Below are 72,089 nucleotides of genomic sequence, written 5' to 3'. Positions count from 1 at the left end.
AGCCAACCAAATTTGCACTGTGTTGACTTTTGTCTTCCTTTCTTTCCATCCTCAGTGTGAACAAATACCTGGGAAAGACTAGGGATCCTGCAGCCGGTGTCGGGAAAGTCCCGCCTCCCTGTGCCACGCCCTCCCTCAGTTTATGGGTTCAAGTCCCATTGCGACTTCTTCCTTTGCACCCACTGCTCAACTGTCTGAGGCCATAAGTTTCAATGTTCCTCTGTTCACATGCTGCCTCTCCAAACGGCTAGTATTATATTTGAAGGCAGGAGTGTCCCTTGCATGTTAGAGATGCCCACTCCATATATTGTCAGAACACACAATAGGCCATCAAACTGCTGAGTGAGTCAAAGAAGCCCTAGAGGCAACAGTGTTGTTCCTAACATTTGTTAAGTGTTTATGATGTATGAAAAATAGTGGGGTTTTCTTTCATTGTTTGTTCATTCACTCTTCCATTCATTCAAACGTGTGCTGAGTGCCTGTATGCCGGGTGACTAGTGAAGACACTCCCGGGTCTCCATGTGAACCAGAGACACAGATGCCAGAGCCTCGGGGAACAGAACCTCTGAGCAGACCCGCCGACCTGCGAGCGGCCCTGGCACCTTCCCTCTTTGTTATGATGCTGTTGGCTTAGAAAAAAAGAGATAAAACCAAGTTCAAATGAAGTTCATTGTGTGTGTGTGTTTGCTTACTTAAGAGTTTACACTTGGCAATCCTCAAGGGAGGACTTTGGCTGAACCCAGGGAATCAGTGGGGAAAGAATCACAAAGTTTGGGACTTGTTGACCAGAAAATTTCCTGTGGTCTGACAGACCACCGTTTCCCACACAGCCCTCTTCATCAGAGAGATGACGGTATCACTTTCAATGGGCTTTGCTGCTTCTTCTGGATTTTTCTTCCATTGTGCTTAAATCAGAGGCTTCTGTATTTATTTACTGATTTTTCAGATTCAGCTATAACCTCTTGACTTCCTGCTGTGAAAGATAAGACTGTGGCACTCTTGTTCTGCCCATTCTGCCGATGGAACTGTATTGTAATTTTTTTTTTAAACATTTATTTTTATTTATTTGACTGCATAGAGTCTTAGTTGTGGCATGTGGGATCTAGTTCCCTGACCAGGGATTGAACCCAGGCCCCCTATATCAGGAGGGCAGAGTCTTAGCCACTGGACCACCAGGGAGTTCCCTATTGTAATTTTTTATTAATTCAATAGTCAAGGTAAACACTGTGGTGATTATGGGAAATATTTTTTCCAGCTCAGGCAAACTGATAATGTTTCCTTTGTAATGCAACTTTTCTCCCTGGAGTTCAAAATTATCTTAAGATTTATAACTATTCCTAATGTTCTTTCAACTCTTTGCCAGAATTGTTAATCTCCACTTAATAGTCAAATGTGTCAGGTAATCCTTTGATTTTTTTTACTGGTTTATTTATTTATTTATTTTGGCTGTGTAGCACGTGAGATCTTAGTTCCCTGACCAGATATTGAACCCGTGCCCCTTGCGTTGGAAGCAGGGAGTCTTAGCCACTGGACCATCAAGAAAGTGCCTTGATTTTTTTCTTTTAACACAGCCCATCTGGAGCCTTCTGGCCTCCTGCTCTGATGTGTCATCCAACTCTCCTGGGTTGAATCCATTTCTTGAATCCTATGTCTTCTCTTTCCCTGGTTTATTCCCTCATTTTGGTGAAGTACATCCTCTAGTAGCTTCCCAATAAGGTCTGCTTAAATTTTAATAAATTTTTGAATATTTTCCCGTTTTTATAGGAACTGATAACTCATTTTATTCTGTAAGTAGCATTTTTTCATTGGTGCAAATCCCTCTGAAGATATTAGTTAAGATTTTCCTGAAAGTTTATGCTGTTCTTTGTGCTGCCTTAATTTCCTCTAAATTTCTATGTCTGATAGGATTCCCACCAATCATTGTGGACACGTCTTTTCTTTGAGTTCAGTGACCCTAAAGAGGAACATTCTAGCCTGCTGCCTCAGATGTACAAGCTGGGCCACCAGGACTCGCAGAGGCAGTGGAGAAAGAGTCGCTGGTGGTTCTCCCCATTCATTCAGCATCCTGAGCTGCCCTTAATCTCCTCCAGGGTGTTTTCTGTCGAAGTCGATGCCTGGCGGGTGGGGCAGAGAAGTGATCTAGGGGTCCCCCTGCTTTTAGTAAAGCCTCTTAACTCATCCCACCTCCTGAGAGGTCCCTGGTGCCCCCAGTCCTGTGCCTTTCAGGGGGCTGCCCTATGGGGCCAATCTGTTCGCTTCCTGCCTCCTCTCTGCAGCTCACGCCTGGCCTCTAAGTCACTCCTTACTCGCTACCTGCTTTCCAGTTTCCAAAATTTTGTTCACATCTCTCCATCCTTGTTGCCTCTTTCTTTTTAGCTCTGTCCTTGAGGAGTCTGTTGCCTTGAACAAAATCTTTATATTGTAATGAGGTTTTGAGATGGGACGAAGGCAAAAGAGGGTGTTTAATACACCACGTTGACTTGGATGGTTGCTCCATCTTTCAATGGGGAAAAAGTGCTTAAAATATTCTTTGAAAATCCCACCAAGTTTGAGAATGTTGTTAAATCATCACATCTGTAGGTCCAATGCACAACCCTTATTGAGCTGTCTGCCATGTAGAAGGTGAGGAGTTCCTGCCGGTTGACTATGTGAATGAATAAATGAATCAGGTGTCCACTGGTAGTACTACGGACTCCTTTGGAAGTTAAAGGACTCTGGAAACCCAGAAGGGAGGAGAGCACAGTAGGTTCAAGTGACTTCAGGAATACTGGTTCCACCTGGGAAGCTTCTAGAGTGACAGGTCTCTGAAGACTGTTCCAGAACTAACTGAATCCTGTTCTTAGAAACTTTGTCCTGGGGAACCTGCCTTTCAGTGAAGCAACTGCCCACCTCCAGCCTTCTTGTTACAAGAGAAAAAGAAACCTCTGCTGTCTAAGGCACTGCAAAGCATATTCTTTTTCGCTGTTTGCAACTGAAAGCATTCCTAACAGATACATGGGGATTGTGAGTCCTGAAACGTGAAAGTGGAAAGGGTGTCCGATCAGGTGAGTGTGGAAAGAGTTCAGCAAACATCTCCAGGGATATGTAGCTCCAAAAGCCTCGCAGGAGGAAGGGTGATGATGGGGAGTCCTCTCAGGTGTTCCCCAGGTTCCCAGTGCTGACCTGCTCCTCCTTGCTTCTCCCCTCACCCCACCCAGCAGACCTACTCTGGTCTCCCTGGGAGGCACTGGGCTGCGGTTGTCTGGCCAGTCCTCGAGTCTCTCTTCTTGTTTTATGTTTCTGCATGTGCTTCATGCCCTAAGCCTAAAGCTGTTTTGGAGTCACCAATATCAACACTGACTATTTTTGGCTCTTTTCAGTCACTTTCTATCAACTTTATTCTTCCACGAGATCACTTGGTCACTGTACAAGGAAGCAGGGAAAGAAAAATCCACAGAGTAATATCTCAAGGTAACATCCTGCCATGTTTGTTGATAACAACCTACCCATTGTTGCATTCACCTCTCCAGCCCTACCCTCAGCAAGAGAGGCTGGAGTTACTTCCTGAACCGCTGGAGGCAGATTCTGTGGGAGCCTGCAGAGATGGCAGGGATACAGGGAGTTCTGGGAAGAGGTCAGTGGCTGGAAACCCAGGGAATTCTCCCAGAACTAAAGAAGAATGAAGGGGGTCCTTTTTCCTGGAGGAAGAGGAAGTGGGTGAACTCCAGGGTCAAAGCCCTATGTCAGGGAGGCAATGAGACAGGTGACACTTCAAAAGAATGATACACATTCTTTGATGATTAAATGTAGCAGAGGAATATTCCATTCCTAGAGAAAGGAATTCTACTGCAGAGATTACTACCTCTGACCTGAGATTCTGCCCTAAGTAGACACTGTATGTTATGGTGGCAGGCACCAGGTGACTTTGCAGATCTAGCAGAGAGTTAAATGATCTTCATGAAACAAACGGTCTCAGGGCAGAAATTAGTGATGACGTGGGGAACTAAATGATGAGCTCCTTGCTGGGGAGGAAACCAGCATTTTAAAATTCTCTCCATGTTTACAATCCTTTGGACCATATTCCTGGAGCACTTCACTGCTCTAAGTGTCTGAGAAGGACTCCTGAGGGACCAGGTACCAAGATGCAGCTGCAGATTATGTTTAGCCTTTGACAAGATTAGGAGCTAGAGGATCCCAAGGCAGGCCAGAGTCCTGGTGATCTGCTGACACTGGTTAGAATTCATTTAGAAAAGCACAGATGGAATGCAACAGTCTCACTTGATGATGTAATAAACACATAGTGTTTTACTTGAAGTGCCTGGAGATATTTTCGAGAGGGCTCACTAAGCAAGTGGCAAGGATGGGGCTCACTCTCCAGAGGTTGCCCCTTCCTGACTGTCCCTACGGCAACTTCAAGGCCAGTCGGTGCTCAGGAGAAGTCGGGTGCTTTGCAATAATGAGTTCACAATTAGAAGTGACATGTTTTTCAGATCAGTTTTCAAATTGATTAGTGACTTTTCTCAGTGGATTTCAGAGCTGTAAATTTTTTACCTTTTATACTTTGAAGCTAAGGCTAAGTTACTGTGTGTGTAAGCATTTGAGACTGTGCTGTTTTTCTGTTGGACTGACCCTCTGGTCATTATAAAGTGTCCTGTTTTCTGTTGGGTGGTGCTTCCTGCCTCACAATTTACTGTCTGGTATTAGGACAGCTCCCCCAGCTCCGTGTGGTGGACATCTGCATGATGACTCATCCTCTCAATTTCAACCTTTCTGTGTTCCTATATTTAAAGTCTGTTTTTCAAAATCCACTATTATGGTTGTAGCTTTTTACTTGGATTAGTCAGCCTGATTGATACAGTTTATATTTATATTAGTTCTTGATATAGTTGGGTTTTCAGTGACTATCTTGCTGTTTTCTAATTAATCCACCTGCTTTATGTTCCATCTAAAATTTTTCCCTTCCTTCTTTTGAATGACTAACACATTTTTTGTCATTTCATTTTACCTCTTTATTGCCTTGTCACAGATTTCTTTCTTTAGTGTTTTTATGTCTTGAGTATGGGCTTCTCGTGTGGCTCAGATGGTAAAGAATCTGCCTGCAATGCAGGAGACCCAAGTTCAATCCCTGGATTGGGAAGATCCCCTGGAGAAGGGAATGGCAGCCCACTCCAGTATTCTTGCCTGGGAAATCCATGGACAGAGGAGCCTGGCGGGCTACAGTCCGTGGGGTCGCAGAGAGTCGGACACGACTGAGCGACCAGCACTACCGCTACTACTGTGTCCTCAGTGCTGATCTCTGGCTACAATGTAAGGCATTACCTTCCATTCCAGGCTCCAGAGGGGGAAGAGGAAAAGTAGCAAACTTTCTGAATGCTAAGAGGTGGGCAATATGTGGTTTAAGCTTAGAAATAAATGGCTGGATGGATAAATAAAAATGGAAGGCTGAACTAGGTCATTCTTTGAAGGAATTCATGGGATACATGGTTTTACAACAGAAGAGACCACATTTGCAACGTAGAAAAACACCTTCAGTCAACTCTTTTATATTTGCTTTCTGGTTTTGATCCAATGAAAGTGAAGGTTGCTCAGTCATGTCCAACTTTTGCGATCCCATGGACTATAGAGTTCACGGACATCTCCAGGCCAGAATACTAGAGTGGGTGGCCGTTCCCTTCTCCAGGGGATCTTCCCAACCCAGGGACTGAACCCAGGTCTCCCACAGTGCAGGTGGATTCTTTACTAGCTGAGCCACCAGAGAAGCCCAAGAATACTGGAGTGGGTAGCCTATCCCTTCTCCAGAGGACCTTTCCAATCCAGGAATCGAACCAGGGTTTCCTGCATTTCAGGTGGATTCTTTTCCAGCTAAGCTACCAGGGAAGTCAATATCCAACTGCTATTGGAAATTCATACTTGATGACCCATGAGTATCTTAAATTCAGTGTATTCTCCTTCACTGCCCTGGCTCCCTTCTCTGTACTCTATCTCAGCAATAGTGCCACCTCCTACCAGGCTGCCAAGCCTAGAACCTGGGCATCCAGTAAACCATCCAGAAACCCCTTGACTTCCCTCTCTTTCTCATCTCTTTTTATCACCAACTCTGACTGCCTCTACATCCTAAAGGTCCCTCACATCCATTCACATCTCTCCACACTTTTTACCTGGGCTTTTCTATCGCTCAGCCACAGAACACCGCCTAATGACTCAATCTGCTACATGAATGCTCACAGAGGCAAACAGTTTAGGACAAACAACAACTACCCTTTTGCCATATCAATCAGCCTCTTTTCAGACAGTAAAGAGCCCACAAAGGGTTGAGGGGGAGGGGGAGACCTGATAGAGCAAGAAGTACTCCTAACAAACAGCATTACAAAGGATCTAAAGATTTCACTCCCAGTGAGTCCCGTACTAGCCGGTAAGTGCTTCTGGCCTCACATTAGGAAATAGAAACGCTCTCCTTGGAGGTCACAGCAACCTAGGTGAGTAAAACTCTGAAAGCCAGTTTTCAATTCCCAAGTGTACTGACGGAATTTTCAGGGGACTTGATGGATCAGAGTAATGCAAAAAAGCAAGACCTCCAGCCCCAGGGTTTTATGGCATCTATAAAACATGTTTTACAGTTTCTGCTCAATTTTATGCTGTTAAGCTAAACATTTGATATCATATGGCACTTTAAGCACATTGATTTATGGTAAGTCAGCAATTGCATCTGTAATAAAAAACCCAAAGTATGGGTTTTAAAAGTAATCTACTGTATTTATTATTGACATAAACGGTTACCTGCAGTCCATTTGAACATCATCTTAGATTTAACTCGTGTATTAAAGATATTATGTTTCCCACTCAGCAAGGTCATTGCCAAGGTGAAAACTATATATGGTTGGAAATGAAAAAGATCAAATGCGTAATGATAAATATTTTTCAAATAAATGATATATAGGATTTCATCTTTCTACATTCCTGATTAATAATCACATTCTGTTTATTTTTTACACTCACCTCTTTCCCCCAGCCCTCAAGTCCAGCAGCCACTAATCTTTTCTTCATCTCTATAGTTTTTTTTATTTCAAGAATGCTGTGTAAATGAAATCAGGCAGTTTTAAACTTTTGAGACTGGCTTTTTTCCCCAGTCAATATAATTCTCTTGAGGTCTGTTTAGTTATGTGGGTTGTCTTGTGCTTATTTTGGCAGCATGGATACAACTAGGGTGGCATAATTCAATTAATTTGAAAACTACTTCAATACAAACCAAAGTAAGAGTGTCTAAGTTCAAAGTAATTTCATAACAGGGAAATAATTTAGTCCATTTTTTTTTAAAAATTTAGTCCATTTTAATGAAGGAAAAATGTTAATTTCTAGACAGTGTTAGAGCAAGTTTGGATAAAAATGCATTTAGTTCATTTAAGAGTTGGCTGGCAGCATATTAAAAAAAAACAAAAAAAACAAAACAAAAAAAAACAAACCTGATATCCCTAAGGCTAATTTAAGAGATGTTTTAAACATCACATTGTATACCTGAAATAAATACAATTTCAATTTGTCAGTCATATCACAATGAAGCTGGGGAGAAAAATAAGGAAATTGGAGCACAAGGAGGTGAAGCGGACTTTTCCAAGGTGACAGAGAAGTCTGCGGCAGTGTTAGCTGCTCAGTCGTGTCCGACTCTGCGACCCCGTGGACTGTAGCCCGTCAGGCTCCTCTGTCCTGGGGATCCTCCAGGCAAGTACACTGGAGTGGGTAGCCATTCCCTCCTCCAGGGGATCTTTCCAACCCGGGTCTCCTTCATTGCAGGCAGATTCTTTTACCATCTGGGCCACCAGGAAAACCCACATCAATGGTGGGATTAGGCTAGAAACAGCTTCATCTGTGAGCCAAGCAGGAGTGTCTGACAAGATCCAGTAGGCCCGGGAGTCACAGTTCTTTTGGAGGAAACGATGAATGAGCTGGCTTTCTCCTTGTCTCTGTTTATCCTGTGTCATCTTGCCCTGGTAGCCTCTTGTGTACGTTCTTCTTTCTCAAGAGAACTGGGCTGCCATAGCTTGCTTCATCTGGAGAGGGATTGGGGACTGTGCCCGGCCCCTTCTCTGGGAGGTGACTTGACTTTACACGGGACATTGCTGGTTAGATATCGGCCAGGATTACAACTGCTCGAAACCACTAGTGCACTATTCGGCATTATTTTACTCCTTTCCAGGTTAGTTGACTGGAATTGAGAAGAACTAAAATTAGCCAGGAGCATCAGTAGTAGTAATCCCTTATGTTTTCACAAGGCTTCCCCAGCTATTAAGGTATATTCCTCCGCATAGTATCAACTGGTTATTGCTTAAAACCACTAAATTTGGGGTAATTTATATAACCAGAAAAAAAATCGATAAAACTATTAATTCTGTCCAATAATAAAAAGACAATCCGATTAAAAATGAGCAAAGGATCTGAACAGATATTTCTCTAGAGAAGATTTACAAAGTCTAATCAGCACATGGGAAGATTTCCAATATCATCAGCCATCGGAAAACACAAAGCAAAGAAATGTGACTTCACACACACCCACTAGGATGGCTATCATAAACAAGACAAGACAATAACAAGTATTGGCAAGGATGTGGAGAATGAAATCCCTAGTGAGAACTGAAAACATACGTCCACAAGAACTTGTTTAAGAATATTCATAGCAGCTTCATTCATAATCACCAAGAAGTGGAAACAACTCCAGTGTCCATCAAGTGATGAAGAGATAAAAAAAAAAAAGTATATTCACACAATGGACTATTGTTTGACATTTACAAGGAATGAAATACTGATATATGCTACAACATAGATGAAACTTGCAAACATTTTATAAAATGAAAGGAGCTAATAATAATATACCACATGTGCAATTCCTTTTAAATGAAATGTTCCAAATAGGCAAATCTACAGAGAAAAATCTTGGGAAAGATTGAAGGCAAAAGGAGAAGGGGGTGACAGAGGATAAGATTGTCAGATAGCATCACTGACTCAATGGACATGAATCTCAGCAAACTCTGGGAGATAATGAAGGACAGGGAAGCCTGGCATGCAACAGTCCATGGGGTCTCAAAGAGTCGGACATGACTAAGTGACTGAACAATAACAAGAGGCTGAAAACCTATTAGTGGTTTCTAAGGCTGGGTGGATGGGGGACACGAAGGGGAAATGAAGAGTGAAGGGTGATGGGTATAGGGTTTCCTTCTGGAGTGTGGAAACGTGCTAAAATTAGATGGTGGTGATAGTCGCACAACTCTATGAATATACTGGGGTGGCCAAAAAGTCTGGGCTTTTCTGAAAAGCCCTGATGTTACAGAAAAATCTGAACTTTTTGGCCAACCCAATACTGAAATGCATTGAATTTTACATATTAAATGGTTGAATTGATGGTATATGAGTGGTATCTCAATAAAGAAATTACAAATGAAAGCCACAGACTGGGGAACATTATTTACAAAATATAATTTGATTAAAAAATAACAACTCAAATATATATTACAACTAAATACTGGGAACACAAACACCTCTATTAAAAAAAAATAGGGCAAAGATCTGAACAGACAGTTCACCAAAGAAGATACATGAATGCTAAATAAACATAAAAAGTTGTTCAATGAACATCATTAGTCATCAGGGAAATGTAAAGTGAAACTAGCCAGAGCTATTTCTACATATCCATTAGAATGGCTAAAATCAAAGAAAGAAAATCTGACAATATATAGTGTCCATGAGCATGTGGTAATACTGGATTTTTCATATATTTCTGTGGGGATGTAAAAAGGCACAGCCAGTTTGCATAGTAGTTTGGCAGTTTCTTAAAAACTTAAGTATATACTTACCATTCCACTGACCAAGCCTACACATAGGTGTTCACTCGAGAGAAATAAACAATTTATGCTTTTACGAAGATGTATGCATGATTGTCCTTAGCAATTTTATTCACAGTAGCTCAAACTGGAAGGAACTCAACAAAGGTTTCATCAACAAGCAACTGCACAGACAAACCATTCTAAATCCCTTCAATGCAAGAAAAGGAATAAACTACCAGTGCGTACAACATGGATGCAGTGCAGATGGTTTATGTTATGTGAAAGAAGAGAGACCATGATGACTATACATTCTCTGATTCCACTTATATAAAAATCTAGAGAAGGCAAACTCTAATGGAAGGAATCAGATCAGGGGATGTCTGGGGATAAGTGTAGAGGAAAGGATGAACTGTAATGGACCAAGAAGGAATTTTTTGGGGTGATGTCTATTTTATGTTTTGATTTGGGTGGTGGTTACATAATATATACATTTCTCATGAGTTCCTGACTTGTACAATGACAAAGTACACATTTTACTGAATATAAATCATACCTCTATAAAAGTGATTAAATTTTTTAGACAAAAATCAAAGAAACGTGTGGTTTATGCAATTAGGTAATTACTACAGGCTGAAAAGCTTGTTTTCCCCCTCAAATTCAAGGTTAAAACCTAATCCCTGATGTGAAGGTGGCACCTCTGGGAGGTAGAATTAGTGCTCTTAGAAGTCAGAGAGCTCCCTCACCCCATCTGCCACATATGATGCAGGAAGGAAAAAAAACAGAAAGTAGGCTGTCACCAGATACAACCCCAGCTGGCGCCCAGATCCTGGACTGGTCAGCCTCCAGAACTGCGAGAAATACATTTCTGTCATTTATAAGCTACTCGGGCTATGGCGCTCTGTTTTAGCAGTCTGAATGGACTAAACAGGAATAACAAGGGATTATTGTTGATAACAAACTGAAATCCACCATGTGAGTCAGTCCTCATATGAGGCGTGTACAGATAAAGAAGTTGGGGTTCCTAGTTCCCAGAACAGGGATCGAGCCACTCCACCATGTGCTCAGTTCTTTTTAGCTTGTATAATATCACCGACATGAATCCAAAGCACTGTGAAAATGAGAGAAACATGAAGGAGTTTTAAAACCAAATATGTTGACTTTGTGACACAGTTCCTGGGTGGCGCCCTCAGAGGAGGGGCATGTTCCAGGATTAGATCGGGTTAAGTGTACCCTGAGGCAGGGATCCTGGGGGTGGAGAAAAGCATTAACATGAGGGCCTGAGACTGCTATCCTGGGGCCCTTGGCTGGCATCTGAGAACCTGGATTTGGAGAAGGATCCTAAAACTCTTATAAGAATGGCTCACTGTGCCTAAATTACAAATAATATGGGTTGTGCTTTCCTTCTGCAATTAGGCCACAGGCCAGGGAGAGAGTATCTCTGTGACCACCTCTCAGGAAAGACACTGGTGAGACTTTCCTGGTGGTTCAGAGGCTAAGACTCTGCACTCCCAACACAGGGAGCCCAGGTTTGATCCCTGGCTAAGAAACTAGATCCCACATGCCACAACTAAGAATTAGAATGCCACAACGAAGATCAAAGATCCTGTGTGCTGCAATTAAGACCCAGTGCAGCCAAAAAAAAAAAAGGGAGAGAGAGACAGAGAGAGTCACTGAGCACTGAGTTTCTCAAGAGCTCCCCTGGAAAATGGCATTTTTTACACTCGTTAACCACTTGTTGCTGGGGGAAGGAACAATATCCCGTTTGACTCACTGGGAAAGAATTCTTAGGAGTGTGTTCCTGGTCCTCTGGACTTCATCCGACACGCCTCTTCCCTTTGCTGAGTTGGCTGTGTCCTCTAGCTATCATCAGCCATGACCAAAAGTACAACTATATGCTGAGTTGTGTGAGTCCTTCTACAGAATCATTGAACCTGGGGGTGATCCTGGAGGCCTCAACACAAGAGGTGATCCCAGGAGACACAAAGAAGGGCAGAGATGATGGCCTTAAAGGCATATACTGTCAAATAAGTTACCTAAGTGCACAAATAGGGCAAAATTCTTCTGGGGAACTTGGAACAAGTGTAGAACAAGCATGTATGTGGCAAGGGGGATGTGACATTTATCCACCAACTCCTGAGTTGGTATTAATTGTCTGCAACTTCCAGCCTACCCTGTGCATGGGCCCAGTGGGCACTGTGGGACGGGGTGGGGGGCTGTGCACAGCCAGCCCTGAAGGCAAGAGCTGCAGCTGGAAGCCGGGCTTGCACGTGCAGAAACGCCATGTGCCTGCAGAGGGTAAGGTGGGCCGCTTCTGCCACAGCCCCTGAAAGGCATTGAATGGAACATGAAATAGGACTATTGCCCAGCCTTTCCCAAGCTGCTCATCCCCTTCCCTAGGAACACAGGGAAGATGGATCACTTGTGGCTCATTCCCACCAGGGAGCCCCTGCCTCCCGGGAGAGGCTGCCCCCGGGGCACCATGTGCAGAGGTGTCTTATCTGTTGAAGACAGAGGTGTGGGCCTTCTTCCCTCTCTGCCCTCATGTCCTGGGCACAGGAAGCCGTGCTCTGGTTTACTGTTTCGTATTTCACCTCTTTACTCAGTCTGATGAATAGGTCAGCAAGAGGCCTCCCCACCCACAGAAGGGGCAGCTCCTCCATCAGGCCACACTGACTGCTTCTCTCTCTGTCTGGGTATTGTGTGCATCCACTGGGGCTGATCCACCCTGCTTGCTCTTGGTGGAGTTGCCACACTCCCCAGAACTCTCTGGCTTACTTAACAGTCTTCTCACTCTGTCTTTTTCTACTCAGGTGGCTAGAAATTCATCATCCATAACATGGGGATATTAAGGGTACCTACCTCAGAGAGCTGCTATGAGTTTTATGTCAGATATCACAAGTAAAGTGCTTCAAACAGTGCCTGGTACACGGCAAGCACGCAAGAGTTCACTATTATTATTAGGTATTTATAACCAGGGGCTTCCAGGTGGTAAAGAACCTGCCTGCCAATGCAGGAGACCTAAGAGATGCTGGTTCGATCCCTGGGTCAGGAAGATCCTCTGGAGGAGGGCATGGCAACCCACTCCAGTATTCTCGCCTGGAGAATCCCACAGACAGAGGAGCCTGGCAGGCTCTAATCCAGAGGGTTGCAAACAGTCAGAAACGATGGAAGCGACTAAGCATACACGTCTATTATAACTAATTGGCAGATGCGTATTTATTGGAAGAAATAAATTTATATTTATTTATAAATAAATCAATCCAGATTGCTTCAGCCTGCTGATTGCAATGCATCAGCAGACTAGCATGATGATGGATTCTTCAGGAACTCTCAGCCAATTTTCAATTTCAGCTTTCGCAAAACTGTCAGAAGTTCTAGGTAAAACACCATTCCTCTCAAACAGCAGTGAGTGATTTACATGCTCAGCTCCTAAAATCAAGGTTGCTAGGCAGACTGAGTGAAACTCCTGCTCAAGGAATGGAAGGTAATACAGTGGAAACTCTCCTAAGTTCACCGTCACCCTCTACTATCCACACAGTCTAATCTTTCCTTAAAAAAAAAAAAAGCCCAGTATTTACAGAACTGATTTGAAAACTCTTTCCATAACCATTTATGGGAAGAACAGAGAGGCCATGGCCAGAAAAGTTAGAATGCTCCAATGAGAAACAGAAGCCACAGGATCTCATGAGCAGAATGAGACAGACAGCCCCGTGGTCACATGTGATGAACAACGAATGCTTAGCAAGCACAGTGGAAGGAAGAGGGCGATTCTGAGAACTCCCTCATGAAGACTGCACTTCTGGTGACCTTGGAACAAGAGTCTAAGCAAGAACCCCAGATGGCCCGGCAACTGGAACAAAGGCCCAAACAGGGCAAAGCCAGCAGGTGACAACGTGTGGCAGGACGTCCCCCGTGCGGAGGGAGAGATTCAGAATGGGGGCGACCTGTTGGCCACAGCTGGCTAAGGTCTGTCATCCTGAGGGATCTAACTACGGATGCCGGAACTCAGGGTGCATCATCTGCTGTCGTTTTATTAATCGTGATTATGTTTGCTGAATACTGAACTTACACCAGAATGAAGAGTTGGGCTAACCCAATGAGCATTTGTGGTCTTTAAGACTCTCAGAACCTTTTGTGAGGTATCCTAATTTGTGTATGCTACCATTTTTCTGCTGGGATTCTCCTGATAAAATATCTATTTAAAAATAACAAGTACAGTTAATTAATTTTGATAACAAATATGCCTGATTGATGATGATTAACACAGCTCTAATCTCTGAAGTTAACTTTTTCTTTCTCTTGGATTTGAAAATTACCTGGTTTTCTGAAGTAAACAATGATGAATATTAATGATAATGAAGAATGATAATGAATATTAAAGAGCGACAATAATTAATATTAAAATGCCACAGGCTAAATAAGACTTTTCTTTTCCTTTAATGCAAAAAGTAAACACTTCAAGGATTTCCCAGTTCTTAAGATAAATCTTAAGTTCAGTTAGTCAGTTCAGTCTCTCAGTCATGTTGGACTCTTTTTGACCCCATGGACTGCAGCATGCCAGGCTTCCCTGTCCATCACCAGCTCCCAAAGTTTGTTTAAACTTGTCCATCGAGTTGGTAATGCCATCCAACCATCTTATCATCTGTTGTTCCCTTCTCCTCCTGCCTTCAATCTTTCCCAGCATCAGGGTCTTTTCCAATGAGTCAGTTCTTCACATCAGGTGGCCAAAGTATTGGAGCTTCAGCATCAGCATCAGTCCTTTCAATGAATATTCAGGACTGATTTCCTTTGGGATGGACTCGCTGGATCTCCTTGCAGTCCAAGGGACTCTCAACAGTCTTCTCTAACACCACAGTTCAAAAGCATCAATTCTTCAGTGCTCAACTTTCTTTATGGTCTAACACTCACAACCATACATGAACACTGGAAAAACCATAGCTTTGACTAGACGGACCTTTGTTGGCAAAGTAATGCCTCTGCTTTTTAATATGCTGTCTAGGTTGGTCATAGCTTTTCTTCCAAGGAGCAAGTGTCTTTTATTTTCATGGCTGCAGTCACCATCTGCAGTGATTTTGGAGCCCAAGAAAATAAAATCTGTCACTGTTTCCATTGTTTCCCCATCTATTTGCCACGAAGTGATGGGACTGGATGACATGATCTTAGTTTTTTGAATGTTGAGTTTTAAGCCAGCTTTTTCACTCTCCTCTTTCACCTTTATCAAGAGGCTCTTCAGTTCCTCTTCGCTTTCTGCCATAAAGGTGGTGTCATCTGTGTATCTGAGGTTATTGATACTTCCCCTGGAAATCTTGATTCCAGCTTGTGCTTTATCCAGTCTGGCATTTCGCATGATGTACTCTGCATAGAAGTTAAATAAGCAGGGTGACAATATACTGCCTTGACATACTCCTTTCCCAAATTGGAACCAGTCTGTTGTTCCATGTCCAATTCTAAGTGGTGATTCTTGACCTGCATACAGGTTTCTCAGGAGGCAGGTAAGGTGGTCTGGTATTCCCATCTCTTGAAGAATTTTCCACAGTTTGTTGCAATCCACACAGTCAAAGGCTTTAGCATAATCAATGAAGCAGAAGTAGATGTTTTTCTGGAATTCTCTTGCTTTTTATATGATCCAGTGGATGTTGGCAATTTGATCTCTGGTTCCTCTGCCTTTTCTAAATACAGCTTGAACATCTGGAATTTCTCGGTTCACGAACTGTTAAAGCCTAGGTTGGAGAATTTTGAGCATTACTTTGCTAGAATGTGATATGAGTGCAACTGTACGGTAGTTTGAACATTCTTTGGCATTGCCTTTCTTTGAGATTGGAATGAAAACTGATCTTGCCAATTAAAAAATGCATAAATGCTTTAGGAATTAATTTAAAGATGGATTTTATCAAGGTAGTGTTAGGAGAGAGACTGTAAGAGTTAAGAGATTTTCATTTGATGTTTGGAGACTGTCCATGGCCCTGGGCTGGAGAGGGGTCTGTAAAAGTCCAGGTAAACACCCTCCTTCTAGTTATCTGATCCCACACAGGACATTTCACCAAGGACAAAAATGCCAAACTGTTAATGTTTACATACACCAAAAAGCCATATGATCAAGGTTTAGTTCTCACTGCTCATTAATTTTATTCTTAATTTGGCTGATTTTAGGTATCAGCTCACACCTATCATACAGTTTAAATCAGAACATACTGATTTTAGCCCTTCAAAAACTTCCCTCCCAATAAGCACATTAGTCTTAGGCTTTTCAAAAATGACTTGTACCTTGGAAACTCTTGCATAGTTTATCTAATGAACACATGGGGTGGATTTTTAAAGAGAGCTACTGTCGTAAAATATATGAACTGAGAGGATTGTACCGGAATCTATTCCTTAAAGTAGTACAAGGGTGACATCCACTGGCCAAATAGCTTTAGTGACAAGTGACAAAGAGAACACGCCAAAACAGATGCTCTACATAGTTGAAAGTTGTTCAGTTGCTAAGTCACGTCGACTCTTCTGCGAGACCATGGACTGTAGCCTGTGAGGCTGTCACGGCTAACGCCATGGCAGGCAGCCTAGATTAGGAGTAGGCCTGGTTTCCCGGGGTAACATAATTATCAGGCCTCCTGGAGCCAGTCAATCAACATATGCCTAGCCAGAAAAAAGGGAACCTATCAGGGGAAAGCTGAAAGCCCCACGTTGGGCCAACAAAAATTACCTTGCAACTGTGTAACCAATCAGCTTGCGCCAACTACCCACTGTGTAACCAATCCGATTGCGCCAACTACCTGCTGCTTATTTTGACCTAATAAATACCGGAGAGAACTGGGTCTCAGGGCCTTTCGTCCTCACACACCTGGTGAGGGCGGGAGGCCCTGGCTCTAGTCAGTAATAAATTCCCCTATTGCGAGTTGCATTGTTTCGAGGAGTCTTCTTTCCCGACCAGGGACTCGGACCACGGGCAGAACATAGCCCTCCAGTCTCCTCTGTACTTGGGATTTTCCAGGCTAGAATACTGGAGTGGGTTGCCATTGCCTTCTCCAGAAGATCTTCCCCACCCAGGGATTGAACCCACATCTCCTGCATTGGCAGGCAGTTTCTTTACTACTGTATAGGTGAATACATCTATCCAAAAGCAAATGTATTCAAATTTAAAAAATTATATCCACTATTGTATACACTTCTTAACATTATTTTTACAAATCTATGCTGCATATGCCAATCCACACTGGCAAAAATTCAAAAGTTTAACAATATACTCTCTTGGTCAGGCTGTGGGAAAACAGGTATTTTCATGACACAAAATGTCACAAACCCTTTAAAGGGAAATTGGGCAACATCCAACAGAACCACGCACGCATTTATCTGTTGACCCAGCAATCCCACTTTAGACTGAGACACTTCTGACAATATAAAATACATATGCATGAAATTATTTATTGTGACATGATTTATAATTGCAAAATATTGAATACTTAATAAATGCCCCAGTATAGAAGAGAGGCTGAATAAATGATGGTACATACATAGGACACAGTGCTATGCAGGTAAGAGAAAGAAAAGAAAGAGTAAGATCTATATGAACTGATGTGGAGAGTTTTTCAGGATAGATCATTAGGCAGAGAGAAACCACTCAATGACTGACACAGGTAACAATGCCGTTGCTTTTTTTTAAACCTAAGCCAGGAGATAATAAAAAATTTTATTGTACCATAAAGGTATGGTGAATCAGGCATGGTAGAGATGGATGAGAAAGGCATTTCAAGTCAGATATGATACCTGTGATACTCGTCTTTGTCTTTCATGGGACAGCCTCCTGATATACACACTGATACAATCAATCAGGGGCAGTCATTTCTACAGATAGTTACAGATGTACATATATCTACATGTATAGGTAGAGATATATACACACATACATATGTAGGTAGATAGATATTAGAAACATAATTAAAACATGTGGGTTTACATGTGTGAACTGAATCATACATTGATTCTGCAGTATTTACAGAAAAATCACGCTTGAACAGATGACAACAGGTGAACCAGAATCTAGTAAGATTGTTTACTTCAAGATTTTACACTGGTCTGTTTGCATGGGTGTGTGCTGACTTAAATTTCAAGACTAGAGTAGGGAAGAATTACTGCTTCCCAGGTTGTAAAAGCTGTCATTGCTTCTGTAGAGATATGCTCATACTTCTCTTTCTATCCATTGCTCTTCCAGCAAGCTGGTCACTGAAATTTAATTTAATTTGATCTAATCTAATTTTGTCTCATCCTTTTCTCTTTCCTCGTCTCACTTTGAATTTCAGAGGCAGTTTTATTGTATGGCTTTGCAATAGTACTCATTTTATAGTATTCTATTTCTTTCTTCTATTAAAATTGTAGTTTTCTTAACATTTTTCCTTAAAAATAGAAAAACAACAACCAACCACGTGTACTGCAGGAACTGGGAACTGGAGTGCCTGGGCACTCACAGGAAACTCTGGATGGAGCAGAGGAGGGCTGGAGGGGGAAACCCTTTCCGTCTGAGATGTCTCTCCTTTGCCATCTACTGACAAAACTTAACCGGGGCCACTTGGCAAAGGAAACATATTTAAATGATCACAGAAGAGGGCAAAAGGATGAGCTGGAGGTCAGACAGTAAATCTATAACGGGCATAAGGAGTGTCCACACAGACATCCTATGGCTGTGCCTCTAACAGCTTAATTCTTTCTTAATATATTTACCCATCCTTTGTCTTTCTCTTTCACAACATGTAATTCATAAGTGTGTGAACATATTGCATTGTTTATATTCATATATACATACATAAATGTATATGTGCATATATATATATATATATATATATTTAACCAAGAGAGGGAGAGTTCCTTTATATTTTTCCAATTAGAAGATGTAATATTACTTATTCTTTCACCCATTATTAAGGAGGAAAAATACGATGGATTTATTTTTGCAATTAGACAGTAAAACAGACTTCCACAACTATAGTAGACAAACAGGCAGATAAGTATATAGGCATATGGATGGATGAATATAGGCACATAAAGAGAAAACCAGAAATGAGTTGAAAGAAGAACTCATACACAGGTAACACACAGTGAGAGGGAGACGCGTGTGCTTAGTTGCTCAGCTGTGTCCAACTCTTTGCAACCTTTTGAACTACAGTCCACTAGGTTACTCTGTCCATGGGATTTTTCAGGCAAGAATACTGGAGTGGGTTGCCATTTCCTTCTCCAGGGGATCTTCCCAACCCAGGGGTTGAATCTGCATCTCCTGTGTGTCCTGCATTGCAGGCAGATTCTAACTTTATTAAAAATTGAAGTCTGCAGGGCATAAATTCAATCACTGGTGTTAGAAATTTCGGGCAACTGTGGATGGCATCTCATAAGGCATTGTACGTATCTTTGTTCCCCATAAGCCAGCCTTTTCTCTTCTTCATCCTGACAAATTCACCAGTTGAGTATCTTTGGGGCAGGTCCCATCGCTTCAACTGATTTTCAAAACAGATAGTAACGTGTCAGTCTGGGGGTCTGTGTATGAATGGAAACACAAGTATTTACTCTTACATTTTACACTCATGTACTTACAACCCTAACAGTCATGCTGGGATCTAAGAGCCAGAGGCTCTGAGCTCTAAGGTGTAAGAACTTCCCCCTTCCCATTTTTCACTCTTCCCACTGGGGAGTGCTTCTGTACTGGGGCACTCAGATTTACTCTCTAAGGCAGCTTGTCCAAGGGGCTTGTTTTGGTGTTGTCTTGTTTGTTTTTATCTTTTCTTCCTCATTTCTAAAGTCTGTATTATGTATCTTTTTAGTTTTGTTTGGTCATATTGCCTTATATATTTTTATACTTTCATAGATTTTTGCATATCAAAAACAATTTTTAAAAAATTTTGGGGTTGTGCCAAAAGGCATGTGGGATCTTGATTTCCCAACCAAGGATTGAACCTGTGCCCCCTGCAGTGGAAGTTCAGAGTTTTAACCACCGGACTGTCACGGAAGTCCCAATTTTTGCATTTTTAATGAATTTTTTCATTCAGGGGAATAGTCATATATATAAATAATGTAATATCTTTCACAATCCCTTCAGACCCAGGTTCAATCCCTGGGTTGGGAAGATCTCCTAGAGAAAGGAAATGGCAACCCACTCCATTATTCTAGCCTGGAAAATCCCATGGATGGAGGAGCCTGGTAGGCTACAGTCCGTGGGGTCACAAAGAGTCGAACACAACAGAGCAACTTCACTTTCACTTTCTTTTCCTTCTTTAAGCCAGAGGTTTGAAGTAAGTTATACAATACTTTACTGTTTAATCTTTGTTCACTCATTAATTTGTATTACAACAAACTCTGCTCCTTCAAGACTCAAGTTTGTCATAAACAAATGAGGAAAACAATAAAATTATTCCATTGGAATTGTGTATAATAGATCTAAATAGTTCTCGTGTATTTTGCTATACAATTAAAAGCATTATTTATTGAGCATGCAAACATTCATTCAGACCTTTAAAAAAAAGTTTGGCTGCAGAGGGTCTGACCCATAAAGACTGCTCTTTGGCTTTAATTATTTTAGATTCAAGGCTTTGTTCCCAAAAGATATTAAGACTACTATTTTTTGTTCATATTTTTTTTCTATATGAGGACATGGACATGCTTAAAAATTCCACTGTTACTTTGATATCCCAATAAAGTATGCAAGTCACAAACATGATTTTTACTGAAGGAAAGTTCAGTTCAGTTGCTCAGTCATGTCCAACTCTTTGCAACCCCATGAACCACAGCACACCAGGCCTCCCTGTCCATCACCAGCTCCTGGAGTTTATCCAAATTCATGTCCATTGAGTTGGAGATGCCATCCAAACATCGCATCCTCTGTCATCCCCTTCTCCTCCCGCCTTCAATCTTTCCCAGAATCAGGGTCTTTTCAAGTGAGTCAGCTTTTCGCATCAGGTGGCCAAGTATTAGAGTTTCAGCTTCAACATCAGTCCTTCCAATGAACACCCAGGACTGATTTCCTTTAGGATGGACTGGTTGGATCTCCTTGCAGTCTAAAGGACTCTAAAGAGTCTTCTCCAGCACCACAGTTCAAAAGCATCAATTCTGCAGCACTCAGCTTTCTTTATAGTCCAACTCTCACATCCATACATGACTACTGGAAAAATCACAGCCTTGACTAGACAGACCTTTGTTGGCAAAGTAATGTCTCTGCTTTTTAATATGCTGTCTATGTTGGTCATAACTTTCCTTCCAAGGAGTAAGTGTCTTTTAATTAACTAATGGGAAAATTATGGTGCTAAAATCTGAAATAAGACTAAATCATATAGGCTTATTACTATAGTCATATAGTATGACTATAGTCATACAGTATCTTTTCTTATTGCAAAAGCACTTATGTTTCAAGAGACTTTTAAAATTATGCTTTATGAGGACATCATTTCAAGCTTATTCCATTCTATTGTTCCTTATAAATGAGTGAATTTTATATTTTGGGCAGAGGATGTAGATATTCAGAGTGGACTTCCTTGCAAATATATTGCTGAGAGAAATGCTAACAAATGAACAGGAACATTACCTGAGTCCCAGAGCTGAGAGATGAAGAGCTTAGTCCACACCAGTGACAGTCAAAGGCAAGGTACCAGGCAAAATGTGTGAAAGACACAGATTCTCAGGTCATGGATGCTAATGCCAAAAGAAAAGGTAAAGGAAAAGAAAGCAGTTAAAGAATGATTAGTAGATGAACTGGCCAAGGCTACCCAGACCTTCTAGAGGATGCCTTTTCATGATCTGGCCTATGAGCTTTGTCAATTAAATACCAAAATGTAAGGGCAGTCTTATCTTATACTACTATACTACTTCCTAGGAGATGCAGGTTCCATCCTTGGTTCAGTAAGATCCCCTTGAGTAGGAATAACAACCTACTCCAGTATTCTTGCCTGGGAAATCCCATGGACAGAGGAGTCTGGCGGGCTATAGTCCATGGGGCTACAAAGAGTTGGACACTACTGAGCATGCACACACTCACACACACACACACACACACACACAACTAAAGCACATATTTTTTCTCTTAAAATTGGTACCTCGTTCAAGTAAGAATCTACAGAATTTTCATTCTGATTATATAAACCTGACCAGAGACTATAAAATATCCATTGTGAGCTGATAAATGGGAAAATCAGACTTAAATTCTAGCTCCAGGATTTAAATCAATTTAAAAATTATTTTTGCCAGACAACCAACACTTTCCTTCTTGCATGTTCAATTTTGAATCTCTGTCTTTGCATACGATGTTGTTCCTGCCTGAAAAACCTTCACTCTCCTCCTCCTCAACCTTCTCCATTCTCTGAGATCAAGCTCACTTATCACTGCTTCTGGACTCCCAAGTAGAACCCAACACTCCTCTCTCTTGCCCCACGTTAGAAGCTCACCCTGCTGGTGGAGAGGTGGGGCTGGGGCAGATCCCAGTGGGAAGACACTAAAGACGACCAAGTGGTTTACAGCTTGGCTTCTGAGTAGGAGGGAGACAGTGAAAACTTCTGACCCACACAGCCCTCAGGATGAGTGGTAGGAAGTAAAAGTAGGTGAAGGCTGAATCTAGAACTTTGATTTTTGAGAGAACCCTACCCTCTTCTCTGCCTACAGGGCTAATGTTGCTCCAGAGGCTGTAGCCATCGCCACACCAATGAAACCAGCTAGTCAACCCAATGGCCTCTGATCCCAGCCAGATGACAAAATCTACAGTTATATCCTCATTCCTATTTTTCTGTAACTTGGTAATTATAAGTGATTTGCTTCACTTATAAGAGGTCAAGGAAGATAGAATGAGCATGTTTATTGTGTAGGCAGGAATGGGTTTTTCCAAGTCCACACGCTTTCCTTGTTACACCTTGAGCTGGAGCAACACTCCTTGGGTTTAATGATGTCATCCCTCCACTTCAGTGTTTTTTCAAGCTGGGTCCTGTACAAGGTGTTTTACATACCAGAACACACAAGGCACTTAGGGCAGGTCAATGACTGGTAGACATCATTTCAGACTTCCGTGAAAGTAACACTAGTTCACGGAATTCCCACATATCCTATTCCCAGATCCCCCAAATGTTAATATTTTTAACATTTGATTTCTTTTCCACTCTCTGCATGCATGCATACATACATACATATATACACATGTGTAAGCATGCACACATACACATGTTTTGGAACTATTTGAAAGTAAGTTGCAGGTTAAGTTGGTACTAAATATTTCAATGTGTTTTCTAAAATGAAGTATTTTTTCCCAATTCTTTCATAACCACAGTGTGATAGTCAAGATAAAGCAAGTGACACTGATAGGGTATAAATTACCCAATCATAGGCCTTATGTGGATTTTGCCAACTGATCCAATAACGCTCCTTACAACTGAAGAAATTCTGGATCACATGTTGTAGTCAATGATCATGTCCCTTTAGTCTGCTTTAATCAGGAACAGATCCTTAGTCTTTCATGACATTGATTTTTTGAAGGTGTACAGGGTAGTCATTTTGTAAAATTTCTCTTGATTTGAGTTTGTCTGGAATTTCCTCATGATTAGATCTAAGCATGAGCTTTGGTAGGGCTACTACAGAGGGCTGTGTCCATTTCAGTGCATAATATCAGCAGGCACATGATGTCAGTTTATCTCAGTACTGGTAATATTAACTTTGATCACTTGGTTAAGGTGGTGTGCGCCTACCTATATACCTACCCACACAGCTTTCCCTTGCAAAGAGTACACAACAACTCCAGCTTTGTCTTTTTTAGTTCACATATTGGATGGTTGTCTCATTATCTTTTGACAGACCAAAGCCCAGAACTAACCAAAAAGATCATTCTGACTTGCTGTGTGGTCAACATATCATAGAAATTTAACAGTGGAAGTAGGAAGCCCAGTTAAGGCTGTCAAAATCTTGTGAGAAGCAAATCCCCAGAGTCGTGAAAAAAATTTTTTTACACTAAAAAACTATACGAAAAAATACACCATAAACATAGTCAAAGGATATTATCTCACAAACAGCCAATTTCATCAGTGATAGAAAGCAAAGGACTCATCTGAAAATATTAACAAAGGATATGAAGAGCATTCCTAGAAAATGTAAGTGACTATATTGGACTTCCCTGGTGGCTCAGATGGTAAAGCGTCTGCCTCCAACACAGGAGACCTGGGTTTGATCCCTGGGTGGGGAAGATCCTCTGGAGAAGGAAATGGCAACCCACTCCAGTACTCTTGCCTGGAAAATCCCATTGGAGGAGCCTGGTAGGCTACAGTCCATGGGGTCGCAAAAGAGTTGGACACGACTGAGTGACTTCACTTTCATTAATCATATAAAGAGATTGAACCTGCAATTTGAACAGAAATGCAATTTGAGACAACACTACGAGAACTGTTTTTCACTTATGATTTGCAAACACCAAAATTCTGATCACAAGTTTGATTAGGGATAGTGCTGCTGCTGCTGCTGCTGAGTCACTTCAATCGTGTCCGACTCTGTGTGACCCCATAGACGGCAGCCCACCACGCTCCCGTCCCTGGGATTCTCCAGGCAAGAACACTGGAGTGGGTTGCCATTTCCTTCTCCAGTGCATGAAAGTGAAAAGTGAAAGTGAAGTCACTCAGTCGTGTCCGACTCTTCGCGACCCCATGGACTGTAGCCTACCAGGCTCCTCCGTCCATGGGACTTTCCAGGCAAGAGTACTGGAGTGGGGTGCCATTGCCTTCTCTGATGGAGTGCAAACTGGTATGACTTTAATCAGAACAATCGAACACTATGTAGCAGAAGAAGAACTAAAGAGCCTCTTAATGAAAGTGAAAGAGGAAAGTGAAAAAGTTGGCTTAAAGCTCGACATTCAGAAAATTAAGATCATGGCATCTGGTCCCATCATTTCATGGCAAATAGATGGGGAAACAGTGGAAACAGTGGCTGACTTTATGTTTTTGAGCTCCAAAATCACTGCAGATGGTGACTGCAGCCATGAAATTAAAAGATGCTTATTCCTTGGAAGGAAAGTTATGACCAACCTAGATAGCGTATTAAAAAGCAGAGACATTACTTTGCCAACAAAGGTCTGTCTAGTCAAGGCTATGGTTTTTCCAGTGGTCATGTATGGATGTGAGAGTTGGACTGTGAAGAAAGCTGAGAGCCAAAAAATGGATGCTTTTGAACTGTGGTGTTGGATAAGACTCTTGAGAGCCCCTTGGACTGCAAGCAGATCCAACCAGTCCATCCTAAAGGAGATCAGTCCTGGGTGTTCATTGGTAGGACTGATGTTGAAGCTGAAACTCCAATACTTTGGCCACCTGATGCGGAGAGCTGACTCATTTGAAAAGACCCTGATGTTGGTAAAGATTGAGGGCAGGAGGAGAAGGGGACGACAGAGGATGAGATGGTTGGATGGCATCACCGACTTGATGGACATGGGTTTGGGTAAACTCTGGGAGCTGGTGATGGACAGGGAGGCCTGGCATGCTGCAGTTCATGGGGTTGCAGAGTTGGACACGACTCAGTGACTGAACTGAACTGAGCAGTATTTTTAAAGTATACCCCTTTGATCCAGCAATCTATTTTCAAGAATTTATCCTACAGGTAAATGTGAAATGAGCATCGTCCAGGTGATTCACAGCAGGACTGGGTACAGTAGTTTGGAAACAACTTAAGTGTCCATCAACAGAGGACTTGCTAAGTATAACATATTTATAGGACAGAATCCTCTGCATCTGTTACACAAAATGAAGCCATTCTCTTTGTTATATTGGTCTGTCGAAAGAAAAAAAAAAAAAACAACTGTGGAATATCTCTGGAAAGACAAAGGAATCTAGAAAAGGTGATTGCTTACCAGGAGACTGGGGAGAGGGAGGCAGAAAAGTCTTGCCTTGAGCTCAATTCTTTTCAGTACTGTTTGAATGTCATACTAGGTATGTTTATCATGAAAAATAAGCAAAATTTTAAAAAGAATTTAAATGTCTGTTGCAGTACACCATTGCAAGCATCAGTATTTTAAAAACAGCAGTGGTGGAGCTCATGCACGGATTCAGGGTATGTTTTGGAGGAAAGCTGACAATGCCAAAGGTGGGGAGTAGATATTGGCGCTGAGGTAAGTAAGCCATTAGGATGAATGTTAGGCCCATGGCTGGCAACAGGTGGAGAGATGTGCCATTTACTTTGCTGGGGAGCAGCTAGGGAGGAACAGGTAGAACATGTGAGAGAACTCAAGGATTCTGCTTTGGATAGGTAAGATTTGAAATGCCTGTTAGTCATCCATGCAGAGATGTTATACAGGCAGTTGAAATAGGAATCATTGTTTAAGAAAGAAGTCTGGAATGGAGGTTATTTAGAAGGCATCAGTGTATAAATCAGCACCAATAAATAGAAATACGTAAGCCACACACATAATTTAAAATTTTCTAGCTGTCAGATTAAAAAGTCAAAGCAGGTGAAATTAACTTTAACATTCTATTTGACCCAATATGCATAAATATTATTAATTCAATGTGTAATCAGTATAAAATTAATGAGATTTTCTTTTTGGTTGCATCTTGAGGCATGTTGGATCTTAGTTCTCCAACCAAGGATCGAACCTATGTTCCCTGCAGTGGAAGTGTGGAGTCCTAACCACTGGACTGCCAGGGAATTTCCAGAGATACATATCTTTTTTTTTCATACTGTTTTGAAATCTGGTGTGTATTTTATACTTATAGCACACCTCAAATAGGACTAGCCACATTTCAAGTGTCAACTTGTCACATGTGGTGATGACTACCTATTGGACAGTACAGAACAGTGATGATATTTAAAGCTATGTAACTGGAGGGGTGGAGGAGAGTCCAGGACTGGATTCGGGAGCACTTGAACATTTAGAGTTCAGGTAGCAGAGGAGGAGCTGACAAATGAGATAGCAAAGGAGAGCCCACTAAACCAGCAGGAAAACAAGGCAAGAGTATGTCAAGGGAGCCATGAAGAAGGGGCTGTCAACTGCATCAACTGATGTTGAGAAGTGGAGTAAGATAGGGAGAGAAGCAACCACTGAGATTGGGAAGACAGCTTTATTAGACTGGAGGCTCCTCCTTCGGAGCTGGAGAATGGGAGGTGGACGGTGAAGTCGTCTTCTGCAGACATCTCAAAGGCAACATGTTCCAAACTGATCTTTCTTCTCTGGCATCCTCCCCCACTCTCCTCTCCCTGTATTCTGATCTCTACTGGGGAGCCCACGCTAGAAACCTGGGAGAGGTTCTCAAGTCCAGCCTTTCTCTCAGACCTCATAAGCTATTATTCACAAAGTCATCCATTTCACCTGTGAAACACTTCATCTGTTTTCCTTGCCTGCGGACAAATTGCTTCAGTCCTGTCTGACGCTTTTCGACTCTATGGACTGCAGCCCACCTGCCGCCTCTATCCACGGAATTCTCCAGGGAAGAATAGCGTCACCTGGGAAGCCCGTTTCCCTTGCTCCATCCATATTTCCCCAGGATAGACCCTCATCACCTCTAATCTTCCAAATATCTAGTAATCCTCATTGTTATTCAACCTCTAGCTTTGTCACCCTCAAGAGTTCTGGCGTCCTTGCTGCTCTGCTAGAAATTTCTACCTTGCATGGCTCCTCATGAAACAAGCTTCATTGTTCCTACTCTGGAGTTCCCTCTCTCGTTCCCAGATCAATTCACACACACACACACACACACACACACACACACACACACACACACAGAGTTGTTTCATGCTTGCGTCTTTATTACACACACACACACAGTTGTTTCATGCTTGCGTCTTTATTATCCGTAACGCTCCCCTCACCTCTATTACCCACCCCTTCATAAAGAACCAAGACTGACTCATTCTTAATTCTAGTTTAGGTATGAACTTCAAGGATCTTTAGCACTCCTCCTCTCCTCCGCCGTCACTTTCCCCTACAGCTGGTTAAACGGTACACTTAACTCTCCGTTTCCCAAACGCCTTTCCCAGACATTGCGCTAGAATTCAGGGCTCATTTCAGCCGCAGTTCTCACTACACTCATTCATTCACCACACTGTTCTCTAAGGTATCGGTTTCAGTCGCTGTCTCCAACTAAACTGTGAACTCTCTGAGGTCCGAGAGCTTGTCACATTCCACTTAGTTTTCCCAGCACCTGAGACGTAACTTGACACATCATAAGGTGCTCAATCAACCGTGTGTTATTAAGAGCAGCCAAAAAGGCTGCGGAACAACGCTGCGAGGAGCGCTGCGCGCGTTCTCGCCTCCTCCGCGCAGGTGGCATCGCGCAGGACGAGCCTGGCGTAGGGCCTGAGGGGAGGCCCGCACTTTCTCCGGAGGAGCGGCGCGGAGTCGGCAACCGGAGCAAGGCAGGAAACGAGAGGACAGGGCGATCTGCGGAGGAAGGGTAGAGGCGCCCCGCCTAGAAACTTCCGGGTGAAAATCTCACGCTGCCGTTACCCCTCGAGCCCCGCCGGCCCGGCCCACCGAGTGGCCACGCCCACTCACATGAGCGTATCCCTGCGTGACCTGCCGCGGCGTCACGTGAGCGGCTGCGGTCACGTGAGCACGGTTTGCTCTGGGCTCTGGCAGCGGCTTCCTCCTGGAGTTGCACTCGCTGTCATCTCTCGGTCTCCCGCGGGCTCGATGGAGGAAGAGGAGGAGGAAGCGAGGGCGCTGCTGCCAGGCGGCTCGGACGAGGCGGGCAGAGACACCCGGGCCACCCCTGCTGCCTCCGGGGCGCTGCAGGCCCTCTGCGACCCCAGTCGCCTAGCGCACCGGCTTGTGGTTCTGTTGCTGATGTGCTTCCTTGGCTTCGGTGAGCCGGCCGGCCTGGTGGGGTGGGACTGGAAATCAAGGAATTCCAGACTGTCTCGGAGTTGCGTTGAGCTCCAGGGTCCTCCTGCCCCCATTTCCCCCCACCTTCGCGACCCCCATTCAACCCTGTTGCAGGCTATTCAGTGTCCCGAAGGTGGGGGGTCAGGGGACTGAGCTGAGTGACTTTTGTCCTACTCATTTGCTCTCGCAAGAAGTTCCAAAAGCTAGCAATTTGCCTTCTGGGGCTTTAGATATGAGAGAATCCCTGGATGTCAAGGTTCCTCTCATGACACTTTGTTTAGAGGGAATTGCGAAATATGTAATCCCCTGCCCCAAAGAAGCCTCCAAAAATACTTTGTAGTATTTAAAGAGTACTTTAAGCTTTTTGATTGAGGTATTCGTTGGCAGTCGTTTATGTTTCTCTTCCTCTTTGGTAAAATGTATGAGTGTGTCTTGTTGATTGCTTCAGTGGGTAGATGTATTCTCCTACTCCTCCGCTCTGCTAATGTGAAGCAATCATACTGGACTGGACTTGTGCTGTTTGGTTTCAGTTACGAAATTTGGTGACTGAAAGCAGTTTCTGGAGATAATTTTTTAAAATATCTTCTTATTATGTCCCAGCAACTAATTTTTTCCAGTAACATTCTATGTCAGTATCAGCTTGGTGTGAAAGTAATAATGTATTTTTCGTGGACTCGCTGGATTTGGTGTAATCAACAGGTTTATGGTGGATACCTTTATCTACTGCTGGAATATATAAGTAGGCATGGAGGCTGCTTTGGGCTTTAGTTTCTTTGCATCTCTTTTTGTTCCCCCTCTTCTCACTTTGTGGAAAGATGGTGCCCATTCATTAACTTTGAAGCCTGACATTGATATTCCTTACAGCCATTAAAGCAGGATTCATAAAGTTCTGAGTTTAGGAACAAAAAATCAAGAACAACACAAGACACTTAAAATTGCCCCTACTTTAACAATTTATTTTTAGTGATTTTTATGTTTACCTTTAGTGGGTTTCAGAAGCCAGAGTCATAACTTTTCTAATGACAATTTTATTTCTTTTGAACTGGTGGCTTCTCATGTATACTTCTAGACAGTTAGTGGAGAAACAGAGGCAACGTTATCTCGTGGCCTATCAAAACTCTGTCGATTTTATTACTGTAAAAAGTCCGACCTCTCTCCACTTCTTTCTTTCTGACCCTCCAGAAGATGTTACTATGTTTTAATTTAACCTTTTAGAACTCTATTTTATTTTTCTTCATTCCTGGCTGTGTATTTCCTGAGTTATTTGATCTTGGATATACTGTTTGTGGAATTAGAATTCTTATTTTGAAAACAGATCTAGTCAGAGTAGTTAAACTCCATTCCTGTGCACTCAAGTGGTGGCTTTAGGTAACATTACTAGGAAACTGCTGAGGATGTTTTTGACATTTTTCATGTGTGTGTGTGTTGGTAGCTTTAAGGAAAATATAGCTGTTTCATGAAGATGCTAATAAAACAATAGACATAGGAAACAGGATGTAAGTAAGGTGGAAAAAAAAAGAAAGAAAGGTGGAAAACAACTTCCCTAGGGCTCATCTGGTAAAGAATCTTCCTGCAATGTGGGAGACCTGGGTTTGATCCCTGGGTTGGGAAGATCCCCTGTAGAAGGGAATGGCAACCCACTCCCAACATTCTGGCCTGGAGAACTCCATGGGCTGTGTAGTCCATGGGGTGGCAAAGAGTCAGACACAGCTGAGCGACTTTCACTTTCAAGGTGGAAAAACAGTTGTTGATTAACTTCTTAATCCAGGTTCCCAGTATTTGCTGTGTATGCAGGCTGCTGCTGAGGCTGCTAAGTCACTTCAGTCGTGTCTGACTGTGTGCGACCCCATAGACGGCAGCCCGTCGGGCTCCCCCGTCCCTGGGATTCTCCAGGCAAGAACACTGGAGTGGGTTGCCATTTCCTTCTCCAGTGCATGAAAGTGAAAAGTGAAAGTGAAGTTGCTCAGTCGTGTCCAACTGTTAGTGACCCCGTGGACCGCAGCCCACCAGGCTCCTCCATCCATGGGATTTTCCAGGCAAGAGTACTGGAGTGGGGTGCCATTGCCTTCTCCGGTATGCAGGCTAATAATTTGTAAATAACTTGGTATGTTTTCTCTGGGTTATTTGGCTGCAACTTAGAAAGTCTTAATGGACAAGAAAGCAGTCCAAAAGAGTTTCTAGTTTCTTTTTTTTTTGAGTTTCCAGTTTCCTTGAGTCCCTAGTATAAACATTGCAAATCACCATTGGAGTAGTAATTGCAACTTGAAACTTTTATATGGAAAGTATTACTAAAAAGAAATTTGCTTTTCCGTTTTCTAGGCAGCTACTTTTGCTATGATAATCCTGCTGCCCTTCAGATTCAAGTTAAACGGGTAAGTTGACTTTTCATCTGTGTTTCTTTTGTTGGCTCTGGAGCAGATACATTGCTGAAGTATCAACTCTCAGGTTGCATGGTCCGAAACATTGTCTAATGAATCCATTTGAACATCTGTTGTCACCAAATCTGTGAGGGCAAGGAGTATTCTTGACTTGGAATGAGTGGCCACAGAGAATTCATTTATGGCACTTATGACTTGATATTGTTTCATACCTTAGATAAATAACTACTATTTCCACAGTGCAACCCAAAAAGTATTGTGAATTTTTGTTGGCATTTCTCTCTCCCACTGTGTAATCATCAGAAGGACAAATGATTTGGTAGGAGAGCATTTTGCTTTCTTAAATATGTTAATTGTTATTTCATTTTTAAAATGTGGATACTGATTCCAGAGGATTGTCCATATCAGTATTTTTGATATTTACAGTTTCCTATGTATTTAGATTTTTTTTTTCCCTTTGTAAGTTTTTTTTTTTACCTTTGGATAGGAAGAAATACACAGATTGGCCCTTCACATTCTAGAATGAATGAAAAAGACCAAGAATTAGTGAGGTAGGAGGAAAGGATATGCTAAAGATTGTCCTTTTTCATATGGGTGAAGCCCCACAGCAGGTAACACACAGGGAATAGAAATGTAGATGATACAGGCAGATGTAGGCAGAAGTGATCCCCGTAGTGCAAGAGCTGACAGATGCTGAACTCCATGAAGCCTCTGAAATGACTGCAGACTGAAGAAGTTCCCAGGTGTGACCATTTTTCTGGAGGTAGAGGCCAAAGCTGATAGTAACAGTAAATGATTAAGAAATGCTGCCACTACCAGAAAGAATGTTTTGATTGTTAGTTGCTACACTTACCTGCTTTGAAAAAAACTGTTTTGCTTTCTTTCCATGTAGGATATGCAGGTGAATACCACGAAGTTCATGCTGCTGTATGCCTGGTATTCTTGGCCCAATGTCGTTTTGTGTTTCTTTGGTGGCTTTTTGATAGACCGAGTGTTTGGAATACGGTAAGCTTGGGAGAAATCTCACTTACGGGTAAATATGATTATTAAGAAAACACAAAACTAGATTAAGTATTTCTAGAAAGAACTGAACAAACTTGTGTATTGAGTGTGTTAATCTACATTTGTGTGTTGTGTGATTTTGGTTTTTGAAACTTGGTTGGTATTTCAGTTAAATGCTGCTAATGGCGTATGGAAACTCAGTTATCTAAAGGTAAATTATGCCCTGACTTGGAATCAGCAAGCCCGGTTCTGGTTTCTGTTGCTGCCACTTGCTCAGCTTCTTAGTTCTTCTGATCTGTTCCTAGCTTCCTGAGCCTCAGTTTCCTCACTGGTAAAATATGGATAGTATTTCCTGCCTTGCAAGGTGGTTATAAGGATTGAGGGAGGTGGATGCACAGTATTTGGCATGTATTTACTGTTTACCTCTCCCAGCCCCAGTGAGATTTTCTCTTCTGCCTTTCTTTAGGCATTAAACTTTCTGTGACCACTCCAGTTAGATGCTGAGGAAGGCATCACATTATTAGCTCTGTCAGTTTTCATCCTGATGATTACGTGCTGTTTGTGGAGACTTTAGGAGGGATGTAGTCTGGAACATTTTCAGAAGGCAGAGGGCGAAATGACCATGTGCTTTCCAGCCATGTGTGGTGAAAAGAATTGAAGAAACCATATGTGTTTAAGCGCAGGGACTAACTTTTAAACACCTCGATGAGTGTATAAAGGAGGACTTTAACTGGCTTGGTCTAAAGGGGTAGAATTCGCTTGAACTTGAAGGAAGCAGATGCCATTTATGTGTGATGAAGATTTTGCTTGATCATGAGTTGTTTTGGGAAAACTTTCAGTAGACTGTGGTATGACCATTGCACAAGGATTTTTGGAGGGACTTGGATTTCAGAAGGATGGTTTACTCATATAATCTTTAATGACTCTCCTAATACTGGTATTTTATTACTCTGGGGAAACATTAATGAGCTATTCAGAGTATGGAATGTTAGAGTAAGCAGATTTATATCATTTCTCATGGTCCCTGTTTTTCCTTTTAAAAATAGCTTTTGGTTATACAGAATTAGCAGAGAAGGCAATGGCAACCCACTTCAGTACTCTTGCCTGGAAAATCCCGTGGACGATGGAGCCTGGTGGGCTGCCGTCTACGGGGTCGCACAGAGTCGGACACAACTGAAGCGACTTAGCAGCAGCAGCATACAGAATTAAAACCACTTAAAATTATTTAATAGAATTCCTTGGAATCAACCCTGAACTCAATAAAAAAATTTGTGAAGAATGTCCATTTTTAAATGGGAACCCTGGGAACTTCTTGAAGATTATTTAACAAGTTTTGTTTAAGAGATGATAATGGCTTAAACAGACATGCCCTTATCAAAGCCTCTGGAATCCCTTTGGGATTAGAGACCTCTATGGATTAACATTCAGCCTTGGAAAGCTGCTGATTTCAGAGGCCAACCAGAACCTCAGTTTTCTTCCTTTGGAGGGAATGCAGAGGAGTCCAAGAAATCCAAAGTGAATTATTACTGAAGGATTTGGTGATAAACTCTTAATTCACTTTCTTTCTCTTTTTCTAACAGATGGGGCACCATTATTTTTAGTTGCTTTGTTTGCATTGGGCAGGTAAGACAAATTCTTCACTGATTCACTGTGGACGCTGTCTCTTGAATACTTGTCTACTTCCATCAGCATGGATGTGTTTGGTGAAAGCCTAACTTAATTAAGCAGAGTTCACAAATACCCATGTGACATAGTGCACAATCCATTTTAAGCTTCGAGACAGATGAACATTGATACTTAAATTTCACAGATTTACTAAGAAGAAACACTAAAATCATTGTAGAAGTTGTGTTTCATCATGTGTTACTTATTTTGGATTCCTTCAATTTTCTTTTTCATTGATCCTACATTATATTCCATGTTATAGGTTGTTTTTGCCCTGGGTGGAATATTTAATGCTTTTTGGCTGATGGAATTGGGAAGGTTTGTGTTTGGGTAAGTTATGCATAATTTCATTTGTCTTAACATATTACTGTTTGGGGGGCTTCCCAGGGGGCTCAGTGGTAAAGAAATCTGCCTGCAGTGTTAGGAGAATTGCAGGAGACATGGGTTCGGTCCCTGGATGGGGATGATCCTCTGGAGGAGGAAATGGCAACCCACTCCAGTATTCTTGCCTGGAAAATTGCATGGGCAGAGGAGCCTGGTGGGCTGTAGTCCATGGAGCAAAGCGTTGGACACAACTGAGCGACTGAACACATGCACACATTGCTGTTTAGTGTTCATTTATCAATTTATTAAAGATTTGCCAAAATATATTATTGTATCTTCTGGAGAATTACTTCAAATTCTTGAAATCTACCTCTCTCTTTCTCTCTCTCTCTATATATATATATATGTGTGTGTGTGTCTGTGTGTGTCTGTATATACACACACAGACACACACAACTGCTCAATTGTTGTCTTAATTTTCCTTTACAGTAAGCAAGAATTTTGAGTGGTGACAGTTAACTCTGTATAGGCTTTGAATATTAAATAGTTTTCCAGAGATGATGTTTTTCTTAGGTGTTTTGCTTTTCTGTTGTGTTGAAGACTGTGATTTAAACCTCATGTAGAAAAATGTAGACCATCAATTTCTAGCTTGGTGATTAATGTACATTTTGCTGTTTCTTAGTGGATAATGTGTAGGTCCTTTTGAATCATGTTGAAAAGACTTTAATGAGCAGATTACTAAAAGACCAATAGCTTTCAGTGAATTTCAGTGTCTGTTCTGTAAGCTCATTCTCAATTCAGCCTTGGGCTTCCTGCCTGGAGGGATGCAGACAACCTAACTTACCCTTTTTACAGGTACCAGGGACCTGTAGCCATAGGTGACATCCCCAAAAGTGCTCTAAGTGAGGGAGAAGGGAAAAATGGTTTATTAAAATGTGAAAGGGACTCAGAGGTAGATGTGTGATCAGAAATGGCCATCCATATAGGATTTGGATTCATAGAAGAGGGGAAATATTTTTAGATGAGGACAGTGGTGAGGAGGACTCAGTGTTTGAATGCAGAGAAGAGGAATCTCTTACCTGAAGGTCAATATTTAGAACCTGCAGAAGGAAAATTAAAATCTGGAAAGTAGGAGAATGTCAAATATGGAAGATACTGGCCTAAAAAGTGTGAATCTGTGTGTTTTCACAAAGTATGGACCACTCTTCCCGGATGAGCATTTTATACAGCGTAGATGACGATGTGGTAGCTCAAACTCCTTTTATTGCCAGGCAGGGTTGTCATCGCAGCATATTAAATTACCTGTACGTAGCAGTATAAAACTATGAACACAGGTTTGTGTGCCTGCTGCACAGTGAGGTACAGTGAAATGTAGGCGTTTGGAGCAGAGAAAGGTATATTTCAGGGCTATGCAAGGAGACGAGGTGGCTCATGCCCTAAAAAGCTTCATGCTCCTGGAAGGGTTTTGGCAAAGCATTTTGAAAGACGGACGAAGCGGGGATGTCTCAGGGTACCTGATCAGCTCGTGTGCAATTCTGTTACTGGCTGATGATGGGTGGCGATGACGGGAGGCAGTAGGGTGGTGTCACGGGTTAGCTGTGTCAGTCCTTCGGCTCCCGGACTTAGGCTCCTGGGCTGTGTGCTCATGGTCACCGAGTACTTCCTTTTGGTGGGAGCAGTTTTCACATCTGCAACACACCTCAGGAAATTCGTACCAAATACTATTATCTGTGTCCTTCAGAGACGAGCTGCAGCAGAGGATACGGGCACAGGCCTGTCCCAGGAAGGCCCCATAGATCTGCTCGGTTACAAAACAACCCTTACATGGTGGACTTCGTGGGTAGAAATCTGGACTGCGTGCAGTGTGGACGGTGTGTCTGCGCCTGATGTCTGGAGCCTGGCCTGGGGTCACTCGAGGACTGGCTCTGCCGACTGGAGCGCCTGCATGTGGCCCTCTGTGTGGCTTGGCTTTCTCGTAGTGTGGGGGGCTCAGGGTAGCTGGGCGCCTTACACAGTGGCCCAGGGTTCTAAGTGTGAGCGTTTCAGTGAAAAGGCAGATACCCCCTCTTGTGTCCCAGCCCCACCTCCACCACCTTCTACTCTTTGAAGCAATCGCAAGCCCATCTAGATTCAGAGGAGGGGCGTAGACACTACCTCTTGACAGGAGGAGTGTCAAAATTTTACACCTGCTGCCTTGCTAACTATGGTATTTCTTTTAAAAGCTGTGACTTTTCTTTCCTTATTTTAGGATTGGTGGGGAGTCCTTAGCAGTTGCCCAGAATACATATGCTGTGAGCTGGTTTAAAGGCAAAGAGTTAAACTTGGTGTTTGGACTCCAACTTAGCATGGCAAGAATTGTAAGTATGACAGATAACAAAGCCAAATAGGAGGCAAAAGATTGACTCTTATAACCGTGTCTTAAAGATTACAGTTTGAAATATATTTGTGTACAAGTTGTGTTGGTTTTTTATATATTTTTCTAGACCATAATGTACCATTTACCTTTAAGTGAAGGCATTTATAATCTTATTTCACCTAAGAGGAAGCAGTTTCAAATGCTAATTGAGCATTCGTTAGTTCAGAGATTCTGAGCATTGGGACAGACGGATCACAGAGGTTTTATTCTCTAACTTCTTTACCCATTTTCGGCATTACTGCAGTGAAAGTCTTTATGTATGGTTATCCAGGCTCTGCTTGCACATTTCTAGTGATAAGAAGGTCTCATTCATCTACTACAGTTAATTTTTTGTTTTTTAAACAAATTCTCAAAGTCATGTCACTTTATAAAAAGCATCCAAATACATTATTTTTATTATTATTTGTTTATTTGGCTGCCCTGGGTCTTAGTTGTGGCACATGGGTTCTTTACTTGCAGCACGTGAACTCTAAGTTGCAGCACGTGGATCTTAGTTCCCCAGCCAGAGATTGAACCCGGGTCCCCTGCATTGGGAGCATGGAATCTTAGCCACTGGACTACCAGGGAAGTCCCAACTACAATTAACTTAGTGAAGCTCAGCCTCCCGTAGAGACCAGATCTGCCTGCACAAGTAGCTTTTACTGATTGTTGGACTTTTGCCTTCTAGTGAGTGTTTATTTTCTCTGTCAGGCACTAGCATTTTGCCTACAAAGACAGATCTGAAGGTCTTGGTCAGACATACTCATTTCCTGTGCGTGTCTAAACCATGTGGCCTGGGTTTCAGTTCCCTGACTGGTGCTCCCGCCTCTCTGGACTTCACTGTGGGTGGTCATGCTCCTTCCAGCATTTGGAACCTGGAAATGATCACGGTGTTTCATGATAGGCGGTCTGGTAGAAGGGTACCCAGGAGAGCTACATTATGTTGTTATAAACTCAACCTGGAAGGTGTTTTGGCCATCCCAAATCCTGTTAGGTTTTTTTTCTCATGAACTCTTTATGAATGGAGGTTTTTAAAAAGATTCTTGCCATTAAAAGTCAAGATTTAAGAAAAAAAAAAAAAAAGATTTTAAAGACTGTAAAATGGCATGAAAATCCTTGGAACATGGTCTTAGGGAAGAAATCTAGTACAAAAAAATGCAGTACAAATGAAATATTTTTAATGTAATGCTTCATCTTATGAAATATATTACACATATGTGTGTTGTATATATATATAAAACATTTCTAATTTTTGTACACGTGGGCTTTTTCTAGTTTTCCAGTATTATAAATATAGCTGTTGTGCAGTGACACTCCAAAACTTGTCTGTATCTCTGATTGTTTCCTGAGGCTAGATTGCTCGGAATGGAATTATTACTGAGTCAGAGCGTTTGTTTGGGTTTCTTAGAACTGTTGAGACATATTTCCACCTTATCTTTTCAGAGATGTTTCTATCTCTGTCTTTGGGATATGGGAGGATCCTTCTTACTGTAGCTTTGATAGTGCAGGCTATTATTTTTTAAAAGTCATTTTGTCAATTGGATAGGAAACAGCCAAGTATTACTTTAATTTTTTACCTTTGATAACTAGTGTGGTTTTCTATGTTTTCTAAATTTTATCCACAGAGACATTCTGGCTGCTTCATAATGTATCTTGTGCAAATCAAGACATGTCTATAGCAGTTGGTGGATCTCATCATCCAGTAACTCCTAGAGGAAGGGAATAGGAGCAGTTGAGCAAGGCTCATTCTCAGTGATGCCACTGTGGTTACTAGTGATCTTCAGGTTCTTTTCTTTGTGGTCACAAACTAGGTAATAATCTATTCACCTTCGTCTTGAGGAGCCCTGAGTTTCTCAAAAGGTGTCTCAGGGGCCTCTGTGATGCAGGGCTTATCGGATGGTAAGGGGCCTGAGCTGGACGTGGAGTGAAGCAGAGGTCAGGCAGCTACCTCTGCAACAGCCAGGGTGGCTCGGCTCTAGTCTGGATGGTGTATTTAGGGTCCTTGTGAGACGCATGAGACCAGAGGAGCCCATCAGAGCTGCTGGGGTAGATGGAGGTTCAGTCTTTTTTTTGTGTTTCTTATGTCTCTGCACTTACTCAGAAGGATCGTGGAGGTTCCGGCTTTACCTCATCATGATTTTTCTGTTGGCTGAGTTGGGAGTTTGCCTGATTTTAGACACTTGGGCTGTTACCATTACCCTTCAGGCAGTGGACTTCTCACTTCTGTTATTTTTCATGCCTTGCCTGGGGGTTGGAAGTCCAGCAGCCTTTTGGTTCTTCTTTGTTACTTTTAAAATTTCCTTATTTCGAGAAATATTTATTGAGTACTTGCTAAGCCAGGTCACGTTAGGCATTTTTAGATTTAAAGGGTTATTAGGACAACATGTCTTTGAGAGGCTTGTGTTTTCGATGATATTGAGGAAAGTTTCTGGTAGGTCTTCATTTATACCTTAATGCTCGTCTGAGTAGTGCCACTGGCTACCGTTTTGTGAGAAATAGCCACTTGTGCACTTTGCTGTGAGAATCTGGTTGAGGACCCATTCGTTTCTCAGTAATGTTTCTTAGCAGTGGTGTTTAGAACACTTCCTTGATTTCTTCTCTTGGCTTCAAGGACCCTACAGGCTCATCGTTTTCTTCTTGCTTCCTCTTCTGCTGCGTCCATCTCAGTCTTCTCAACCTGTAATGTGGGCTGGGTCATTGGACACCTTCTCCTTTCTTTTGACACTCACTTCCTTGGTAATCTTACCTGGTTTTGAAGTTTTAAATAGCATGACTTTGCTCCTGAAGTTGTATTGTCCAGGCCTCTCGTTTGAATTCCATCCCTCACGTGTAGCTTTCTTGCTGACATTTCCATGTGGATGTCTCGTAGGCATATCAAACTCAACACAGCCAGAGCCCAGCTCTTGCTGTTCCACCTCCCATCACCCAAACCAGCTCATGCTAAAGGTTTCTCCTTTTCAGTTGTGAGGAGCTCTTTTCTTCCAGTTTCTCAGGCAAAAACTGATGTCACTGGGAACCACTCCCTACCACTCGCTCAACTCTCCACATATTTTCCAGTAGCAAATCCTGTCAGTTTTTCCATCAGCGTGTATCTGCAATCTGATCGCTTCTCATTGTGTCCTCTACCAGTCTCCCCAGTCCAAGACCGTCATCTCTCTTCTTCATTATGGCAGCAACCCCCAGCCAACGTCCTGGCTTCTGTGTCATCCTCACTTGTAGGGTGTTTTGAATATAGCTGGCAGAGTGAGTCTGTTAAAATGTAAGGGATTGTACCAGTTCTCTACTTAGAATCCCAGTGGCTTCCCGTCTCATACAGTAAAATCCAGAAGTTCTTTGATTACCAGTAGCCTGCCTTCCCCCCAGTTCCTCCCTGAGGACCTCATCTCTTCCTGTCTCTCCTTCGCCTACACTGCTCTAGACTCTGTGCTCCTTGCCTTGAGCACGCCGGGTGGCCTCCCTCTCGGGGCCAGGGCACTGCTATCTCCGATCTGGAGTGCTGCGCTTTTCCCCGGGGCGGCCCCACAGCTTCCTTCAAGTTCTCAATCCACAGTCACATTCTCAGCAAGGTGTCCGCCCCTTTCTACTCTCCTTCCATGCTTTATTTTTTCCTTATTTTTTAAGGAAACATGTATTGCTATTTGATATGGGCTTCCCAGGTAGCTCGGTGGTAAAGAATCAGTCGGCGATGCAAGAGACTTGTAGGAGACTTGGGTTCAATCCCTGGGTCGGGAAGATCCCCTGGAAAAGGAAATGGCAGCCCACTGCAGTAACCTTGCCTGGGCAATGCCATGGACAGAGGAGCCTGGCAGGCTACAGTCCATGGGGCCACAGAGACTCAGACACGACAGCTCGCCACGCCAAGGACAATCAGAGGATGAATTTTTTCCCCAGATGTCACTATCAGGAAAAGCTGTGCTTTTTCTGAGCCAGAGTTTATTATTGTCTTGGGTACCCTGTAAATTCTGTAACTTGTGTTTTGTTTTTGTTTGGGCTACTAGGAAGTTCTAGACGTACTGTGCTGTTCTGAATACTAGCATTTTCTATAAATTGCCAGTTTTGTGTAGTAATCTTAGCTGTGGCTTTATCTTAGGTTGTTCTTTTTCCTTGTAGTGTTTTTTTTTTTTTTAAATTATCTGTTGTTTAATGATCCCTATTATACCTATTTCTCTAAGCTACTCACATCTTTTTTTTTCAAGCAGGACAGATACAAATGAAAATGATGATGGTTTTTTTTCTTCCAGGGAAGCACAGTCAACATGAACCTCATGGGATGGCTGTATTCTAAGGTTGCAGCTTCACTGGGTTCTGCTGGTCACACAACCCTTGGGGTCACACTTATGATCGGTTAGTGAATCCTGAAGTCCCATTTTTGGTCTCTTCTGAAAGCTTCTTACGCAAAGTGGTGTGACAGAGAGGGGAACCCAGGTTAGACCACTTGGTTATAGCTGTGCCTGCACAATTCACGAGTTCTCGGACCTAATTAGACACAGTGAACACAGTAGCATCGTTCATCCCACTTGTGTTTTTATTTCCACTTTCTTAAAATGAGGATCTTGTCCCATGGGCGCTTCAGTGTTGTTGCGATGAGCAAATGAGAGTATACGTGAGATCTAAAAACAGTCAGGGGGTTTATACCTCCCTGTAAGGTGTTCATTAATAGTCTGTGGCAAAAGGGAGAATTGTTCCCTTCGATCAAATTCAGTTTGCTTATGAAACTTTGATTTTGTAGATGTCAGAGGTGATAGGATGTGAGTAGAAACCTACCAGGTTGGGAGCCCAGAGTTTGGATTCTGGTCCTGACTCATCTTGGACAAGGAAGTTATCTCCACGTCTTAGTTTTCTGTAAAAGTGTGGCTGTTTGACTCAGCCACATAGATCACTTCTGGCCCCAAGTGCTGGTGGCTAAGCCTCGGTCGTGCTGGTTGCCAGCTGGTCAGTGAGAAGCGGATGAGACTCTCTTGACTCACCGGCTATGCTTCTCTGTGCAGTAAATTTGTCTAACTGAGTCGCGTGGGGTGTGGAGGACTGCTTGCAGAGCCCTGGGGAGACTTGTGGGTGGCGAGCTACAGGCTCTATGCCATCTTTTATTCCTTACAGTTCCTTGGTACAGGCTGGTGAAGGGACTGCTGTGTCCGGCTCTTTGCAACCCACGGACTGTAGCCCCTGCCAGGCTCCTCTGTCCATGGGGATTCTCCAGGCAAGAGTGCTGGAATGGGTTGCTATATCCTCCTCCAGGGGATCTTCCTGACCCAGGGATCGAACCCAGGTCTCCCTCATTGCAGGCAGATTCTTTACGACCTGAGCCTCCAGGGAAGCCCAAGAATACTGGAGTGGTCAGCCTATCCCTTCTCCAGGGGATCTTCCCAACCCAGGAATCGAACTGGGGTGTAGTGAGAGGTAATGCTAGACAGGCAGCTTGTTCCTAGAGATCCCTCCTCCCTTCCCCTCCCTCTCAAATCCTTTGCCTCTCAAAAGCTTTTTCTTACTTCCAAATGCTCTTCAGTATTCTTTCTAGTTCCCTCCATGATGGAGAATTCGAGAATAAATTTTAAAGAATTTTAGAGCCAGGAAAGATCTGTGCCATCAAGTCAAAGCTGCTTATTTTACAGATGGGAAAATTGAAGCCCAGAGAGGTTAAATTCCTTGCCCAAGATCAATCAGCTTGTTAGTGCCAGAAGCAGAACCCACGTCTCCTGACCCTGCAGTCTTTCATATTACGTTGTATTGCATCAGCCAATTAAAGATTCATTAGCTTTACTAAACTTCTTTTTATTAAAATCTTGAGAAGCGTAAACTTTCTTCACTCTCTATTCTGATTCACTTTAATGATATGAGTCAGCCTCGGTGAGTAAGGCTGACTGCACGGAGGAGAGAGTGAGTGGGCTGTGCTCTGGGAGGGCTGGTGCCCTTGGGCCTGCCAAGGGGCGGGGGTTAGACTTGGGAAGGAGTCAGAAGGAACATGAGCTGCTCACAGGTCAGACTTTGCTTTTGCAAGTCTATCCTATTCCCCTGCCCCGGTATCCATCAATAATGGGTGCTTAGACTGAATTAAGAAATTCGGACTAATTTGCTAGCTGGTCATCGGCTTTCTTTAATCTGTATTCTGATTATAAGACTAGACTAGTGCGTTCTAGCCTTTTCCTTCTAGTCTCCAACCTTCTACTGGGAAATAATTAATATACAGTAATAGCAACTGTTATGTGTTGAGTGCTTCCCATTTGCACTTCCTTTCCTTCTGTCCTGGTTTAGTAATTGTAGTTTTTTTCATATATGCGTCCAGATGCCATCCCTTTCTGTGGCTAAGTTTTCTGCTGTTAATATAAAGTGCTGCCTTTTAGGAACCTTCAGCTTGGTTCTCTAAAAATCTCTCTCTCTCTATTATAGGGGGTATAACATGTATTCTTTCACTTGTCTGTGCCTTGGCTCTTGCTTACTTGGATCAGAGAGCAGAACGAATCCTTCATAAAGAACAAGGAAAAACAGGTTAGTCTGAATGCAAGAAAACTTAGGCTTTTGGGAATTATGGCCTTTTTGAGATAATTTACAATGAGGTAAGTTCTTAATAGTAATGTTATAAACCCAGTGAGGCTTAATAATACATGTTTATTAAATCTTTTTTCTTCCACTTACACTTTTTAAAAATTTATATCAATGTATAGTCGATTTAAGTCTTTTATTTCCAAATCTACTTCCACTTGTCTAAAGTTTTGGATGCATTTTTTCCCCCTGTAAGTGGTTTTGGCAGAATTTACCTTCTTGATTGTACTTTGTATATTTGCAAAATGATAAGTGTTCCTGGAGGAGAGGAAGAAGATAGATACTAATCTTAGATTTTACATTTTTCTGTTGTCTTTTAAAATTATCCCAAAGCTGTATTCTAGTAATTTACTGAGAAAAGTTTTTTTTTAACTGGATTGCAAAAGTTAATCAGGTGATAAAAGAGAAAGAATCCTGACTTAGAAATGCAGAATTGCACTGACAACATCGCTCCTTTCTCCTCTCAGGCGAAGTGATCAAGTTAACTGACGTGAAGGACTTCTCCTTACCCCTGTGGCTTATATTTATCATCTGTGTCTGCTATTATGTCGCTATCTTCCCTTTCATTGGACTTGGAAAGTGAGTAATTTCTAGCCTTCCATTTTTGTTGCCTAAATTGTAATGAAAATTTAATCATACAAGTGTAAATTTTTAAGCTGTAAATTTTGCTTCTCTGGTTGTTAGTATGTTCATAGAAATTGTTTTACATCCTGGGATACAACTGTTTTTCTTAGCTTGAGGTTTGTTTGCTCAATCACTCACTTGTGTCTGACTCTTTTGTGATCCCATGGACTGTAGTCCGCCACGCTCTTCTGACAGTGGGATTCTCCAGGCAAGAATACTGGAGTGTGTTGCCATGCCCTCCTCCAGGGGATCGTCCTGACCTAGGGATAAAACCCATTTTTCTTGCATCTCCTGCATTGACAGGCAGATTCTTTACTACTGAGCCACCCAGGAAGCCATAGCTTAAGATTTAGTATTGGTTTAATAGTTGGATCAGGTTTTTGAGGAAATACCTAATTACAGTTTTTGATTCATAATACTGATTTATTTCAATGCTTGATTTTGGATTTGAATTCTTTGTTTCCTGTTTATTGTTTTGTTAGGAAGTCTCTTACTGAGAAAGGAGACAGTGTATTAGCTCATAGTGACAAGGCACATCTCCATTTGTTAGGTCTGTAGTTCTAGCAGACTCAAATTCAGGGTTTAAATCAAATTCTTTGCTTTATCTCCTACCTCCTTTGTATTTTTGTAGGCACCTACTTAAACAGAGTGGGCTTCCCTTGTGGCTCAGTTGGTAAAGAATCTGCCTGCAATGCGGGAGACCTGGGTTCAATCCCTGGGTTGGGAAGATCCCCTGGAGAAGGGAAAGGCTACCCACTCCAGTATTCTGGCCTGGAGAATTCCATGGACTGTATAGTCCATGGGGTTGCAAAGAGTCAGACAGGACTGAGCGACTTTCACTGTCACTTAAACAGAGCAGTGTATGTGTTTGTGGAGAAGCATCTTTGTAATCATAACCCTTAAATTCAGTCTTTCATTTTACAGTTTGAGAGAGGAGCCTTTTACATTATTTAGCAAAGGACGCATCAAGTATTGCTTTTAAGGAAAAGAAGCCATCTTGATTTCATATAGTAATACATTTGGGTTTCTGAAAATTTGTGTGTATTGTTTTCTGTATACGTAAAAGAGGAAAAATTAGGCATCAGTATATTTTATTTAGTTGCTGAAGTACTTACATAAATACTAAAGCTTTAGCCAGTTGCTCGAAGATGAATATCAAATAAGATGGGAAAACAGTTTAGAAAGAAGGAGAAGTTGACTATTTTATTCAGTATTATTTTGCTTTTATTTTTACAAAAACAGAATAGTTCTAAATGGTTTATTTTTTTTCCCCTCTCTCTCTTTATTTTAGAGTTTTCTTTACAGAGAAATTTGGATTTTCCTCCCAGGCAGCCAGTGCTATTAACAGGTATTCCATTAATTCTGTAAATGCTTACTGTATGCTCAGTGTGGGTCTTTCATTATAACCCTGTGTTAGAGCCAGAAAAGACTTAGTGAGCTAATGTCTACAGTGTGAAACCAAGTCTGTCTTGGGTCTTGATCCTGAAAATGGCCATCTTTGCATTAATGGAAAACCAGCGAAGTCTTGGATCACTTTTATCTCTTTATATTTCTATTTACTGATGACCATTTTAGAAGAATGTTAAATGAGCTAGGAATTTTAGAATTAAGGACTTTGGGATTTTTTTTTTTTTGCTGTGATGTCTTTGATTAAGTATCTTTTGTGTTTTCTGGGCAGTATCGTATATGTAATATCAGCTCCCATGTCCCCAATATTTGGGCTTCTGGTGGATAAAACAGGAAAGAACATCATCTGGGTTTTGTGTGCAGTGGTGACCACACTTGCTTCGCACGTCATGCTGGCCTTCACGCTGTGGAACCCCTGGATTGCTATGGTAACGTGGCTGCTGACGCTGAGGGGTCCAGGGAGGGCCGAGCAGCCTGTGGCGGGAGCCGCGCTCGGCTCTTCTGACCGCAGTGCTGCTGGTAGTGGGGAAACAGGGACTTGACTTCAGTTTCCACAGGATAACTGTTTTTAAAGTATATAAATAACAGTCAGTAATACATAAAGTCTTTTTGATTTCATTTGGCTGCATAATACTCTCAATGCTAATGGAGAATTTGAAATAAAATAGTCATATAAAAGCCAAAATGCCTATTAGTTCCATGTATTTTTCATTAAGAGAAGTCATTCCATCATTTAGCCCAGTATCCATGATTTTACACTTTTTTTTGTCTCTGACTCTTAATAGGTCAAAGAGTCATGATGAATTCATCAAGTTTTTGTTATTGTTCATCAAAAATGTCATTTTTTAAGGCCACAGGCTAAAGTGCTATATTTCTTACCTGTTAATAAAAGAATATTGTGAATATATATATTTGTGCCCTTGGTGAGAAGTCTGTGGGATGGATTCCTAGAAGTAGAAATGCTAGAGCAGAGGTTTTGCACACTGGACATCTTGATGGATGCTGTGAAACCTCTCCTGTAATGACTTTCTACCCATTTAGAGCTTTACCAATAATATATGAATGTGTTTGTTTTTTATTAATAGCGTCCTTGCTATGTTGGACACTGGCATTGTTTTAATTATTGCCAATTTGATAGGGATTAATGATGAGTGATCTTATTTTAGCTTAAATCATAAAGTTTCTTCTTTAATTGGAGAAAAAGTTAGCAGTAGGTGATGTTTAACGAGCAGTGGTGGTTACTGGTTCTGTGCCCGGCTCTCTAGATGGGTGGTGATGACCCAGAGGTAAGATAATAGGCTACTGGCATGATGTTACCATGATTGCTTAATTTGTAATTCCTAATGAATACTGGAACATTAGCTTGCCTAAGACATTGGTAATGACTGTTTGCAAATTAGCTTTATTTTCTTACTTGGTGTATTTTGTCACTGGAGGAATACTGTTAGTGAGGGGCCAGGACCTTTCTGTATTGAATGTGAATTTTTAGCCTAGTTATTTTGTAATGCAATTTGTGTGGATATGTATGTGTTTGTTATTATGTCACTCTTGCTAATCTGCATCAAAGGAAAATCACCTTTTGGTAAATGTGAGTTTTCTGCTTTTTTCTGCGTTGCTTCCTGTAGTGTCTCCTGGGACTCTCCTACTCACTGCTTGCCTGTGCCTTGTGGCCAATGGTGGCGTTTGTGGTTCCTGAACATCAGCTGGGAACTGCATATGGCTTGTAAGTGCACATGGGTCATATAATGTCTCTCCCTGCTGTGTCAATTTAATTATCTTATAAAAGTCCAAATCTCTTGAATCTAGTCATCTTCAGGCTTTTGGGACAGCTCCGAACCTGGAAATAACCAGAAAAGTCCGTTAATCTATTTGTGTTATTATTGTGGCAAAACAATGCACCAAGCCCCTAATAGAACTAGCAATAAGACACCCTGTAAGAGGGCATTGCTTGCTGACCATCCTACTGCCTGTTTATCTGTAGACTTCTCGGTGAGACGCCGGGTTCCTGTCGTCTCTGGCGCAAAAGGCCAAAGCGGGGAACCACAGCTGTGGTTGGCATTCACTTAGGCCTTTGTCTCATTCAGCAGAAAGGTGTCACATTCATCCTGCCCTTGCTGAGGCAGATTCCCTTACCTGTGAGCCTAAAGTTAAGTAGTAGAAACAGTCATGGGGAAAAAAAAATCTAATCAGATCATTCCTGATTGAAAACATCTCTTAGCATTGATAATATGTGGTTTATTCATATGATTATTTATAGTGACTTGCTATTTTGTGTATGCTGACTTTAGAATTGATATGTATATTTTTTTAATTTCTTAAATTGTAGCATGCAGTCCATTCAGAATCTTGGGTTGGCGGTCATTTCCATCATTGCTGGAATGATCTTGGATACTCGGGGATACTTGTTTTTAGAAGTTTTCTTCATTGCCTGTGTTTCCTGTAAGTATGCCACCTGGCAACATTTAGTTTCTTCTAATATGTGGCAGAATGTCTTGTTTATTAGAGAAGGAGATGGCAACCTGCTCCAGTATTCTTGCCTGGAGAATCCCATGGACAGAAGAACCTGAAGGGGCCTGGCAGGCTACAGTCCATGCAGTTGCAGAATCAGACATGACTGAAGTGACTTAGCATGCACACGTCATCACTTCTACTTCTAGGTTTTTGTTTTGTTATTCTTTTCCCCACTTTTAAAAACCAAATGCCTAAAGTGTTGCACTCACATTTGCCTAATTCTTAGCCTGTGCATCTGTTTCCCAGCTAGTGATTTTTTGTTGTTGTTGTTATTATTATTTTTTTATCTCTCAGTTTTTAAAATTATTTTTAACTGGAGATAACTGTTTTACAGTGTTCTGTTGGTTTCTGCCGGGCAGCTGGTGAATCAGTCATAAGTATACGTAGGTCCGCTCCCTCTTGAACCTCCTTCCCCCAAACCCACGGAGCACGGGGCTGAGCTCCCGTGTTATACGGTAACTTCCTGCTCCAGCTAGTGACTTTTCAGCTCTGTGAAGATTCATTGGCACTTTTCAGAAGATTCCTACCCATAAAGGTAGCAATAGAATCTACTTTCTATTCTGTTCTAAATATTTGTTTTTTTAGTGGTAAATGTTATGTTACATATTTTTAATTACAGTGCAAAGAAGAATGTAGTACAGATAGATACATGTTACAGCGTGAATGAACATTAAAAACATTCTCAGTGAAAAAAGCGACACAGAATAAGTCACCCAGATCTCATACTCATCTTGTCTGTTTCATAAATACTTAATGTTTTGTTTTTAAAAAGCAAGACACTTTCCGCTTTAGAGTGGAACCATTTGAAGGGTCCTGAGTATGTCACCTGGTGTGAAGGTGTGGACATTAGTGTGGCTTAGGGCTGAGCACTCACGGTTTATTCATTAGTCTGTTTTGAATTGTTTTTATTGTTAGTCCTGTTATTTAATTTTACCAATAAATCATTTATTTAATGATACATTGGTTAAAAATAGGAAGCATTAGGAAACTGCTGAAAACTGCAAACATAAATCAGTATTTTTCCACTAATGTGTTCACCTTACACATAAATTGTGTTCATCTGAAGAAAATGTCACATAACATACCAAGATGTCTTTTATACTTCAGTAAGTTGTATTTAAAATGGTATACTATTGCAGCACTGTTTATAATAGCCAGGACATGGAAGCAACCTAGATGTCCATCAGCAGACAAATGGATAAGGAAGCTGTGGTACATATACACCATAGAATATTACTCAGCCATTAAAAAGAATTCATTTGAATCAGTTCTAATGAGATGGATGAAACTGGAGTCCATTATACAGAGTGAAGTAAGCCAGAAAGACAAAGAACATTACAGCATACTAACACATATATATGGAATTTAGAAAGATGGTAATGATAACCCTATATGCAAAACAGAAAAAGAGACACAGAAGTACAGAACAGACTTTTGGACTCTGTGGGAGAAGGAGAGGGTGGGATGTTTCGAGAGAACAGCATCAAAACATGTATATTATCTATGGTGAAACAGATCACCAGCCCAGGTGGGATGCATGAGACAAGTGCTCGGGGCTGGTGCACTGGGAAGACCCAGAGGAATCGGGTGGAGAGGTAGGTGGGAGGGGAGATCGGGATGGGGAATACATGTAAATCCATGGCTGATTCATGTCAATGTATGGCAAAAACCACTACAATATTGGAAAGTAATTAGCCTCCAACTAATAAAAATAAATGGAAAAGTAAATAAATAAAATGGTATACTCCACTGATAATTTTACCTGACTTCATTTATAGGAATAAAGACTGTACTTAAAGTGTGGCATTTGCAGATGATTGCTGTGACTAGCCTGAATGCATTTTATCTCAAAATTAGCACATCACATTTTAAAAATATATAAAATTATTTCTTAAATAGTGGGCTGTATATGAATTAATGGACTTCCCTGGTCTGGTGGCTCAGATGGTAAAGAATCCACCCATCTTCCAGATCCCTGGGTCGGGAAGATCTTATGGAGGAGAAAGTGGCAACCCACTCCAGCATTCTTGCCTGGGAAATCCCATGGACAGATGAGCCAGGCGGGCTACATACAGTCTGCTGCTGCTGCTGCTAAGTCGCTTCAGTTGTGTCCGACTCCATGTGACCCCATAGACGGCAGCCCACCAGGCTCCCCCGTCCCTGGGATTCTCCAGGCAAGAACACTGGAGTGGGTTGCCATTGCCTTCTCCGACATACAGTCCATGGGGTTGCAATTATGATTACCTAGGAACCATTGGGGAAAAGTACATGTTTTTAAGGACCCTATGTTTTTTTCACTTCCAGTGTCACTTTTAGCTGTCGTCTTACTCTACGTGGTGAATCGTGCCCAAGGTAAGAGAAGTTGAGGTATTTTAAAAAATTAATTTATTTTTTAATTGAAGGATAATTGCTTTACAGAATTTTATTGTTTTCTGCCAAATATCAACCACAGTGGACAATTGTTTGGGGCCCTTGGATTGTCTCCATGCCCCTGTAGAGGCCAGTGCTTTAGTTCATGTAGTAACATTCTGTTTATAGTGTTGAAACACATTTTCCTTCATAGCATATAATTATGTATTCTGGACCTTCACATTTATTTATTAAAATCGTTGTTCTGTCTTGCTGGTCATTTCAGTTTAAGTTTCGTGTTAGATGTTATTTTTATATTATCATAAAGAAGTATGACTTTTAAAAAAAGTAACCTGAAGTCTTTCCTATATACTTTAAAGTATAACTCTGAGGACTGTTTTAGCCTGTGTCTTATATTTTTAAAAAATGAGAAGTAAACACATTTATGGCTGAAGTTTGCATTTTAAGGTTGAAAGTGTTTGATAACAGAATGAGAAATTCAGATTTTTTTTCATTTGCTTATATTTGTTTTTTTATTTTTTGTCCTTAATAAAATTTTTATATTATCTTTATTAATTTTTCTAAACTGGCTTGCCCCTAAGGGTTGTCATGTATTTAGAAGGATGACTATATATGATGTTTAAATAATTTTAGGTCATTTCTTTTAATGTCTCTTAATTTCTACTGCTTATTAATAGTACAGTGTCCCAAAACCTTGAGCAATACATAAGTCCAAATTTCTTAAAAAATGCTAACATTAAGGAGTGATTATTTGTATCATACAAGGGTTCTTAAAAAACATTTTTTCCCCCTTGGGAAGTTTTCAGGAGATAAACTATTTCTCACGTTCCATAGCTTTTCTGTTACTTTAAGATGTATATGTGCACGTGCACATTGGCACATGCATGTTTGAATTTTACTGCTGATAGTTATATTGAAAAAATTCCACACTTGTATGTATTTTAGGTGGGAACCTAAATTATTCTGCAAAAAAAAGGGAAGAAACGAAACTTTCTCATGAAGAGTAAGTATTGAAAGAGAAAAGCCTTTATTTTGAAAATCTTGAAGCATTAGCAGTTTATTTCAAGATTGGGTTTAGACTTTTAAGAAATTAGTCTCTTGAGTTTTGAGAGCTAACAATTATCTTTGGGACTACTGTAACATTATTCTTGTTTGTATTAGAAAATTTTTAAAGGGTGGATATCAAAGGTTAAAATAAAATGAAGGGAATAAAAAGCAAATTGGGCTTTAACTTTCCTTCTGAGGGAAGAGAGAGAGAGGCCTGCAGTATTTGTAATTTTTTGGAGGAGAGGGCTTTGTCCTCACTTCCTGTGCTAGGCTTACCCTTTCATTCTTTCTCATATTTTCTTTTTCTTAACTAATTGTTGTTGTTCAGTTGTGCAGTCCTGTCCAACTCTTTGTGACGGTTGAGATAATCTTTTATTATCTAGTTGAGATAAACTAGTTAAGATAATCTTTTATTTCCTCCTGGTACTAACATGCTATTCTGTATTGTCTTACTTGGAACAGATTAAAGTATATAGTGTGGAATTTAGGTTCAATCAGTTTTTTCCATAAGTGTGTGCTGAACCATAGTAGTGATTCTATTTTTTTTTTTCGAACTTTTTATTTTATACTGGGATGTAGCCAATTAACGATGTCGTGATAGTTTCGGGTGAACAGTGAGGGACCCAGCCATAAATACACAAGCGTCCGTTCTCTGTTAAACCCCCCTCATCCAGGCTGCCACATAACATTGAGCAGAGTTTGAGGTGCTATACGGTAGTTCCTTGTTGGTTATCCATCCTAAACACAGCAGTGTGAACCTGTCCATCCCAAACCCCCTAACTGTCCCCACCCACCCCAGCAGCCATGTTTGTTTTCTAAGTCTGTGAGTTTCTCTGTGTCCTGTACATTCATTTGCATAATTTCTTTTTAGATTCCACATATAAGGGATGTCATACAGTGCTTCTCTTTCTCTGTCTGACCTGCTTCACTCAGCATGACACACTCTAGTTCCATCCTTGTTGCTGCAAATGGCATTATTTCATTCCTTGTAATGACTGAGGCATATTCCATGATATGTATGTACCACATCTTCTTTATCCATTCCTCTGTCAATGGACATTTAGGTGGCTTCCATGTCTTGGCTATTGTAAACAGTGCTGCAGTGATCATTGGGGTGCATGTATCCTTTGGGATCATGTTTTTCTCTGGATATATGCCCAGGAGTGGGATTGCAGGGTCATATGGTAGCTCTGTTTTTAGTTTTTTTAAAGGTGTCTCCATATTGATCTCCATAGTGGCTATACCAATTTACGTTCTCACCAATAGTATAGGAGGGTTCCCTTCTCTCCACACCCTCCCCAGTATTTATTGTTTGTGGGTTTTTTGATGATAGCCATTCTGGCCGGTGTGAAGTGATATCTCGTTGTACTTTTGATTTGCATTTCTCTCATAATTATCGATATTGATAATTATCGCCGTTGAATATCTTTTCATGTACCTAATGGCCGTCTGTATGTCTTCTTTGGAGAAATGTCTGTTTAGGTCTTCTGCCCATTTTTTGATTGGGTTGTTTGTTTTGATGCTGTTAAGCATTATGAGCTGTTTGTAAATTTTGCAGACTAATCCCTTATCAGTCATACTATTTGCAGATAGTTTCTCCTGATGATTGTTTTTCTTGTTATTTCTAGTTTTTTAGATACTGAATTTTTTATGATTTAAAAAATTTGCTTGTAAATATATACCATGTAAGTTTTATGAATTTTGAGTAGGCTGAAATAGGCTGTGAAATAGGCTGAACAAGGCTGTGTTTTCTGGAGACTGATTCTTGGTTGTCTCAAATTCCTTTTTTTTCTGGCCACACCTTGAGGCTTATGGGATCTTAGTTCCCCAACCAGGGATTGAACCTAGGGCCTCAACAGTGAAAGTGTGAAGTCTTAACCAGTGGACTGCCAGGGAACTCCCTCAAATTCCCTTTTAACATAGTAATTCTACTTCTGTAAATAGTTGTTGTTGTTAAAATCATGTTTTAGAAGGATTTTTAAAGTCAAAGATACTCTACATTGCCATATGTTAAGTAAACAAAAGGTAAAAATGCAAATATATCTAATTTTATTCAAGAAAAAGTATGCAGGCATATGTATTTCTTAAATCCATTACTTGTATATAATGGGAAAAAGGCTGAAAGAAAAATCCCCAGATATTACTAATTCCATTTGAATGGTAGGATTAGAAGAGTTTTTTTTTTTTTCTTCTCTTTTCTATATTTTCTGAATTTTCTACATTGATCCTGTGTTGCTTTTATGGTCAAGAGGAGTGAAAAGATTATCCAGCAAAATGTGTAACTTAATACTTGACACTGCTTGTTTTTTATAGTGGTTATGGTTTTGATTTTGTAATGATGGGGTTTTGTGGGGTTTTCCCCTCCCTTTTTTGATAATGTGTTATATTGTGTTTTACAGATGAGAAGAATGGCTGTGTCATGAGAATGGGCTGCATACATCATTGGTTTGAAAACCTCCATTTTTTTTTTTTTAAAATTTAGAGTTTAGTCATTAGGAAAAATAATAGTCTGGAGAGATTTTATATTTATATTTTGAATATAACTATTTTAAAGCATAACTGTGGGGACTGTGTCTTCTGTATTGCTGAAAAATTCTGCTTTGGAATAGGCTTATCAGTGGTGAAGTTGACAAAATTGCACCTGGTACATGCAGGTGATTTTGAGTAAGGACAGTAGATAATGGAAACCTTTGGATATTGTATTGACATAATTTTCACAAAATGTATCTTAAAGATATGGCCTTTTTTTTTTAATCTTAAAGCAAAAAAAAAAAAGCCTTTGAAGTAATAGAAAGGATGTTTTATATAGGATAAATAATGGCATTTTAGTAGGCATTCCCTTTTGTAATAGGGGATATTTGAAAGATACTTTTATGAAGTCTCATTTCCACATATAGCAGATTTTGTTCTCCTCTCTTTAGTTATGAGAGGTTGCTGACCTTTTTGAGCCTCTCTATTTCTCTGTTACTGAGAACCCTAATCCCTTACGGACATGATTTTGTGGTGCAAACTTTCTGTATGATTCTTCCTATAGTCCAGTTAATTACTAAAAGTTATGTAACTGTAAATTATGGTACTTGTATATCTACACAGATAAATAAAAGTGCTGCAAAAGAAATTCTTGATGTCTTTAAATTTTGACTTAAAAAGCATTAAAACACTGATTGTAACTCTTATTTATGGGGAAAATTATTTCTATAAAAAGAAAATCTAAGTTGGAATATGGAAAATTTGCCTAGTTACCGTCAAAAGATTATGGGAGTAGTTTTTCCTCCAGAGTAGGACCTTACATAACATTTATGTCTTTTGCATTAAATAAAATATGGATATGAAATTTTTCTGGTAAACTGAAACACTCTTTAGCTTCCCTGGGGGTCAGACAGTTAAGAATCTGCCTGCGATGCAGGAGACACAGGTTTGATCCTGGGGTCAGGAAGAATCCCTGGAGAAGGAGATGGCAGTCTCTTCCAGTATACTTACCTGGACAGTCCCAGGGACAGAGGAGTCTGGTGGGATACACAGTCCGGAGGAGTTGCAAAGAGTCAGACACAACTGAGCGATTAACACTGGTCTTGTCATATTATATATTAAAGTCAAGGAATTTTTGTGTATTGCATTCTCTGGACATGCAGATATTTTAGACACCATTTAACATATTTAGCTGGTTATATTGTTTGACGTACATGGCATAACATCATAAGTTTAAAAGTCCTAGAACAGCTTGAAAGTGTATTACTCAGGGAAAGTTTATTTTTTTCAGTACGTCCGTTTTCCTGGTTTATTGTATCATTACTCAGTCGCTGTTTCTTTAGGCTTTGACTGCCGCGTGGCTGTTCTAGTCCATGGCCTCACCAGTTGGGAAAGGCTGCACTGGGGCTCAAGTTTCTGTTGTAAATTCTATGAAACCAGGTTGTAGAGAATCTTGGATAAAATAGTCTTAAGAAAAGGGAGCAGCATGGATGGAGCCCCTGAGAAGGGATGGAACGTGACCAATTAAAAAAAAAACAAAAAACGTAAGCCGCTCACTGCAGCTGAGGCACAGAGGAAGTGTAAGGTGGGTGCCGGACCACACGTGCCCTGGACCGCAGCAGACTTGCCTTCTTTGCAGAGTCTGGTTCAGTTTCCCAAGGAAAATCCGATTATTTCCAGGTTCTGTGTCTTACCATGTCCAGGCAGTTTTTAACCATTCAGAGCAGACCCTATCTGCTCTGAGTAAATATTAATATTTAAATAGTAAGTAAATAATCAGGATGAGAGGAGAATTCCTCTCCCCCTTCTGCACCCCAGTAGAGCCCAGACTTTGTGGGGTACGGTGGACAAGAGTTGAGGGAGTGAAGTGGGAGGAGGGTGAGAGAGAAAAGATACCCAAGGTACCAGTTCAAGGTCACTGGACTGGCAGCAACAGGGCTGGGAGAGCAGGGGTGAGGGAATCGGCTGCAAGGGGAGCAGGGCTTATGTGAATGGCAGGAAGCCTGGCCTGAGATGTGGAGGTGTGGGGAGGTGGGCCCGGATACGGGCCATCTCCAAGTTCAGAGTCATCACTCAGGGGATGGAGTGAGAGTGTCAGAGAAGTAAGTGTCCTCTTTGGGTTCTGATGGGGTTGTGGAGGTGCAATCCAGGCTTGGGGGAGAAGAGAGGCAAGGAATGGGCCATGTTTAATGGAGATTTTAAAATGTTTCCCATGACTTTAATTTTATTTTCTATGAATTTTAATGGATTACATGAATTTAATGGTTCTATGAATTTTAATGGATGCAGATTTGTGTTTGGCTACCACAATCAGACTTGCCAACGAAGGCCCGTCTAGTCAAGGCTATGGTTTTTCCAGTGGTCAAATATGGATGTGAGAGTTGGACTGTGAAGAAAGCTGAGCACTGAAAAACTGATGCTTTTGAACTGCAGTGTTAGGAGAAGACTCCTGAGAGTCCCTTGGACTGCAAGGAGATCCAACCAATCCATCCTAAAGGAGATCAGTCCTGAGTGTTCATTGGAAGGACTGATGTTGAAGCTGAAATTCCAGTACTTTGGCCACCTGATGCGAAGAGTTGACTCATTGGAAAAGACCCTGATGCTGGGAGGGATTGGGGGCAGGAGGAGAAGGGGACGACAGAGGATGAGATGGCTGGATGGCATCACCGACTCAATGGACATGAGTCTGAGTAAACTCCGGGAGTTGGTGATGGACAGGGAGGCCTGGTGTGCTGGGATTCATGGGGCTGCAAAGAGTCGGACACGACTGAGCGACTGAACTGAACTGAACTGAACTGAACCACAATCAGAATACAGAACAAACAGTTCTTTAATGAACATTTCAAAGGAAAAATGTTGTAACATTTTAAGATAACATACGTGTGTTCTCTTCACTTAAAGAATTATTTTTGAAAGTTTTGGGTTATTTTCCAGCACTTGGATTTTTTTTTAATGTCTTTTTAGTCTGATGACTAAAAAGTTTTTATAATCATGTTACTTAAATTAATATGCTGTATCCTGTAGACTGTAGTATTTCACCTCTTAACATCTCTGAAGTTGGGATGTGTCTTTGACAGCATCTTATGATGCAAAGAAATATAGTAGTGAGGAAAACCAAGCATAATACTGTAACAATAGATGATGCTTGATGATATGCACAGACTTCTGTATCATCATTCATTTCTGGGAGCACTGAACCTAAGGCTCTTTACTAGAGGTGGTGATTCAGAAATGTGAAAATCGTGGACCATCTTCCACACACTGATGAGTGAGGGAAACAGACAAAAGATCAGTGATTCTGAGATAGTGATATGGTGCAAAGGGCACTGTCATAGAGCAGTGACTAGTGGGGGTTAGGGACGCTAGAATACTGAGATTCCCAGAGGAAGATGCTCTTTGAGCTGCATGACAAAGGATGAATCAGATGACTTGCCGAGGCAGTGGAGGAGTGAGGTATGAATGGGGAGGACAAGAGTTTCTAGAGGTAATCTTGGAACCTGCTGGTTGATGAAGATGAAGTGAAGGAGGCTAGTGTAGGGTTCAGGTTGGAACTTTTTTTTTAGATTTTTTTTTTTTAATGTGGACCACTTTTAAAGTCTTTATTGAATTTGTTACAACATTGCATCTGTTTTACCTATTTTGGCTTTTTGGCCCAAAGGCATGTGAGATCTTACCTCCCCAAGCAGGGATTGAATTCACACCCCCTGCATTGGAAGGTGAAGTCCCAACCCCTGAATCACCAGGGAAGTCCAGGTTGGAAGCTTTGATAGGAGACAAGATTGCTGAAGGACTGTTGTTGCATGTTCAGCATTTTGATCTTAAGCCTGAAGGCAGATGGGTGCTTTTGGAAGATACATATGTTGTGAATTAAGATTTACATCTTACAAAGATGACTGTAGAAGCAGAAGGAAGGGAATGAATTAGAGGTTGAGGAGAACAAATCTGGGGTCAGAGAATGACAGATCGGTCAGAGCATGGGCTTCACGCCCATGAGAAGTGATGGAATTTGAACTAAGGCAGTGGCGGAGCAGATGAACAGGAGAAAACACGTTCCTGTGATGCTGTGATCCAGGGAGGCCGATCTGACCACATGATCATGACAATTTGAAGTGTGGGAAGAGGCTGGAGTTAAGCATGACTCCCAGATCTCTGGCTTGGATGGATGGTGGTGCCATTGAGCTGAAAGCAGGTTTGGGAGGAAAACGATTTCAGTTTTGACTTTATGGAACTTGCCATGCCCGAGGAACTGTTGTATGGACAAGAGCATGGGTTTGGAATGCAAGAGGCTTTCCCTGGAGAGGGGTTTGTGGGTCATCACTGGGGCCTTCAGGGAGTCAGTGAGGTTGCTCAGGAGGAAAGTGGGGTAGAGCAGAAGAGTGCAGGGGCAGAACCCTGGGGCTACCCACTCACACTTACAGGGTGGGAGCAGGAGAGGGTGCAGTGTGTGGAATCGGTTTAATGAGGAGGTGGGTGACAGTGACAAATGCCGTGGAAGCCCAAGCAGGATAGGGCATGACCATTTGGTTTGTAACTGGAAACCACTGGTGTGTTGTGAAGAGCAGTTACAATGCAGTGGGCTGGTGAGATGGGCAGTAGCCAACTTGTGATGATTTGGCACTATGAAGTCAAGGTAGAAATGGCAATAAAAAGCATAGCCTACTCTTGCAAGAAATGAGGCTATAAAAGGAGAGACCATAAGGAGTGTTCAGCGACTGTGTCTTTGATTGTTGGGTTAATGCTTTCTAAAGGTCTCATGGCTAATGTGTTTTTATACTTGTGGAGTGGAACTTTCTCAGACTCGACTATTCTTTAATTTGCTTGAAGTGGCACTTTTTGCTTTTTGTTCATGATTTAACACTATAAAAACACCCAGCTAGAGCTCGCTGCAGGAATATGAGTTCCATCTTGAGGCCATTACCTTTGAAGTTGTTTGGTACATTAACAAATAAACAGAAAACAACAAGACAAAAAGTTGAGCAATTGAAATACTAAGGAGATTGAGCTTGTTTACAAAAAAGTAAAAGACAATGAGAATACGCAACTTTATAAGCTTAGGTTATGCTTAATTGCAAACAACTTGATGAAAAATTTCCTTTCTTTATTGTCCTTGAAATATGGGCTAAAAAGTGAGAATGCTTGTAGGTATTGTGTGTCCTGGAATTGCTTTGAATTGCAGTTGGTGAGTGTGAGAACAAATAAATCCCAAACGATTTGTGATTTAGTTTTATAGGCACACACTCATAAACTGGATTCAGGCAGTAATTCCGGAAAGCATATACAGGAGAATTATTTGCTGTATGTTCATTTACTCCACAAAGATTTAGCGAGTACCCATATGTTGAAATCTCTGCTAGATCCTGTAGGAGAGGAAATAAGGGGACTTAAATAATGCTGCTTATACTTCGTTGAAGGGAGATGTAGATGAGGGTCTAGAGAAGAGAGAAAGCCTTCTTTTTTTTTAAGTATTTATTTTTAGTATTTATTTATTTGACTGCACCAGGTCTTAGTTGCAGCATGTAGATCTAGTTTCCTAACCAGGGATCGAACCAGGGCCCCCTGCCTTGGGAGTGCAGAGTCTTAGCCACTGGACCACTGGGGAAGTCCCGAGAAAGGGCCTTTTGATGGGTGATCAGGGGAGGCTTCTTGGAAGAGGTGGCATTTGAACTGTATGCTGAGAGACAACGGTTCATTCATTCTCTTTGGCGTGTCTGTTTCACATGATACCCTTGACTACTCTCTCTCTTGAAACTGCCCTGGTTTGATTTTCCCACACTATTATCCAGCACCACCTCCTGCCTCTGTGTTCCCTGTCAACCCTTTTTATGGTTCCTGTATCTCCTAGGTTCTCTGTCCTTTTTCTTCCCTTCTTCCTCAGAGATGTAATTTCCATCTGCAGCTTGGAAGAGTTGCCTGAATAGATAACTCTAAACCCAGAGCTTGAGCCTAAACTTTCTCTGACCCTCCATCCTACATTTCCACCTTGAGGCCTCACCGGCAACTCACACTTCAGTTGTCTGAACTCTCCCTCACAATACACAGCCTTCTGCCTTCCCTTCTTTCCTTCTTTCCTTCCGCTTTCCTATTGAGCCACTATGGAGTGTCCATATGTGCTCAGTGCTAGTTGATCATTCTTTTGACTCCTCAGGCTTGGAGTCTCAGAGTCAGTTTTTTTCTGTCCCCCTTACCACCTATGTCTCAATAATTTATTTCACTCTTCTTCATTCTTTCCAGTATGTTTTGAAATCTTTTTGGTTCTACTAAAAGATTGAGTTCTTCATGCCCGTTATCTGCCTGCTGGGATCGCGGCAGTGGCCTCGGAAATGGTGACCTTCCTCTACCTCCTGTTCATTGTCAGCATCACCATTGCTTACTAAGTGTCCATCATGTTTGGAATGTTGCTCAGTTCAGTTCTGTTGCTCAGTCGTGTCTGACTCTTTGCCACCCCATGGACTGTAGTACGCCAGGCTTCCCTGTCCATCACCAACTCCTGGAGCTTGCTCATACTCGTGTCCATTGAGTCAGTGATGCCATCCAACCATCTCATCCTCTGTCATGCCCTTCTCCTCCTAGGAATGTTACTAGGGTACCATAGTCTATATGTTGAAAAATGGAGCAGAAGGAGAGACAAAACAGACCTGACTGATAAAGAAGTCCATCACCAACTCCAAGGCCATAGGCCCAGAGGCTTAGTCAGCAGTGCAGTGAGATCGGAGGAAGTGGACCCCAAGATCTGGGGAGATGCGTATCTAGGCATGTGGAGAAGGTTTGGGCAGGGTGTTGAGTGGTGGATGGTGGCCCTCTGGTGAACATGTGAGAGTGGTGTGGTATAAGACCTGTGAGTTGAAAAGTTCAGCTAGGCCTGGACTGTGATGGATCTAGTAGACCAGGATGAGATATCTGGTTTAGAAGTAAGTTTATAGGGAGGGAATGGACAGAAATGGGGAGAGTGTGATCTATGAAAAGTGTTCTTTAAGAAGTACCTGGAGGCAGTGTGTTAGGCTGACTTTGAAGCCAGTTAGGAGATTTCACAGAAGTCTTCTGTAACATTTTGTTTCTTATCTCTAAACACAAGACTGCCAGATTAAGTTTCTCAATTGCAGTTTTGATCCTGTGACCCTCCTGCTCAGATGCCCTTGGTGGGTCCCATGCCTTAAGGAGCAGTTCTTTTGCTGACTTTGGGGTAACTTTTGTAATCACACTTCAGCATACCCTTCCAGCATCGTCTCTGCCTCCTACCCGTCAGTAACCAACCATTGGCCCCCACACAAATTTTGTATTCTCTCCAATGCTTGAGAAATTCTGACTGCAGTTTCACCCAGCTTGCAGCATACACATGACACCCTTCATGGCCCCTGCAGCCCCTGCCCCCTGACAAAGCTTCCCTCATACTTACACTGTGTTGTTTGCTTTTAATTAATCACCAACTCACACGACTTTTTTCTGTAGCTGCCGAAGTTGTTAATTAGTACCCATATTGTTTGTCTGGGTTTGTTTTTCCAACCGTCTGTAACTTACTCAAGAGCTGGCACCGCGCTTGCCCTTGTAGGTAACTACAGCCATTATATTTGCATCCGGTACTGTCCCAGTGCTGGTACTTCAAACATGATGACATTTGCTGACCTTCAATTTTGTTTTAACCTGTCCGAGCAGCCAGGCGGATTACACAAGATGCTCAGAGCCCAGGGTGATAACGCATTTGAGGACCCACGCTTTCACCAGGGTGGTGGGCACTGAATGGGGAGACTGAGGAAGAACTTCCGTTCCTTTTAGTCTCCTCGTCCCCTTGTGCTGATGGGTGTTTGCTAACCAAAGGGGAGTCAGGAATACCCCCTTGACTTTTGTTGGGCAGTGGGTTCCCAGCTCCCCTTTCAGTGGGGCCCTTTCTCTAAAGGGGAATAGCCTACTTTGATTCTCATATCTTGAGAAAACTACCCTTGAAAACTACGATATGATGACCACTAGGTGAAACTTTCTTGATCCCAGTGATAGAGAAGTAAGTTAAAAGTGGATGCTTATTCTTTGCTGTTGGATAGGTCAAAAGATTCTGCAGAAGCAAAATTAGCATTATATGGATCAGAGAAATAATTGAAACCACATAAGTTAGCAAGGACTTAAGGCTGGAAAACTTTGGGCAGGGTTATAAAGCACTCGGGCTGCCCTGGTGGCTCAGATGGTGAAGAATCTGCCTGCAATGCAGGAGACCCAGGTTCAATCCTTGGATTGGGAAGATCCCCTGGAGAAGGGAATGGCTACTCCAGTATTCTTGCCTTGAGAATTTCATGGACAAAGGAGCCTGGCTAGCTACAATCCATGGAATTGCAGAGTCGACGCGATTGAGTGACTAACACTTATTATTTACAAACTACTTGCTTTTTAGATAAAAGTGATGCATCCTGAAAATTCTAGATTAGTTTTCTTTCCATTTCCAGGGTTGGCAGGCTGGTGGGTGTTAGAAATAATGTCTAAGTGGGATGTAGGATGGCTTTAAGCATTTACTGGGAAGCCAACTCTCCAGAAATGTTCAACCTTGCTCATCTGTAAGAGGTGATAGTTGAGACTGTAGGTCAGCTGAGTGTTTCCTTTGTGTTTGTGAGGAGAAAGGTACAAAAAGTAATAATATAAGCAAGACAACTGAGAGAATATTCAAAAGAGCAGACAGTTTTAAGCTCTCTCAGCTATTACAGAAGCACTTATTTATATAGAAACAGCTGACCTGCTAATTAGAAAACATCCTTGCCTATTCATTAAACTAATTATCTGAAGGAATTCTGCTAGGCAACACTTAGTCTAGTTCTAATTATTGTGTGCCCTTGAAAGCAATAAACGGCACTTTTAGAATAAAATTTTATAATTTAGACATGTACATGGTTTACTCAGACATTCCCTGTAAATAGAGTCGGGGTAGTAATGAGGGGTTACACTTTAGCTTTTATGAAAAAGGATTATCTATCTTTTCATAGAGAGATTATAATGAATTATTAAATCATACATGTTTAGACCTGAGAGCTCCTTGGAGATCATTATTGTTTAAATATAAGAGGTTTTTTTTTAAAGGTCTTTTCTGTTTTTGTATTACTTTTTTTTTTTTTAAGAAGATGAGCATCAACTTGTGATTTGTGACAGTGGTAGAACTTTTCTGTCATAAACTGAGACATTATGTCCACATATGAATAAGGTGGATCATCATTTCTGCAGCCACTTTACCCTGCAGAGCCTTTCCTGACCTTAACCAGAACACTGGTTAAGAAGCGCAGTAAAAGAGCACATACTGTGTTCCGGGGGTCCCCAACCTCTAGGATCTAATGCCTGATGGTCTGAGGTAGAGCTGATGTAATAATCATAGAAATAAAGTGCACAATAAATGCACTTGAATCACCCTGAAACCATCCCTGCCTACCCCTGCTCCATGGAAAGACTGTCTTCCATGAAACCAGTCCCTGGTGCCAAAGAGGCTGGGACGGCTGCAGTTGTCTTCAGGTCACAGCAGTTATGTAAACCGGTGAGCTGGTACTGTCAACGAAAGCTCAGCCAGCTCTTGAGGAGTATTTGGACTGGGCCATCTGCTTCAATCTTAGGGCTGTGTTCCTCAGAGCCAGTGCCTGGGTTCAAAGCTCCCGTCCAGCACTGTGATTTGGGCGTTCTCCAGCTGGGTGACCTTGGATAAGCTACTTTAAGCTCTGTGCTTCAGTTTCCTGATCTGTCAGAGGGGCTAGCAATAGCTCCTGCCTCCAGGGACTGTTGGGAGGATTAAATGAGTTATTTCTTATAAAGTGCTCTTATGTAGTAAGGGCTCCATCTATCCAGCCGGCCACCCACTTCTTCACTCAGTGCCTATGATCTCACTGTGTGCTGGATCCTCTTGTGGAGGCTGTTAGGGGACAGCACTCAGGTGAGGTCCCTGTCCTATTGGAGCCTCCATCCTAGGGGGACGAGACCATGAATATGTAAACAAACATGTCCAGGTCCTCATAAGTGTTACAATAATGACAATAAATCGGGAAATATAATAGAGATGGATTGGTTTACGGGGAGAGAGGTCAACATTGGCTAGGGTGGCAGGAGTGGCTTTGGAGAAGGTGACGTGTGAGCTGAAATCTGAATGACGAGAGATAAATGTCAGCTTCACTAAGAAAGTTTTCCTTTGTGTTGGTAGCTCTTTCCATATTCTTATTTTAAAACCACTTAGGATCAAAATTAAAGTCCTTTCAGGACCCCACTAGGAGACCTAGTGGGAGTCTCTCTCCCAAGAGCTCGTGACTCTGTTCAGACAAGTCATTGTGGACATCTTGGAGCTCCCCCCCCTGAACTTCATCTCGGCAGGACCCAGACCTGCCCACCCCCGGGTCTCTGTCCCTCGGCTCCGGCCGGGGGCTCACCCACCTTGTGGCCCAGTCCCTGGAAGAGCCTGACTCTGTTCCCACCCGCCAGGAAGTAGAGGACCGGGTTGAGGCAGCTGCTCAGGCTCACCAGAGGCCTCCATATCTTGTAGGCCAGGCTGACCGCTGTCAGGAGCGGGCAGTCGTCCGAGGACAGGAGGCGGAGCGTGAGATAGAGGCAGCGCGAGACGTGGAAGGGCACGAAGCAGAGGGCAAAGAGGCCACCCACCAGCAGGATGGTCCGGATGGACTTGGCCCGCGCTGCGCCCCCCGCCCTCCTGAGGGTCTCCGCGGGCGCGGCCAGGCTCCTGACCATCAGGGAGTAGCACACCAAGATGACGGAGGAGGGCAGGACGAAGCCGGACAGCGTCAGCACCATGCCGTAGATGAAAAACTGGTCAAAGCGGTCCGCGCTGGTCGTGTCGTAGCAGATCACCTGGCCGTCGATGTCGTCGGTGTGGGAGAAGACCAGGGTGGGCAGCAGCTGGATGCCCACCAGTGCCCACGCGGCGGCGGCGCCCAGCAGGGCGTGCCGGCGGGTCCGGTAGGGCAGCGAGCGCAGCGGGTGGCACACAGCCAGGAAGCGGTGCATGGAGATGCAGGCCAGCAGCAGCACGCTGCAGTAGAGGTTGGCGTAGAACAGGAAACGCACCAGCTTGCAGAGCAGCCCCCCGAAGGGCCAGGTGCCCCCCAGGGAGTAGGTGACTATGAGGAAGGGCAGCGTCGATAGGTACAGCAGATCCGCCACCATCAGGTTCACCAGGTAGATGGTGGCGCAGCTCCAGCGCTGGGTTTGGCGCCAGGAGAGCCACAGGACGGCGCCGTTCAGGGGCAGCCCCAGCACAAAGATGATGCTGTAGGTCAGGGAGAGGTAGATTTGCTTGTATTCCTCCGAGCGATGGCAGGATCTTCCTTCCGCTGAGATGTTCGTGTCCGGCTTCTCCATCTCCCCGGGGGAGCACCGCTCTTCCTGCTTCTCCTTCCCCTGGGAGGAAACAGAGTGGATAGCAGAGCATCACGGCCTCAGCTGAGGGTTAGTTTCTGCCTGGACTTGGCATTAACTCATGAAGGCTGGTCAGAGCCCTTGTTTGAGAAAGACGAGTGCTAGTTAAAAAAAAAAAAAAAAATAGAGCTAAGGCCAAAGGCAAAGCAGATTTTAAAGGAGGGCTTTTCAACTTACCAGGTCCACAGGGCCTCCCTGACCCCGAGTTGTGTGCTCTTGGTTCCAGGCTGGGCTGATAGGAAGCTCGGATACCCATGGTGGCAGGAAAAGGTGCTTGCTGCCACATTTAAGCAGGGCACACCACCTCCAGCGCTGTGACTTGTTCTTTGGTTAGACTACTTTGCATAGACTTAGGAAACCTCCAAGGGGACCTCTTCCAGCTGAAGATGCTGGTGCATCCGTAGAGGGCAGTATTTCCTGCAACCTGGCCCTAACCCCACATACATGCCTTGGTGGCAGTGGAAAGTGATCCATGGGGGTTAGGGAGGATTAGGGAAAGCATGGGTTTTGCCTACAGGCTCTGCAAGAGGATTTCGATTTGTATCTCTTTCAGGATTTATTAACTGCGTATTTGAATCCCGAGGCTGATTTGCTTGTTAAACACCTCAGCATCCCGGACATCCAAGAAAACGCATCTGAGCTGTGAAGCCAGGTGCAGCTTCTTTCTTACCCTCGTCCCCGCTGACAAAGCAGATCCAACAAGCAGAGCCACGGAGCTGAGACAGCTGTGTGTGCCTGATGCATCGGGAAATCAGCCAGCACCAGACCTTCAGGGGTGCCTGAGATGAAGCCTGAACTTTCCAAGAAGTTGGTTTCTAGGGGCTCATCTTCAGAAAGATGAGTTAATACAGGCAAAGAGGGAAAAGTGTACGTTGGGTAATTTGGGGGTAAACTGTAACATACAGATCTTTACAGCAGAAAGAACAGAGACCTCATGCATTCTATCAGTCAACAAGCACTTATGGAGCACCTGTTGGTCAGGCACTATGGAGAAAAGATGGGCACAGCACTTGCTCTCCAGGCTCTCAGAATCTGGTGGGGAAGACAAGCAGATACAGCTGATTGCATTGCAGCATAGGAAATGGTCCCCAAGTGCTGCAAAAACCAGCAGGATGCTGAGGGAGTCGAGGGGAGACTTGGGTTTGGTGCCACGGGAGCTGCTTGGGAAAGAAGGGTGAAGGGCATTTGAGGGATGGGCCTGGAGGCATAGCACATGCAAGGAGACAGAGCTGAAGAGTCCTGGGATGGCAGGATGACCTGTGTGGGGGCTGAACTGCAAGGATGCGGTAAGGAGGATGGATGTGCTTAAGCAGGACCGTGACAGGTAAGGCAGTGTGGGAGGAAGGCCCAGAAGCGAGCCTGGAGCAGTCAGACTGTAAGGGGGCCCGGGCAGTGCCTGCGGGTGGGAGATGCTCGGGACCCCAGCGAGCCCATGTGGGTTGATGAGGAGAGAGGCCCTGATCCCAGAGGCACTTCTGAGGCAGGAACAATGGGACCCATTGAACATGGGTCGTGAGCCAGAGGAGGAGTTGAGGGTATACCTGAGGCTGGCGGTGGGGGGCGGGTGAGGCCAGTGCTGATCTGAAGCCTGAAGCTTGAAGGCCGAGACCGATGTTCTGAGGCAAGGGGCTTGTTGACTGACTTTAAGACCCGCCTGACTGGGAGATCAAAGCTTTTTGGCTGGGTGAGTATTCATAGGAAGAATGACATTTTCATTCATTTTGTCCCCTATTGTCTTCCACATGGAGGGCTGGCCAATGCGTAGTTATTTTCAGCAAAGCTGCCTTCCCAGCTCGCTGTGGGCTCTCAGGGGGATGCTGAGGAGTGGCACCGGCCTGGTTCCGTGCTGGCTCGGGCCCGCCAGCTGACACTGTGATTTCGTATAGTCCTCTGAGCAACCTTGGGAATGAAGCCCGAGCTCTGTTTTAATGTGAGGAAGCCTTGAGTCAGAGGAAACACCCCTGCAGGGCTGGCTAGGCCCTCCAGTGTGGAGGGCTTGCTCCTGAGGTGGGCTGTGGGCTTCTGCCCCCTCACGACTGTGGTAAGAAGCCCCCCAATCCCAGCTCGGCAGGGACTGTGAATATGGTGTGAAGGAGCAAGTCATCTTCTCTCTCCGAGCCACGGCCTCCTGGTGAGGTTGTTGGGAGAATCAGCTGGAAGAGAGGCGCTCAGGGTATCATAAGGGGGTGACCCAACAGGTTCTGGTTCTGTTCCCACCTTTCCTTTTCCTCCTCCTAGAGACTACGGTGCTCTGACTAAGCTCTTTGGCTTATGTGGGAGGGTGAGCGGGTGAGTCACATTTCCACTTCGTAACAGACAAGGTCACTTTTCTTCCTGCTGTGGTCTGAAATGTGTCACCTACAAAGTCATGTGTGTGTGCTCACTCGCTTCTGTCTTTTTGACTCTTTGTGACCCTGTGGACTGTAGCCCACCAGGCTCCTCTGTCCATGGGGATTCTCCAGGCAAGAATACTGGAGTGGGTTGCCATGTCCTCCTCCAGGGGATCTTCCCAACTCAGGGACTGAACACATGTCTCTATGTCTACCTGCATTGGCAGGTGGGGTCTTCACCACCAGCACCACCTGGGAAGCCCTTACTCAGTCTGGAGGGACAGCTGTCTAAGGCAGAGGTTGACCATCCTTAGTCAAGGCATCACGTAAGGCATACACCACGTTTGGACCAGTGCATCATTGAGGCTGCTATCATGGAGAAAGGAAGGAGCAAAACGCAGACTATAATGGGTTAATTCACTCACCAAAATCTGGGACGATGTGGAGCACCTCCTTGAAGCCGCTTTTCTAGCCTCTGCAATCCCCTGACTTTTCTCCTGTCTCTCTAGAACTAGCTTCCTCCATTCATTGGGAAGAAGCATTGAAGGGCTATGTAGCTGTTCACAGCAAAAGTGGAAAGACCTAGAAGGGAAGAGAAGCAGGCTGGGGTTTTATAGGAGAAGAGAATTTGGGGGGCAGTTTTCATGATGAATGAAATTCTCGGGAGAAGAGACATCCTCACTCCTAAAACGTGACTGTGTCATGCGTTTTCTCCTCTTTGTCGCCATTTCTTCAAGACCTTTCGAAAAGACTGATATGATTAGGGTTGGAATTTGTTTCACTGTTGGACTCAGTGGGGATAAGGCCCTTGAGGAAATAATGAAGTGATAATCCTGAATGGGTTAGATGGGTCCCAGGGCTTCAGCCCAGAGTTCTTCCCATTGTGAGTCTCCAAGAGTCTGGGCCTGTTTCTGGCTCCCTGCTAAACAGGAGCCTTGGGTAATCATCCATGGAGCAATGACCTCTGAGTACCATGATGGATATCTTTCCATGGGAATCAGTCAGTCATTTCAGTTGCTCAGTGGTGTCCAACTCTTTGTGACCCCATGAATTGCAGCACGCCAGGCCTCCCTGTCCATCACCAACTCCCGGAGTTTACAAAATGTGTTCGAGTGTGCCCAGCATCTCATCCTGTCATCCCCTCTCCTCCTGCCCCCAATCCCCCCCATCAGGGTCTTTCAAGAGTCTCTTCACATGAGGTGGCCAAAGTACTGGAGTTTCAGCTTCAGCATCAGTCCTTCCAATGAACACCCAGGACTGATCTCCTTCAGGATGGACTGGTTGGATCTCCTTGCAGTCCAGGGGACTCTCAAGAGTCTTCTCCAACACCACAGTTCAAAAGCATCAATTTTTCGGTGCTCAGCTTTCTTCACAGTCCAACTCTCACATCCATACATGACTACTGGAAAAACCATAGCCTTGACTAGATGGACCTTTGTTGGCAAAATAATGTCTCTGCTTTTTAGTATGCTGTCTATGTTGGTCATAGCTTTTCTTCCAAGGAGTAAGTGTCTTTTAATTTCATAGCTGCAGTCACCATCTGCAGTGATTTTGGAGCCAAAAAATAAAGTCAGTCATTGTTTCCATTGTTTTCCCATCTATTTGCCAGGAAGTGATGGGACCCGATGCCATGATCTTAGTTTTCCGAATGTTGAATTTTAAGCCAACTTTTCCACTCTCCTGTTTCACTTTCATCAAGAGGCTCTTTAGTTGTTCTTCTTCCATGGGAACAGGGAAGTCTTTATCATTTTCATGGTTTGAAATAGTTACCACTACCCAGAGAAATGACTCAGCCACGATGAAGAAAGGGCTCTTCTTTCTCCTTTAACAAGTATCTGTAAGATATGTACTTCAAGAGTTCAGAAAAGGGAAAAGTTATGAATAAATTTGAGTAACAATGAAATATTACTGCTTTCAGTTGTGGAGGAGTGATTGTTGAAGTGGGAAAATAAGATCTCCCTTAAAAAAGATTTTGGGCCAAAGAAGTGGACATTTCTTATTTCCATTTTTGAATGCCACTCTTGTATTCGACATGTGTTTAATCTATAAATTGATTTTAATATTTTACCTATATCTAGAGACCTTTCTTAGAGAAATGGAGCTACTTAATGGAGCCTTTTAATGCTTTCAGACAGTAAATTTGTTTTTACAAGTTACTCTGAAAAAAACTGTTGATAAATAGATGCATTTCTTTAGGATTTTTATTTTTAATACAATTTTAAAAAGTTACACTCCATTAAGAGTTATTACAAAATACTGGCTGTGCTCCCCGTGTTGCAGAGTAAATCCTTGAGCCTGTCTTACACCCAGGAGTTTGTCCCTCCCAGTCTCCACCCCTATGATACCCCTCCCACAATGGTGTGCAAAACAGTATGGAGGTTTCTCAAAAAGCTGCTGTAGGGAACTTCCCTGGTGGTCCAGTGGTTAAGACTCTGTGCTTCCACTGAAGGGGGCGCTGGTTTGATCCCCGGTTGGAGAACTAAGATGTCACATTCTGCATGGTGCAACCAACAAAAGCTAATGTAATATATGCATTACTTAACTTTATAAGGGTGAATTATAAGTTTATTTTTCATATTCACAACATAATTTGTCTTTCAATAAGTTTTTTAAATGGGGCCCCAAGGTACATTTAATTAGGTGGTGGATTACAGGAGTTAGTAGTTTGAATTACTTTTCCTGTGTTTCAAATCCACTAGATAGTTTGGTGTTATTTGGTCAATGAACCACTAGGTGGTGATGAAGACTGACAGTTTATAATTTTTTCCCCTCCAAATGAAAGCAGGAATTGGGATTGGTTTTAGGTCCAGGCCTAGTAGTTGTGAATGGATATAATTCATTGAGGACATACAGAAAAATCCCACCAGCTAAACCACCTCCTACTGGTCTTTTATCTAAAGTTACTATGCTAGGTTCCCACAATAAAATGGTGTTGCAATCAGCTGAAAGCAGCCTTGCTGAGACTGAGTTATAAAAAGATCTTGTGAGATAGGCACGGCCAGAATTATTTCCCCCATTTTCAGTTTGGTTCAGTTTAGTCGCTCAGTCATGTCCGACTCTTTGCAACCCCATGGACTGCAACACACCAGGCTTCCCTGTCCATCACCAACTCCCGGAGCTTGCTCAAACTCATGTCCATCAAGTCGGTAATGCCATCCAACCATCTCATCCTCTGTTGTCCCCTTCTCCTCCTCCTCTTCAGTCTTTCCCAGCATCAGGGTCTTTTCCAATGAGTCAGTTCTTCACCATCTGCAGTGATTTTGGAGCCCAAGAAAATAAAGTCTGTCACTGTTTCCATTGTTTCCCCATCTATTTGCCATGAAGTGATGGGACCGGATGCCATGATCTCAGTGTTTTGAATGTTGAGTTTTCACCATTTTACAGCTGAGCAAACTGAGGTGCAGTGGAAGTCCTATCTGTGATGTTTTGGAGGAACCTGGGCTTCCTTCACAAAGCAGAGACAGCAAATTCCCAGGTTTCCAGAGGATTTCTATTTTTTTTTTTTTTTAAGCTACCTTCCCCCATCTCACCCACCTAATCACATAACAAAGAAAGAAGGGAAATAGAAAAGCAGGTCATCCCTGAAGTCACTAGAGGTAGTGCCTTTTATAGAATGCAGAGTGTAAGTGTTACTCAGTCATGTCTGACTCTGTGAGACCCCATGGATTGTAGCCCACGAGGCTCCTCTGTCCATGGAATTCTCCAGGCAAGAATACTGGAGTGGGTTGCCATTTCCTTCTCTAGAGGATCTTTCTGACCCAGGGATTGAACCCAGGTCTCCTGCACTGCAGAACCCTAGCTTGAAAAACATGATCTGGAGATAATGGTAAAGAGAGAGAAGACAGATCTGAGTTTTAAAAAACTGTCAAGGGACTTTCCTAGTAGTCCACTGGTTAAGACTTCACCTTCCAATGTAGGGGGTTCAGGTTCAATCCCTGGTCGGGGAGCTATGATCCTACATGCCTCATGGCCAAAAAATCAAAACATTAAATGGAAATAATATTGTGACAAATTCAATAAAGACTTAAAAAAATGGTCATCAAAAAAGAAAAAAATATTGAAAAAAACTCAAGAATGAGACCTACATAGCAACCCAGTTTTAAACTATACGTTGAGTCTTAAGATGAAAGGTGGTGATTAGCCTTTTAATAATTTTGTATTCTATTTTTGCAGTGTGGGCTTATGCCTGCTGTGTACCTAGATCTCTTTTCCATGTGTGAATTGTCCCCAAACATAAGAATGCAAGGGCTTTTTTTTTTTTCACAAGGAAAAGCAAATTGGATCCTTTAAATAATTTAGAAGAGTATCTAGAGACTGTGAGTACTTAATTTTAATAATTAATTTATATAGCAGCTTGCACATTTTTGTTTTCTGTTGACAAGGATCTGACAAAATTGGCAGCTTCAAATTAGTGTAAACACAGGGAGTGATTGGGAAGCATTGCTCTGACATTGTATTGTCACAACAGAGAAGGTGGCTGCTCTGAAACTGATGTTACTGTCTGGAAAAATAATCACTACTGAAGAAGTAATGTTTTTATTTCACCTATACAGATGTGTAATACCACACCCTCAATGACTTTGAAATCAGATTTTTGTTGTTGTTGTTGTTACATTAATGGTGCAGTAAAAATAGCTATAAAGTCCTGTGGCTCTGGAAGTCCATCATTTCCTCTGGAGTCATGACTCTGAAAGGAATTCTTTAGGAAACTTTTTCCTTTTCGTTTCATCTGGCATCAAAGATCTTTAAACACATCACAACTGAGTCTTTGCTTGTGTGCTGTGTGCAGAAATGTAGAAAGCTGCTTTGGTTTGGGGCAAGAGAGGAGATCAGTGGCAGAGCCTGGGGCTCAAGAACTAGCGGTAAAGTTGCCCAAGGCATCGGCAGAGTAGAGGGCCTGTATCTCGGGACCCTGCCTTCACTCACTCTTACCCTCGGGCATCAGCCTCCTCTCACAGCTTCCCTAAAAGGCCGTTTACAGCCCTAGCACGCTGATGGATGTGCAGTCCACTGCCAGAGCCTTTCCTGTTGCTAGGGTGTTGCTAGGGCGGGGTG

General features: G+C 42.5%; 1 protein-coding gene across 2 annotated transcripts; it reads left to right on the top strand.

The window, feature by feature from the left end:
- The first annotated feature begins 28,234 nt into the window (after positions 1-28,234).
- MFSD1 (major facilitator superfamily domain containing 1) lies at positions 28,235-53,974 on the top strand. 2 transcript variants are annotated; one of them, XM_043473896.1, is made up of 16 exons: positions 28,235-28,576; positions 30,916-30,968; positions 31,867-31,979; positions 33,557-33,599; positions 33,904-33,971; positions 36,214-36,322; positions 40,602-40,704; positions 42,745-42,843; positions 43,365-43,476; positions 44,813-44,869; positions 45,200-45,356; positions 46,554-46,651; positions 47,255-47,367; positions 49,744-49,791; positions 50,755-50,812; positions 53,256-53,974. In XM_043473896.1, the coding sequence occupies exons 1-16, from the start codon at positions 28,267-28,269 to the stop codon at positions 53,257-53,259; spliced, it is 1,545 nt and encodes a 514-aa protein (XP_043329831.1). In that variant the 5' UTR covers positions 28,235-28,266; the 3' UTR covers positions 53,260-53,974. The 2 variants fall into 2 exon arrangements, with proteins under 2 accessions (XP_043329831.1, XP_043329832.1); XM_043473897.1 differs by lacking the exon at positions 53,256-53,974 and having other exon boundaries at positions 50,755-50,816.
- The last annotated feature ends 18,115 nt before the right edge of the window (positions 53,975-72,089 follow it).

The sequence above is a fragment of the Cervus canadensis genome, chromosome 7, assembly GCF_019320065.1.
Source record: "Cervus canadensis isolate Bull #8, Minnesota chromosome 7, ASM1932006v1, whole genome shotgun sequence".
Classification (NCBI taxonomy): Eukaryota; Metazoa; Chordata; class Mammalia; order Artiodactyla; family Cervidae; genus Cervus; species Cervus canadensis.
The sequence above is the reverse complement of the archived record's forward strand: the minus strand, read 5'-3'. Positions and strand labels throughout refer to the sequence as shown.

Excerpts from the sequence above, each read along its gene's own strand:
- MFSD1 (XM_043473896.1), top strand. The coding sequence starts at position 28,267 with ATGAGCGTATCCCTGCGTGACCTGCCGCGGCGTCACGTGAGCGGCTGC. Across the intron at positions 40,705-42,744 it reads TGGGGTCACACTTATGATCG|GGGGTATAACATGTATTCTT; the intron begins GTTAGTGAATCC and ends TCTCTATTATAG. Across the intron at positions 49,792-50,754 it reads CGTGGTGAATCGTGCCCAAG|GTGGGAACCTAAATTATTCT; the intron begins GTAAGAGAAGTT and ends TATGTATTTTAG.